Here is a 59,712-nt window from a genome sequence, read left to right as displayed (position 1 = left end):
CATGTGGTTTTCTTATGAAACCGATGAAAACTACAGTTGCAACTTAATGGAAAGGAAACCACATATGATAAAAGGCGAATAATTTCAAATTATAACTTGTGCATAAATAGATATTTGAAAATATTGTGGTAAGAATAATAAATATTGTACTTTTTAATATAATAAACAACATATTATTCTTTTTGCGCTAAAATAATTGGACTTGTAGGAGAGTACATTAATGAAATTAAACAGTACCAATAAAATGATGAAGGCATAAGAAATGTTGGTTGAGAGGAGTGTCCAATGTTATTTTATTATATATGAACTACTAATTGTGACTAAATGTGAAGGCAATATTGTGTTAAACCATTTATCATGTGCTTACTTAGTAAGAATTTTAAAAAAATACAGTGAATTATACTCGTGACATTGTTGATGATTATTCTAATCGGAAGAATGAGCATCATATATAGAGATGCCATGGATATATATATATATATATAAAAATTATCATGCAGGTAGTATACTAGTATAAAATATTACATCATATCTTGTTTTTATGTATGCATTCTCTTAATTAATTATACTTATACTCATACAAATTTCCATCAGTGGAACTCTCTATAAATTTCATTTACATAAGTGGAACTCTATCATCCATCACCATACTTGCAAAACAAAACGGTCATATAGTTACGGATAATCTATCAGTCGAGTCAAATCTATATGACGAGTAATCGTCGGTAATAGTTATGGAAATAAGAGGATTGGCCTTAAAAATGATCTTATACTGATGAAAATTCTGTCAGCAAAACAGTAGTTTTACTGATTTTTTAAGGTTTGTAATGACAGAAATTACTGAAGGTAAAAACTTGACATTTCCTGATGATTATTTTGTCAGTACATATCTATAGCGACGATACCTATTCTGACAGTCATAAAAGCTGTGGGTGTAGTTCCTTTAACCGTCAGTATGGTGCCACATGGGTTTTACCGATGGTTTTTTCGGTCTGTAACTGATGAAAACTGGCTGTCAGTAAATGGAAATTTGTTTGTAGTGCGACTAATGCAAATGCACGCTCCTTAGAAATAATATAATTTAAAATTTAAAAATCTACTTGAGCAATAATAATATATGGTTATAAAATAAGCTATAGATTCAATAAAGGCCCCAATCTTAATATATATAAGCTTTAATCAAAACACCATTGATATAGTTAATCTTTAAATATAAGTATTTAATATATGTCTACATAAAATAAACGTTTGAAAATAAGCATATTATAAAATTATTATTAAGAAAAAGTTATGAGCTAAAAATCGGGGGTAGATTTACATTAACAATTAAATAAATACATATTTCATTGTAAATGCGATGGTTAGTTGCAAATTTTGATCAAACTATTTGTTTTTTGCTTACATTATTGAAATTACTCTAACTTCATTAAAGATTGTTAATTATTTGAAATTAATCATTGAATAATATTATTGTTATGATTGAGAAAATTGAGATTTATGCAAACAAAACACTATAGAAAATGGTAGCAGATATATGAAATCGAAATCGGACAACGAGGTAGATAATTACTAGTTAAGATTTTCTCCATGAAAAATGCTTTTTCTCCCAAAAATTGCATCCTCCATATCCTGCAAACAAGATAAAATTAAAAGGGCCCCTCAAACTGCATTTAAATAAAATTCTGACCCCACTGTCTTATTCGAAGGCTCCCAAGTCGGAGTTTATAGCATCACTCTGTCTCCATTAGCGTGTTTGGAAATTTGCTTGCATTACCTTTGGACAGTAAAGGGGTCCTCTCATTTTTATAGGCTTGAACTCCACTAAAAAATTAAAATCATGGACTTGGAATCTTTTCCATTAGTGGCCTCATTTAAGAGGTATAAGTGTGTATATATATATATTTACTATCTCTATAGTTGACTTGAAAGAAAAAGGAGAGCTCTCGTCTGAAACTAAGAGAATCATATTAATGATCAACCCCATTTAAAAAGTTTTGCAATGAATATCTCATTAACAAAAGTATAACAATTACCACAAATATTCATATGTATCTAAATACCTACAAGCAAAGTAAAATTAGCTTGATCACCCTGACAAACGCCATTGAGTAACACTTAAATGATCTTATTATGTAGCACGATGGTACTATGAAGATATATATAGATGGGTATTACGAAACAAGGGACTCTCTCGTGCAAGCCATAAAGAGCGGTAAAAGTTCAGGTTATTCTGCTTTCATTTTTGGTTATTTTCGATTCTTCCGCTTCCTCTTATCCATGTCAGACCGATCCCATGGATGGAGCTCATATGATATATATGATGATATTTATTTTTTAAAAGTATTTTAGCGCATATAATATTTCAATGAGAAATGCGCTAACATTTTGTCTTCCACATGTTAGCTTATGCGATTTGTATAGATATGTATTAGATACTATTGTGCTCCTTAGCCATTAAAAACAGCGAGTTTCTTTATAGCCTTTGTTTTTATGGGACACTTATCTGTCCGCTATATCGTTTCGGCATGTTTATTTTATTCAACGATCATTAATTCAGTTCCTCTATTAAACTGCAAATTATAAAGCCAGGAACGTGGGGGATGGGGTGCTACTTTTTCAAAGAACCACCCTACACCGCTCGTTTATTCCTTTTACCGAAACATTCTTTAAGAAGAAGTGATGCTTAATAATTAGAGTCTGCTAACACTTTGGACGTCTTTAAATTTATAGTGAGCCAACACGTAGACCCTTGAAAAATTTTGCAATCAATTTAGTTCCTGAATCTCCAAAAACTCCCGAAAAGGTGGCTTTTTTTGGCCAACATTTTGGTCCAAAAAAAAAAAACTAAAAGGACCTATTTGTCATGGTTTCTAAAAATTTAGGAAGTAAATTGGAGGAAAATATTTTTTGGAAACCTTGGCGTTAGATGGCTGCAAATTGAAGAATTCAAGTGCTAGTTCGCTTGGGTGAATTTGGGTCCGAAATGTAATGTTTCTTTAATATATATGAATGGATATCTCTATGCTTTTGGGTCCACTACTGGTTGAATTAATGAAGATTCTTGGAGATTTCCTTGAGTTGAAACTTGAAATGAAGAGGAAAATTACTCTCTACGATACAGGCCGCCAACCTGGTTTAGCTAGCATAAACTTGAAATTGTCGTCGTTAGCTAAATCAAGTATATAAATTGATTAATTAATTTGAAACCCCATGTAGTGTGTGGGGGAAAAAGCATATTGGAGAAGAAAGCCAGTGACAGCAGATGACGAGAAGAAAAGGAAAAAAGAACGCCTGAGATGAGACGATATTATAGAATGTATACATTCCACAGACACTGGCGGCAGCTCATTAGTCAAAAGATATAGATGCGCTTTTTTAAATAAAAAACATTTATATCAATCACAAGCATGTGATTTATAAGCAATTTAAGCTAGCTCAAAGTTCGAAACTCAATAAAAATATCTTAAAGTTCAGGCTAAATCGACTTTTAAAAGAAAATTAGTCTTAGTCTATAATTGACTAAAAATATATTTCGTGTTCTACCAAAAATTAACAATCTTAGACTATATTTTTCTTCAAAATCACGTGGAGTTCTTAAGTTACTAACCACTGCTGGTGTATTTAGTTGATGCAGGCAATATTAGCACTGGGAAGGTGGCAGAGCAAAAAATTAAAATCACTTGCTCGGTTTGGCCTATCTAAGTTGATCTATAAAAGAAAATATAAAAAATAAAAAGAAAATCCAAAACTGAGTGATGGCTCTGTTTTTGCGTGTTTGGCTGCGTTTGGGGGAGGAAAATAGAGTATTCTTTTTTATTTTTTTTATTTGAATGTTTGTTTTGATATACATGAGGTTGTATATAGTGAATTGGAAATGATGGGTTGGGCTGGGATGTCATTAGCAATTCTCTTTAGTCTGGGCCATATGGATCTCTTTTTATATTATATACATGGATGCAACAACTTTTGGTATACGTAAGAGTTCTTAAATAACACAATTATTTATTCCCTTATTTATGCTTTCGCTTTCCATTTGAAGTTATGTCAAATTCACAAAGATGTGTACATTGCCACCCTCGTGTATTGCCCGTCAAGCTCGTATTCGACAATTGGGAACCCTACAATTTAGGATCATATGGCATGCCATCATGTCAAAAGAGAACACCTAAACTTGAGGCTAATGAAGTATTGCTAATTTGTTGTATATTTAATATCTTCGGCATTCTTAGTGCAGTGTTCTTTAGTAGGATGCCCGTAATGTGAGTGGTCTTCCTCCCATTTATAAAAGAACATATGGAGATTAATTTATGCTTGTGAAGCATACAAGTGTACCCTTTGCATTCAACAGATCAAAGATTGGCCATGTATTCATATAATATTTAGTATTACATAGATAATATTTATCAATAACGTAAGGAGAATGATTCATCATGATGATGTGAAATGTTTTAATAATTTAGGATATTTTCTACAGACCCAATTATAAACATAGAATACGTTTTAATTAACAAGAGATTGGCTCAGATTATAAGAGCATTTGCTCCTCTCTTTAAAATTTCTGAGTTTTGGGAGAGTGTAAGCTAGAGTCACTTCTCATGAATGCATTACTCCAACGTAGATTGGTTTGCTATTCATAATTCACTCTGATATCAAATCTTTTGAAATCCAGTTGAGCCGAATCCATTGCACTACAATCCTTCTCAATTTATTTATTTTTCTAAGTAATCTGAGAATGAGAGAAAAGTGAATTGTTTCAATTATGGTAGTTGATCAAGAGCGGTCGTCCTTTGTAGCTAGGAAGCAAATTATAGCACTAAACCCCATGAAAACGCTATAATCTCATACAGGGGGAACTCGAGCCCATGAAATTGTGGGTATCTCTCATTGGGCTGAAGACCCAATCGCTGGCTGGATCAAAAGATTGTGAATCGATGCTATGGAACGAAAATCAAATTCTTTTTTTTTTTGGGCTCGTCCTCTTTCTTTTTGTGGTTAAAATCGATGGACTGATTTTAAAACGAAATTCATCGACAGTTGCTAGTGATAAGAGTCAAACATCGGATGCCCAAAAAAGATATTAAAAAAAAGTGGATTTATTTTAAAGAAATCGACTTTTATTTTCTTTTTTCCTTGAAATGGCTAGAGATTGTGTTAAGAATTTAGTATAATTAAAAAAAGTCAAATGAATTTATAAGAGAGTGGATACTATGCACAAAATATAAATTTAAACTTTTCGATTGAAGATAGCCTAATTACTTATAATAAGTCTGATCGAAATTTCACATATTGAATTTTTTTTTTCCGGCGGGAATATTGGATTTAGTTTTCACCAGGCACTCATATGTCTTTCATTTCCTTTTCGACTCTCTCCTGTTAAGCCATCTCCTGTTAAGCCCCTTAATAACATATATAAGTAAATAAGTACATTGTGAAGTAATCAAAAATATAAAAATAAGTACATTGTGAAGGAACGTAGGAGAGAATATGTTTAGAGATCGAGGTCATCAGAATAAGCTTTATGTGCAAATTTATCTTCGTGCACGGGCTTATGTAATATTTATGAGGTTATGTAACATACATACATATGAGGCACGACCAAGAAAAAGTAACATACATATGAGGCCGGTTCGAATAGAAATCGGGGTCCCTATTGAAAAAGAGCAAAAGAGAAAACAACAACAACGATAAAATTCTAATATATATGTAATTATAATAATGGAGACATCATAGCACGTACGATGGATATGGGAATGATTCATTTTCATACACTCTGACGAGCGACGGATTTTGAATTGGCCGACAGAAAATGATAGCGGAAAAGAAATAAACAGGAAAATACAGAGCACCCATTCAGTCACTTTATCATATTTCATGGGACAATATAAAGCGTGTGATGTGTCCCCTTGTGCCCCGCATGCATCGGTACTTGTTCTCTACAATTATTGCTGTTATTATTATGCTGATGTATAAAAAAATGTTATTTACCAATATATATATATATATATATATTAAAAATATTACATATTTAAATCTTATCCTGCAACAAAAAAACATATAAGGAAGTGTACCTCGGTATATTAGACCATGAGATCTTCTTTTCTTTGTGTCAACATCAGCAAGTTACTAGGAGTTAGAAATAATTCAGCAAAAAGGAAGGAAAGAAAAAAAAAGAAGGAATTATATTAAAGAAAATTATGTATACTGATATGAATTGATTCAAACAGTTCAATATTTGTTTCCTTTTAGTAAAGTCTCATATTCAAATCCAATAAATATAAAAATTTTACGCTGACAGAGCTCTACACTGTCCAGCTTAAACTAGATGAATTACGGTCTATTGAGCTTCCAAATATCATGGTGTAAACTGAAAAAAAAAGCATGTATCTAAATGAGCAAGTATATATCTATATGTTGCATACATATATTGGTTATATTTGGGGAAAACAATCGACCCAAGAATCGAAATATATATATGAGTTCATTACATCCTCACACCGTGTAATATACGTATAGTACCTCATGTCTTTTTTGCTGGACATATATTACCTCATGCCATGTCAATTAATTTTCAACATTAGAAAGAGTCATGTCAATTACAAACCAATGCAAGTTTAAGGGAATCTATAAATAGATGACTCCATATTAAGGTTGTGTTTATTTGGACTTAAATTAAGTGCTGAAATTTAACTACTTAAAATTCGTGTTTAAATAAATAAGTGCTTAATGAATTAAGTAAATTTTATTTGATGAGATAAGTGTTGAAAACTTTGGGCTTGTTTGGTTTTAGGATAGTATTTTAGAATCACAATTCTAACTTAACTCTACTCAATACAAAACAAAATAACTCATACAAAGTCAAAGAGTGGGCCCCATTTATACCACTTTTTTTCACAACAAAACAACATAACTCATACAAAATTAAAGGATATGCCCCATTTATTCAACTCAAAATCAAAATCTGATTTTAAAATCCTATTATGAAACCAAACACAACCTATATCATTAGAGATCCTAGTTACCGAAAAATCGCAAACTATTTCTTCTTTTAATTTTTGTCAAAATATTTTTATTTTTTTTTTCAATTTTTTTTAAAAAGTCAAATCGACATATCTGACAATGGGGAGAGGGGCGGTAATGGCCCCGATCCTAACCACCACTGTCCAAATCGAGGTCGTCGATAACGTCAGGGGTCACCGGGGACTTCACCTGGGCAGTGGCGGCTGGGATCGAGACCACCACTGCCCGAAATCTCCCTCTATGAAATCGAGGAGAGAGAGGGAGTCAAATCGGAGTCATGGGGGCTCCGTCACTAGCCTCCATTGGCATAGAGGAGGTCACCTCATTGGCCCCCATCGGCACATAGGAGGTCGCCAGTGACCTCCTTTGTGCCGCCGGCAGCGGTGATAGAGCCCCCACGACTCCGATTTGACAATTGAGGGTGGTAATGGCTCCGATTCTAGACATTACCGCCCAAGTGAGGTTGCCAACGACCTCGATTAGGGCTGTGATGGTCGAGATTGGGGTCACCACTGCCCTTTTCCCTCTCCAGTCGCACTCCCCCCCACCACACTGTCTTTCTCTCTTACTCTTGGTCCAAAATTAGATGGACTAATTTGCAAATGTTGTGAAAGTTGTGGGGCACCACTACAAATATAGTAAAATAGATCCCAGTTGAGCGAATTAACTAAAATGTGCTTAATGATTAAGTAAGTTTTGAATTACTTAATGATTTAACATTTTTTTGACTTACTCATTAAATTAAGTCAATTTTAATGTTTTGTTATTAAACAAGTTTTACTCCATTAAGTGCTGAAAATTTAATTTTAATACTTAATTTGAGTTATCAAACACAGTTTAAGTTCACGAAACCTCTTCCTCTCTTATTCAATTAGGCGTTGCACATTTACATTGATATGCTAGTTGTAAGACCTAATATAATTTATATACAATTTATTGATATTCTATTTTGCGATGCCGTTTTATTTGCCCATCTCAACAAACTGACTTTGAGGTGGGTAATCTCCTATACCTCATACAAGGTATACAGACTCCAAGCACTCTCGAGTCTCAACTTTAGGCAGCATGAAATGAGGTGCGTGATCTCTTCCATAAATTTATAAACGGTGTGCAAGGATTTATCAATGCCGTGATTTACAATAAGTATTCCAGTAGAAATTCATAGTTTTACTATTTTTTGGGTGGAAGTCGACTGAAGTTTACAAGAACCAACAGATGTTGTAACTATTAATTATTATTTGAGTAAAATGAAAGAATCGGATCCTGTAGAAAGTTGCCAGCGACATCGGTCGTCTCGTCTGCCCTATTTGGAAAAAATTAAAATGGAAAAGGAAGGAAGAGTACCCTTTCATTCATAGAAGGCAGGCCTTTAAGGTTGACGAGACAAGTTTTCAGCGTGTACCGTAATATATTCTCAAGTCCAACGAGTTTTTACTAATTCTGTTCGAGATTGATCGGTTACTAAAGAGTAAAATTCTCTCAATCAATAATTGTTCACAAGACTCGAATACAAAATTTTATTTAAGGGGACAAATACCGAACCCTTGAATCATCCATAGTTAAGACAAAGGCAAAGTAGTTTCTTCCTCTTTTATTGTAATTTTTTTAATAGAAGTGGTGACGGAGAATATAATCCGACGTGATTTTCCCCCACAAAGCAAATTAAATAATTCAATGAAACAAAGAAATTACAGAAATTTCTCATTCCCATAATTGTATACCACGGCCATCTCATGATTCATCTCTCGATGCAAGATCCACTCTGATATTGCTACATATATTTGGTCCATGATTTGCTAACTTGGGTCACACTTTGTGGTTTATGAGCTGCAACAACATTATAATTCCTATAGATGTCTTTTTTTGCTTTTAGTTCAATTAAAATTCTTTAAAAGCACATTGTGATCAGGATAAATCGATTTTGAGTAAGAATATTAAATCTCCAATAGGATGAATATACACCTCCTACTGTCATCGGAAACCAAAAAACAAAAATCCAAAAATGAAGAGGACCTTGGCTAGCTCATAACACAGCGACCATTCTCAGCTAGAAGAGACGTGTGTTGCCTTCAATTATTTTGGGGTAACTTTATGTCAAAAGCTGATAAAATACAAGCAAGAACCGAAGGAGAAAAAAATTGAAGAAAATGGATACGACAAAATGATGTGTTCTTCCTCCAATCTGAACATTATTGAAGGTACACACATACGATGCAGGATCCAATTAAGTCATAATAATTATCATATCTAAGTGCAAACTAAATTTACCAGTGAGGAGCACGTTTCTTGCACCTGGGTGGATTGTGTGCTTATTATATCATTGAATCACTACAGAATAAAATGAAACTAATGTATGTACGTTATATTTTTACGTTACAAAGGAACCTTTATACTGATCCAATAAAAAGATGCCAACAAAATTTAGTTGTGCAACACTGTTGTGCTATTTTGCCAAATCATTTTCAAAAACATCATGCACTATGATCCTTTCCATATGTTGCCTTGTCTATTCTCATGCGAGAGTTGTTTCTCTTAATTAATTAATAAGCTTTGGGCATTAGCACCTTTTCTTTACCCAAAAAAATAATAAGAAACATATATAAAAAGATTGAAAAGAAAATGAAATGATACATTTTAAAGATGCTTTTATGCATGTAACATATATAAATATTTGTTGCTTTTTATTCAATAGTTGTTGTACATCATATTTACATAGAATATCGACTGATTTATTAAGAAAAATTACGGAAGCGAGTTCTGTTACTTTTGTTTGGGATAACTCTAAACGACTGCAGTGGCTCGAGATGAACCTTTGGCATCAATTATTTATTATTTGAAACGATTATCAGAGTAAGTTCCGATATTTCATTTTGGGATATAACCCTGATCAATAAGTATTCGAGAAACAATACGTTAAGTTTCATATTTTCTGTATTAGTAAGGGTTAATAACAAAAAGAAATCTCAAACTTTTCACATTTTAACGGTTTTAGCACGAACTTTTTTCCTTTAGCCAATTAAATCGTAGACTACCGATTTGATAACAATGTTAGCACACCATCAATTTCTCCGTTAATTTTAACCAGAATTGCTGACGTGTACATGATGTTGCCACGTAGCACACGATGATTGGTCAAGTGGGTCCCACATTTAAAACAATTCTAAAAATTAAAAAGATAACAAAAAAGAAAAAAGAAAAGCCCGCAAGTGAGGAGGAGGGGAGGTGGCCGACGGTGGGGGTCTCGACGTCGGCCATCACCCCTCCAATTGGAGCGGTGGGGATCGGCGTCGAGCCTCCCACCGGTCGGAATAAAAAACCCCCAATTTTGGGGGTTTTTCGATTATGACTGATAGGGGCCTCGACGCTAGCCCTCACCCCATTGGGGTCGCTGGAGACAACAGAGATCGTTGGCAACCCCAATTTTTTGGGGTTCGGGGGAGGGGGCGCGAGGGTTCCCTACCACCGGCCACGTCTCCTCCTCTTCACAATAGGCCTTACGGCTTTTCTTTTCTTTTTTTTTGTTATTTTTTTAATGCTTAGAATATCTTTTTTTTTTAAATGTGGGATCCACTCAGCCAATCATCGTGTGTCACGCGACACCATCATGTACACGTCAACAATTTCGATTAAAATTAACAGAAAAATTGACGGTGTGCTAACATTGTTATCAAATCAGTAGTTTGTGATTTAATTAGTTATAGAAAAAAAGTCCGTACCGTTAAAATATGAAAAGTTTGATATTTTTTTATTATTAATCCTATTAGTAATAGATTATTTTATTGGATTCAGATAATAATAATTATAGTAAGTACCACTGTAGCTCTTTGGGAAACCTTTTGCATGTCTAACAGTGAATATGGAGTTTTGTCCAAATTAGTTCCCCTTCGAAACTATTTTCCACAATAGATTTCTTCACAAACTATTTTCCATAATGGATTTATACTATCTTTCATTTACTTCTAAAGTCCCTAAAACGTTTTCGTCATTTCATATTAAGTCTCTTTCCTAAATGTAAGAGAATGAAAACTTATATAATAAACTAAAAGGAGGCACGATTGAACAAACGGAGAGAGGGGTGGTGGGGGCCCCTAGGAGTGGGCATAGTTCGATTTATTCCGAAGAATCGTTCCAATGAAAATATAATTCAGTTAGTTTCGGGATATAAGCCCGAACTATAATTAGCTTATGATGAAAACCAAGCAAAACATAATTAATTTTTCCATTTGTTAACCAATTATTTGGATTTTTAAAAGAACATTAAAAATTAGAACTAGATAAAAATAAATGGGTTTCACTTGGTAAGATGTAATTCTTATGGGTCAAATTTTAAATTAAAGCTGTTTTTTAGTGGATAATAGTGTTTTATTTTTTATAAATCTTTTAAAATTTTATTTTAATATGAAAGTCATATTTTATTTTAAGTCTTTTAGTATTTTCATTTTCAAAAAAATAATCTTAACTAAAGCCCTTCGGTCCAATGAATTGCATTCCAGCGAAGTGACTATATTGAGTCATTAATGAAACCTTTTTTTTGGCTAAAATGTCACATTGAATTAGATTTATCAATCGATTTGAATATTTCAATTCTTTTTTATTTGAATTGGTTCGGCGGTTTAATTTGAGTTTTTGGTTTTTTACACACCTAGCGGTCCCATCCCAACAACGACCCTTGCCATCACGAATGGATTGGTCTTTTCTTTCTTTTTTAACTTAATTTCCACACTTTAAAGTTCAGAGAGGAATTTAAAATTAAACAATGAAAAAGTTTTAGGGTCTCTAAAAATAAATGATGGATAATATAAGTTTATTGTGGGAAATAATTTGTGAAGAAGTCTATAATGAGAAATAATTTCAAAAATTGATTAATTTGGGCAAAAACTCGTGAATATGACCAAAGAAGAAAAGGCAGGAAAGGACAATGCCAAGCATTCTTTTTCAGCATAAATGGAATCCCTTATAGGTTTCCTGGAATGTACAGTGAAGTTTGATTTGATCTTTTTTCCCCTTGACTGTATATATAATTCCTCTAACATGGCAACTTTTATCGGTCAACAAAGAAGTACATGCTTAATTTTATCCAAAGGGCAGAAGGTTTTGCCCAAAGGAAGAAAGCTTCTAAGGGCAACAGAATCAGTACATCCTTTGTTTTGTCAATTCCCTGTAAAGATTCAAATCCCCTTATATTTATTTTCTAGGGTTAATGACTATTAATTGTTTCATTTGTTAATGGAGCTTAATTCTATTACAACTCCACTACACTCTATTTTTTTCAAATTCAACAACATAATTATTCATATTTTATCTTTTTCTCCAATTTAATAATAAATTTTTACACATATTTTTTCATAATCATTGTTAGCGAAGTTTCACATACCTCTTTTACTTCATTTATCCATTCCTTTGTTAGGATCTTCATTTTGACCAAGAAAAATTAGTAATTAATACTTACCCAAAAAACCAAGTAATTAAACGTGATGCCCTTGATAATCTTCTTTTTCAAGAAAGTTTGATAATGAATTTACTTAATTAATTGATCAATTTGAGTAAGATATTTGCACAAAATTATTTCCAGATATAGGAGAAAAAAGAGCAAGTTAGCATATGTTCATGCTGAAGGCATAAATATACACATACCACTATATAAGACTACTTTCCTCATATGCGATAGGAAAGTGAGGAGGGCATTATATAAGATTAATTTCCACCAAATTATTTTTTTCTTTGTAGATTGCCCGGATGATAAATTGTTATATTTCCACTACACTCATGTAATATTCCCATTGGATATTTTTTTTCTTGTATCCGCTTTTGCAGTGAATATATGAAGGATTTTCATGATCTTTTCAAGTAAAAAAAAAAGAAAAAGGAAAGTGACGAGGGAATGCAAAGAAAGAGTACGTAGATGGAGAATATGAATAGTGAAAAAAAAATTTATTATGCAACAGTGATGATGATAGAAGAAAAAATATTATATAATTCACCAAAAAAATTATATAATTGTAAAAATATCTTATATAATTTCCGCTACGTATGTTTAAACTAGAAAGCATGTTTTAATAATATATTTACCATATACTCTATCAGTCTTTCTTCTTCCTGCTTTGTTATTTAAGCCATCTATAGTTCACTCCTGGTAGATCTGTAGTTTGCTCCAGCTGAAGGTTTATGAACCTCTCGAGCACCAGCTGGCTAGCTCTCCTGACTTTCATCACCAGCCCTTTTCCCTTTGACGAGTCGCTTTCTTTCTTCACTTTATACCCTTACAGAAACGCACACAAACACATACATGCAACCTTCAGATTTCCATATCCGTCCTCAAATTCTTGTCCCCTGAAATCCACGAGTAACCATTGTAGGCTTCGGTGAGAGAACATCAAGAGATTTCGATCTACTTTGCCTGATGTTTGTCTTTGTCTTTTTAAATTAATAGGATCTCTCAGTTATCATAGCATGCTGATCTGGATTGCTTGGCACTTTTCATGGCTAGGGTTTCTCTTCTCTCTAGCTTCTTGTGGGTCATTTTAGGAGTGGGAAGTCCTTCAATTCAGGACTGTTATAAAGTTCTTACATATTCGTTCTTGTTTTGTCGGCAAAACCACGAAAAGATCTTCATTCTATATTTGATTGATAAGATTAATCATTGCTTAGGCGTCCACTTAGCCTTGGTAATTAGGTTTTGTATGTTCTTGTTCTTTCTATTAGCTGTAAAACTGTCCTTGCTAGGCATGCATGCATTTCTGCCGATCATCTCAAACAGTCACAATTCCTAGATCCTACCTGTTGGGTGGCACTAGGATTTAATTGGCTCCCGACTCATTCATCCAAATACCAAGTGAAAGCACTGGAGATTGTTGCTTGATAAATGAGTGAATGAAGCGGGAGACTAGTTATATCTTAAGCCCTCTGTGCTTGGACTGAAGGGAGCTCCCTCTTGTTGTAGCCAAAACCTAATTTAACCTCTCATATATTCATATTTCATTTTTTTAGGCAATATGTTCGTTTTCACTTATTTCGTGACTATTTGCGGCTAATTTGTGACTTCCAAGCTCAAGTCACGCATTTACATGTAAGTTAATTTGCTTGAATTGATCGGCAGTGATCTTATTTCCTCATCGCCAACATTGATAAGCTCCTAATCCTCGATCTTCAGGTAATCACATTGAACTCTTCTCCAATTTATTCAGCAGTTTTTTTCGATCCGTATCAACACACTCCTCCATTAATCAATCAAAGGATCAAAATACAAGGCCAAACCAATACAAGGCACAAGACCCAAACAAATGGCACGTAGACCATATAGTCTGAAAATCCAAACAAAATATATGAGCAAAAAAGCATACTGAGTTACTGATAAATCAAGAGATAGCCTATCAAGATAACACTCCCCAATTAATCAACAACTTCTTTTGGGCTTCCGTACTAACTCTCTGCTCAATCGTCTTACAAGACCTTTCAAATTTTCACTCATGTTTCCTAACCCCTGTTACAAGAACCAAATCCGAGAAGAGCCTCACAATCCTCTCAATTCTCACTCCATGAAACTCTAGAGACTCCAAGAGAATTACCTGAGAACTTCCCAAGAGGATTACACGTGATTTCCCGATTTCACATAACGTGTTGTCTTGTTACAAGACCCTTTCCATTTAAATAGATACAATACATTCCTAATATCTCAAAGATATCCTAATATAATCCTAAAATATTTTCCATTTTGAAATATTCTAAAGATATTATAGAACATCCCTTATAGATAATTTTCATATTTATAGATCTAAGAGATACTACATCCTTACAAAATAGGAAATATAATCTTAGGATAATCTGAGATCTCATCCATTCCTTTTTCGTCCGATCTCATTGTCGCTCTGGTCTTCAGGTTCCCCACTGAATAGGGGACATACTCAACAGTTTACTTGATATATATATGTAATATATATATACTCCATGATGATTTAGAATTTTGTTATTTTTTCAGTTACAAGGAAGGCGCATGATTTGATATATAAATAGCAAAAGCTAGATAAATGGTTATTGGAGTTTTACTAATGAGAATCGAATTCAAGACTTGATGATTTTAAGACCTAATAATTTCGAGTCGGCAAACTTATGACACTGGGCTCAATTCTTCACGACTTTGTTGTGTTTTAGTTTTGCCGTGAGACCGTTGTTCAAGTCAAGACTGTCTTCTTTCATTTTGGTACGATTATCATTTCTGGTAATCTAGAAAGTTTACTAGTTAAAGGCTATATTCCATTTATTTAATTTATATATCTCTTTGCCCTGTGTTTCTCAATGTATAGTAGTGGTCATTATATTAATTCTTATAACCATGTTTAGGGTTTCTTTTCACTTCCGTACCTGATCCACTTCTTCTTTTCACTATATAAAAAGATATTTTCTTCTTACAATTACAAAAGAAAAACTTTTTTTTATTACAAGAAAAATTCATACACCTAAAACAAAAAAATATAAAATTTTAGCTAATAAAAAAGCACAAGCAGTCCCATCATAATAATCAAATTTGAAACTTCTTAATTACTAGGTAAAAAAATATGTCACTGCATTATACCTTATTTTTTGGTAAATAAGGGAATCTCATTAGCCTAATACAAGTGGATAAGGAAGAAATTGAAAAAAATAGGGCACATAAGTCCAACTACTGATGATCAAATTTGAAATCTCTTAATTTCGAGTCGACATCTTATACTACTGCACCATGACCCCTTCCTCAAAACTCATTTTTTTTTCTAGTAATTCTGACAGGCTAGGCCAGATTACATAAAATGAAACTCATGCTTTTAGCTCCTGAACAATACATGACAAGTGGGCCACTGTATTTCATCCAAAAAAAGTTGGCCACTGTACTAAATATTTCCTTTCTCTTCTCATTAAGCGGATTGCATTTTCTCGAATGTCACGTAAGTTTGACCTTCATTGTTAATTAGGTGTCAGTCCAACTCTCTCTTTGCTTCGCGTTTTCCTTTCAGTGCGGCAGATTAACAACCATAACTTATAAAGCTAGATTCTTTTCCCTTTTCTTCCATGGGTGGCTCGTTTCAAGCATACTATCTATGTCAAACATAGCATAGTCATAGAAATTATCAAAAAAAAATGGCATATTCATGGAAGTATTTCTCACAGTCTCGCAATAATATAATCAAATTCGAAACTTTAAAGGGGTGAGCAAACTCCTTTAATATCTGAATAAGGCAAGCACTTTATTAATGAACCAATGCAACGCGAAACTTTACCTAATACATGCCATATTAATAGATTTTACAGAAGCGTGTGGCCGATCCCTGCAAATAAGGCAAAAGAGAAACTGAAGGGGCTGTCGGGCAAAACCTCAAGCCCTTCTGCAGTGTCAATTTCCCGTAGGCAACTAATTAGTAATTACTCGGCAGAATAAAGAATCTGAACTATTTTTCAGAAGTCCGTTTCGTAATATGTACAAGCTGGATCGCTCACAATCGGATAAACTTCGATGCGTGTCATAGTCTAGCTAGAGTAAGTTCATCAACTGCTAAATGTGGTCTACCAATCGGTGATATATATATTCATTGTTATCCATGTTTGGAACTTGAATCAACGTAATGATGGACTCTAGAAGTATCTTCTACTGGCAATGTTGAGCTATTCTTTACTATGGAGCCACACTCGCATAATGGATGATCGATATGAGAAGTTTTTTGATGCCATCAAGTCGTTATGCCCCTCAATACTCATCACATGATTGCTATAGACCAACGGCCAGGGTGCGGGGAATACGGGTGCCTTAACTTAATATATAAAAGGGCTGCTTGTCTCTCTCTGGTCTCGGGTCCTTCTAGGGCTTGCTAATAAGCTAGCCAATCGATCCATGGATGATGAAGTCTGAATGATGCAGTTTGACAGGCGGTCTCCCCCTCTTCCCAAAAACGAATCTCTGATACCAACAGTTCCCACCACTCCCATCTCAGCAATCTCATCACCCAAAAGGGAGTGCATTATTTCGATTCAAATTAATATATACATCAGAATGAGCGATGATTAATTATCGCGTGAATTTTCATGCTTAGCTGATTCGATTGATTTTGTTATTCATCCCGTTTATTCACTGTTTAGTTGCTCTTTGGCATAAGTTAATATGATCATGTAGCACCATCGAAGATGTCGTCTCCAGTTTTTCCGAGACACTTGTCGGGGCATATGTACGTAGGTCTGATTTGTAAAACCAGGCTAAAGATGTATTCAGTCAATTGATCTTGCTGTAGAAAGCATTAACTGGAATAGAACTGCACTGATTTTCTGCCTCATGTTAATCTTTATTTGACCATGTGAGAATATTATTCCACCTGTTCTCCCCCTCAGTGGGCTCTTGAGGTTGCATCTGAAGTTTTTAGTATGGTCAAAGTTGAGACCTTCTCAACCATCGACAATTGCGATCAATGGGTTGTACATGTCCGTGCCCTCTTACCTTTTGGTCTCGAGGGCCTTAACATAATGTGCAGTCTCATCACTAGATAACTAATTCATAGTCATGCCTTATCGTTAGCATACGCTTTTAAAGGTTGTTCCTCCATTTCGGAAAATGGAAAGAGGAAGTCGCGACTATACATACAGAAGTTGATCATAATCGATGAGTTGCTGATAAACTGAAGCATTCGATTTTACCAAAGTGGAGATATTTCCTCTTAAAGGGAAAACACAGAGTGAACAGCAACAAATGAAATAAACTCCTTCCACTTCTTATTACTCTCCTCACAAGTTTTGCAGCTGCAGTACACATGAATGCACACCTAGTTCGTCCATTGGAATCTGAAGTAAAAAGTTTTCTCAATGCATCTCTCTCTCTCGATTCTCGAAAGTAACAGAATCTGTGGCTTCGACAATATCCATTTACCCAGTTCTCTGCCATTTCAACTGGGAGAGCAAATGGTTGTCGATCGGTGGGTGTCTGAACTAGGCAGGTTCATAGAGCCCTATCATGTGGCCATCAACACATCGCATCGCAGCAACCTGGACCAGAAAGCCATAAGCACGACTTCCATCACATTGAATCACCAAATATGTTAAGAGACAGGAAAGTAATTGCATCTATGTTGCAGCAATTATACCTTACCGTGGATCTCATATTTGATAGGACCATCTAGCTCAGCTCCTAATGCCATCAGCTTTGTGATTGTATTGTTAATATCAGTAACTGTGAACGAAAGCAGCGAGGAGTATCCCTTCTGCACAATGTGATCACTGCAAAAGCCCGAACAGAGCAACCTCATTAGAATCAGCAATTCACAAAACGCATATTGTCGTACGAGCTTATCTGCAGAGAATGCTAGTCAAGGTACCTCTTGGAAGCTGACCAAGAGATCTGAGAAAATACCTCACCTACAGGGACTTTAATTAAGCCAGAATTTGGCGAGAAATGATGTCATGCTGTGCGAACATTTAACATAGCAATAATTAACAAGGAACTGGTTTGAGCATAAATTTACCCGTCATTTGAAGTTAACTCAGCTACGACAACAAGAGTTTGAGCAAAGACTCATAACACAAGTTTCCTCAGGAGGTGAAACCATAAAACAATCCCATAGAACCAAAGTTTCTTCATCACCATTTTCCCAATATAATAAGAGAAACCTTCTTTTTCCTTTTTTGCTTCTAAGAAGAGAGTTTTCATATGAAGAAACTTGCACGGTGATAATGCAAATGTTGAGTCCCAAAGTGGAAAGCAAAGGATAAGGGGATCCTTCTCACATATAAAACCATCAATCAACATGGCACACCCCCTCCCAATCGTACATGTTCCAGTCTTTCAACCGGGAGAAGCTGGATTTATGATGGGCAGCCATTAATTGGTCACGACAACGACATTGGACCAAGTGATACTACTGAGAAAAATGAATCCGAGCAGAAGACATGATCCCGGCAACCCGGATATGGCACGGGTTGAAGAAACCAGTCCTATGTTATGTCGACATGAACAAACCGCCAAGACATCAATCAAGCTAACCACACCACCAGTGACTATAGACAGCAAAACTACTGCTCCCTTTTGCTGAGAATAAATACTCACTTCTGAGCAGACCCAGAGGCAGAATCAATATGAACAGAGGCGGGGGTGGGATGAGAAAATTTCATACATTTTTCACAGAGTAACCTTACTAGCAGCCGCTCCACATTCAAATTAGGTAGAGAACGAATGAAATGAGAGAACTTTTTGCACCGAAATCCGTGAAAGAACCGAACTTCATGTTCACTGAGACAATTCGTCGAACAAGTCGGAGGCGCTAAGAATGAGATTACCTCGGGGCCTGCAGCAAGGCGAGCTTGAGGGGGCCGGACTCGAGCTCCGCCCACCGAAGGGTGCAGACATTGACGGCGAAGTCGAGGCCCTGGGAGTAGAACTTGGCGGCGCGTGGCACGTCCTTGTGCAGCTGCATTACCCACCTAAAAGAAGCCGCCATCTCTCTCTCTCTCCCACGCTCGCGGGCGGTCTGTACTCAGATTCTGTTCAGACTTCAGAGCCAGTCAGAAGAAGCCGGTGCCCACAAAAGCTCTTAAGGGTGCGGGCTCACCATTATAAGGGATCCTGTGGACACGAAGGAAGCCATTAATTCTTCTTCAGAGCCGAAGAAGCTCTAGTCTGGAAACTGGTTTGGGGGTTCAGCAAAACAGAGAACGTGAAGAGAGATGAATTTTTCCAATTATCAATCACTAACAACAATGTAATTCTTGTCAGACCCAATTATTATATAATAATAATAATAATAATAATAATAATAATAGAGAAGTGTCAACAAGTTTATTCGTTTTATAATTTATCGTACTTGGATATAGGATTGAGAAAAATAAGCGGATACGAGGATTCACTATCGGTAAAAATAGAGTAAAATTATCTTTTCAGTTCATTTCATGTCAATAGTAAGGGCCCTGAACTCTTTACTTTTTACCCATTACGAATTGCTTTGTTTATCGAGCTGTTTATTAGTCAGTTAATTGAAAGACGAGATCAATCGAAAGAAGAGTTTTTAGCTAACGCACGTATACTGGCATTTTGGAGGTTGGGGACCCAATGAAACAAGTTTGAGCAGTAGGTTATGATCTCGGAGGTGAAGTAAATAAATGGAACACGACATAAGCCCGCCAGTGCCATATAGCCGACTTTCACTCCACAAGTAACGAGAGTTCAGAGTATAAGGTCCTTAAGTGCATGGCACATCGCATAGGTATAGGGAAGACCGGCACCATTGACGTTGCAGTTTGCATTGCTCCTTCTCGATCTGCCACAACTTATCGAGGCAGTTATCTCAAGTATCAACTTTCAAGTATGATCTAAGGCGTTGTCTTTCGCGTTGGTCCTCGAGTGGGCCTAGAGCCAGAACACCAAGCGAAGAAGGCTAGACAAGCTATGTTCGTTAAGAAGTCTTTGCGCCTAATCCACCCCCTTCGTGAGGCTTGATCTGCTCGAAGCTCGATATTCGGCCTTGAAGCACAATGATACCTCAGGAGCGAGTCCTTTAGGTCATGTGCTGGAAGGCCATGTCACTTTCCTCTAGAACTCATCAATGCTCCAACATGCCAAGCGAGGACACCTCAGGCTGATACAGGGCTTGGAATTACATATTCCAACGAGTCAGAACAGTCGAGCCGGGATACTCGTGGTCTGAGGGGATCATCTATTGTCTAGCTGACAGCGGAATGCACGATCCTCTGTGGGTCTCCTCGGTGGCTAGGTCTAGTCCTGGCTAAGGAGGAATAAGCATGCTGCTATGAACAAAAAAAAACTGGTGTTAACCATATTATATTGCCCCGGAACAGCCTGGTCCAATGTGCAACGTGAACGAACGGAATGTATAGATCATTGGTTACGTGATACTGCACTACGAGCAGTTTTCCCTGTAAATCTTTGTGGTGGATGCACATTCCACTGTATTAACGTAACGTATGGTTTATTAACTAATCATTGTAACCTGAAGTTTTTAACTAATCTGCTCTATGCTAATCATGGTTATGAAGCCGCTCTTGCCCACAATTACTTTGATGGATTTGAAATATCAATTGCCCTTCAGGCCTGCCGTAGTAGATTTTCCATGGATTTCCGCATAATGCTGCCTGACAACTCGACTGCTCAAGGTTTCCTCGTCATGCCTATATTCCTTACGACCTAAATGTTCTCAATTTATCATGTTGACTCTTCTATCCTCCATCGTCCTTCAGAGAAATCGAACATCGTTTTGAGATTACTGAAAATTGTACATCTGAATAGAATTTCTATCCCGTAGTGCCATGACAGATAGCATAGGAAGTCTATAACTGACACAAACTTAAATGGAGCTATAATAAAACTCACTCTTCGAATCCTGTCATTCCCTCCAAAGGAAAACCAACTAATATATGCTCGTTCCTCACATAGGTGGGTTTCCTCTCACTCGTTGCTCTGCTTCCGAGATCCAATAGTAAATAGCCAGAAGAAGCCTGCTTTCAAAGCCTTAAATTCCCTCCAAATAATTGCTAGCGTTTGCAGTTCGAGACCAGTACTCCCTGTAAAGCTGCCCAAATAGAGAACCCTCTCTGTTTATCAGCTTCATGGGCTCATCGTACTCCACCAGTTTTCCTGTTAAATATCGGGAAAATGTTCATGACTATCATAATCCATCTAGATTTGTGAATGACTCAGTCTATGGAGCAAATGAAGAAAAGATAAAAGTGGAAAAGTCACCGTCACTCATGCCGAGAACCATCGTGCAGTCCATAACGGTTGGTATTCTGTGGGCTACTGCTATGACCGTACAGTCAGCAAACTCTGTTCGGATCGTTCTCTGGAGGATTGAATCGGTTGCGCTGTCAATGGATGCTGTGGCTTCATCAAGAACGAGTATGCGCCTTCTCTTCAACAATGCACGTCCCAAGCAAAATAGTTGCCTCTGTCCCATACTCCAGTTCGACCCATCCTGCGCAACTGCATTTAACCCGAAACTGATGATCCTGACTAAGAAACTCAACATCTTTCTTGTGATTTTCATTTCCTCATATGTTCCTATTACCTAGAGAGTTGAGGCCATTGTCCTTCTCTTGTACGGCTTCCCGGAGCTGGCATTTGCCAAGAACCTATTCATGTCCACAAAACAGTAACTCTCTTAAGATATTTAGGAATGTCTTACAAAATCAGCCCAAAGGCATAGTGATTAATCCAGCAAGTGTCAAACCGCATACAGAAAAGATATTTCTGGAAAATCTGATGAAATCGGCAATATAAACAAGTTTGTCATGCAGGAGAACATTACACTGGAAACCATTGGTTAGGACCTATGCATTACCTCCCAAATCTCATCGTCAGTGTGCTCCACTAACGGGTCTAGGTTGTACCTCACTGTCCCAACGAAAAGGGTTGGATCCTGTGGTATGATCCCGAAATGTGACCTGAGGTCATGGAGCCCAATATTGCAGATATCTAGATCATCAACGATGATATTCCCCTCAGTTGGTTCAACTAAACGGAACAGTGTGCTGATAAGGGTAGTCTTTCCGCTACCCGTCCTGCCAACAATACCAACCTTGTGCCCCCCTTCGATGTTGCAACTTATCCCCTGAAGTACTAATGGGGCCCCTGGCCGATATCGAACCTGCTCGCAGTAACGAATGCATTCAAAACTATATGACATCAAATGTTTGAATTTTTCCTAGACTGGAATGACATTGTAGGAACAGACGTGAATTTGTGTTGTCTACCTTTAAATTGAATATCCTTAAACTGCCGGTAGCAGGCCAGTTGGGATCAGGCCTATTGCCTTCGATTATTTCAGGAGCCTCGCTCTGAATGTGCATATACTGCTTCACTCTTTCGATGGAAACAATAAGATTGGAAAGCATGCATTGGTACTGGACAGAGATCACCAGGAACAAATTTAGTGACAGACCGTATGCTAATGCCATCCCAGAAAAACCTGTCATGAAAGTAATAACAGAATAGCTTGTCGACCAATCTAAAAGCTTAACAATTGTCTTAGGAAAGTCAAATGTACTATGAAGACCCAACGTGTGGGAATGGAATGGAGGCCTACAAGCTGGTGAGGAGACAGACCTGAGTATGAAGATCCAAGATAGAGCAGTGTGATTGCGAGTGTAGAAGATGATAGGACAATGGCGCAGAGGATTTCAAGCCGCTGGACCAGCCACTCCTTCGCAGAAAATGTATGGAACTCGGGACTCGCATTCGCATCGATGAGTTGTAGACTCTTTGAGAAGAAACGATCTTCCTCCCCAAAAGCCCTTATTGTCATCACACCGGCAATGGATTCGGCTACATGGCTCGATAGAAAGGACTTTGTCATGCCATCCAACCGCATCAACTCCCTTGAGGAAGCATAGTAGTATTTCTATCTCGTACAAAGAATCACAATATAGTAAAACTGACATGGTGAGTAGAAGAGAAAAGATTTTGGCAGAACCGAGATATAAAATTTAATACCTGTATTACAATTGTAAGATAAATCATAGGAATGATCACGAACACAGTTGGCCATGTGAGAAACATAAGTATCACAAAGATGGTGTACATATTCATTGTCGTCCCAAATGCAATGGTCATTCTGAAAGCCATGTCAGTGTCGATAATATTTAGATCTGAAGATAACTTCAAATGAAGAGAATCCTTGAAAAATTTAGTAGTAATTTCCTGTAATCTGTCAATTTAAAGCAGCAGATAATGTTACAATTCAACTAAACTACTGATTTCAAACTCGTACCCGAATGAGGATCCTCCCAAGAGGTGTGGAGTCATAAAACGACATTGGAGCGCGAAAGAGAGATCGTAGCAGCTGAGTCGATATAGACTCTGATGCGCCAATGCCTAAGCGAACTACGAGGAATGATCTAAGTAAAAGGAAGACCACTAGTAAGAGCCCTATTCCAGTGTAAACCGAGTTTAGCTCTACCCTGCTCATGTTAGAGTTCCCGATATTTGCAGCCATCCAATAATTTTGAACCAATTGTCCAATGATAAACACGGCATGAGCGAGTGTTGCAAGGGTAAAGTATAAGAACCCCTTGTCATGTTTAAGGTATCGTATGTAAGGCTTAAGGCCCGTATCTCCAACCTCCCGCTCTTCTTCCTTAATCAACTGGTCCCTCAAAGAGGCTTCAACGGTTTCCTTCTCTTCGATTTTCTCGATCTCTTCTTTGCTCTATCGTTCTTTCTTAGAGAGGGTGCCCTCGATTTGCTGATTGAAACCAGCGGTCGAGTTGTGTGCATTGACCAGATCCTGGAACTCTAGGGACAAATCCATCAAATTATCATAACTTCCGGTACTTACGATTTCCCCTGAGGACATTAGCTGCAACCAACAGGGATGGAAAGCATGTCATACCGATCAGCTAGAACAAAATTCTCAAACTCGCCAATAAGATGAACAGGCTAAAGACAGTAGATTGTATGGGAAATTACTGACCAGAATGGAATTAAAAGCTGGGAGGAAGTCAACTTGATGAGTAACAAGTAAAACTGTCTTTCCTGACAATGCTCCCATAACATATTCCTGACAACATCAGACACAACGCCAAACATCAGTTAGCTCTTATTGCAAAAACTTATGAAAAGATTGGACAGGGTCATGGATGGATTCGCCATGTAAAATCGACCCCTTATACAAGGATCCAATTCCATTCTTGTTGCAATCCAACTCCGAACTGTACACTGTCCAACTGTTTTTATAATAAAAACACAAGAATCCGCACATTGAATAAGCTTGTTGCCGTGTGGGCATCCACAGCACTGAATGGATCATCCAACAGGTAAATGTCAGCATCCTGATAAAGGGCTCGAGCAAGCTGGATCCTCTGCTTTTGACCACCGCTCAGATTCACACCTCGCTCTCCAATAACTGTCAGATTGCCAAATGGAAGCATTTCAAGATCTTTCTCTAGGGCGCACCTCCGAATTGTTTCCTGGTATCTAGTGGATTCCATAGGTGACCCGAATAGGATGTTTTCTTGAATAGTTCCAGTCTGGATCCATGCTGTTTGAGAGACGTATGCGATCCTTCCATGGACCCGAACCTGTAATACAAGATAAGAAGTTCCTAAAATTCTACTGAACACCTATCATGAGAATGAAAATGAAACTTCTTTTTTTTACCCAACAGGGAAAGCCAGTGAAAGATGTGAAAATTTGAACAAGGAATATTATTTGCTAGGACTTACTGTTCCATTGACATACGGAACTTCTCCGAGAATGGTTGCCAGAAGAGTTGATTTCCCTGACCCAACTTCTCCACATATAGCAACCTTTTCTGCAGGCTTCACTGCCATATTTACATTCCTTAGCGTTGCCATCACTGAACTCCGGTTCAAGTCCCATGATATTTCAGTGGTTTCCACAATAACCGCCTCCTCATCCACTCCCCATTCATGCTTCTTTTGCTTCACATTCTTATTCTGCAACTCTGGCATCTCAAGATAGTTCACTATTCGATGGAAGGAAACCTTAGCCTGAATGAAGGCCCCGACCACATCAGGGATCAGCCTAATTGGCTCCTGAACTATCCTAAGACTAGCAAGGAACGTGAACACATTGCCTGCATTAAGAGAGATACCCAGCAAGTAGCATGTCCAAAATGTGACCGCAGGGACGAGGATCGGGGACATCCAGAAGAGGACCAAGTTGTAGCCTCTCTGGGCTAAAACTGCGCCAATCCACTCTGACTCTTCCCTTCTCAGCTCTTCAACAACATCCTTAAAGTGTGTCTCCCAGGCATACAACTTCAACACCTTCATGTTAGAGAGCGCCTCCATGGTGGCTTTTACCCTCCGACCTTGCGCTTCCATGAGTTTCTTTTGGTACTTGTGCTGCAATTTTGCCAAAGGAGAACTCCCGACCACCACGACAATTATTATGAACAAAGCAGCTAAAGTCGCCAATCCAACGGCATAATAGGCTATGGCAAGTGCAAGGCCCAGTTGGAGGCTCGTGGACCATATTTGGTGGAACCAGTATGGAAACTCACCAATCCTATAGGCATCTGCTGTAACAAGAGTTACAATCTCGCCTGGAGAATGAGTTATACTAGCAGCACTCGAGATCTTCAACTGCTTTCCACAGATTGCAGCTGATAGGAAGGACCGGATCCGAAGCCCAATGAGTTGGGTTTGAAAGTACCATTGCCTTTCAGAAAGAGACTCCAAGCACTTTACCAAGAACAAACTTGCAGTTAGGGCATAGCCCTCGTACTCGAACACCTGCTCGCCCTGGACCAACTTGACAAAAGCACTGAGGAACAGTGGACTTGTTGCCAGGGCCAAAACCTTGATCAATGCAAAAATTCCCGAAGCCAAAATACCCTTCCTCTCTACATAAAATATTGCCCACAGGATTGAGAGGCATCACTCAATCCCTCCTTCTTGTTTTTTTGAATTCGTTCCATGAACCTTGAGTAGCAAGTCTCAGCTCGATCCTCTCTCCTCAGAAGTGGGATATCATCCTCCTGGAGAATCTCGTGCTTCCCTGTCTTCATAAGAGGATTTAACCACCAAAATGTCAGTTTGCTGAGAAGTCCTACATAAGCAAAAGGGGTAACGTTGTCCTTTACTTTAACAATATCTTCGGGCTCCATTCCTTGGAGAGGCTCGTAAAGGGAACCATTAGGGTCCCCATGATCTTGTCTCTCGAACACACACAACAGCAATAGAATCGCCCCCGGAAGTGACATTATGTCCAAGATTAATCCCAAAGAGACCGAGTTCTTGACTACTACTTCCCAGACACATGAAATGAAAAGAAATCCGGCAAAGAATGAGCCGGTAACAACGTAAAATCTGGTGAAACCCACGAATGGAAAGTATAGCTTTCTAATGCTAACAGTCAAGCTTAGTAGCAACCAACCAAGCCCTTGAAAAAGGACTTCTAGCCAGTCGTGTAGTGGCAGAACAGTCTGCTCCGTTTTTATCTTCTTACTGATAATCCAAATCCCGAAACCCAAATAGCCCAAACTCAGCAGCCCATTGAAACCGGCAGTGGCGATCTGTAAGGGACTAAAATGAGCTGACCAGGAGGTGGCTATGGATTTTTTCGCCGAGCATGATTTGCATATCAACAAGACCAGGAAAACTAAAAGAAGCAAGGCGTCGATTGAAATGATCAGAATTTGGTGGATGCAAGAATAAGGGTCGATGACTGAGCCACAGCCGTTCTCGGCATTGTCACCCGAACACTCAGTGGCACCGCATAACAGAGTCCAAAAAGCCTGCATGGTTACTTCCCACTGGAAACGGCAGTGAAAGAATGAAAGTTAGCTGGATGGACCCAACAGTTACATGAAGAGAAAGGAGTTTCCAGTACAAACAGAAGTAAAAGCCATTGAAGAGTGATCAACAAAAGATTGAAGAAGATGAATTTAATTTAGGGGAACCATACAGAGCAGAGATTGCTGGTCAAGGACTTTCACAACAGAGTAATCAGAGTGAAGCTTGTTGCTATTTAAGTTGAAAGAGTTGGGAAATCAATCCAACAGTAATGAATAACATCAGAGAGAACAGAGCAGAAACCGGAGAGCCGAGGGGATTTCATCTGTCATGGCATTATATTGTTTGGTTTATGCATTAACTAGGGTCAACACCTGCGTGATGCCGTGTGTCGAAATTTTTTTTCATCAATTATCTTTGATTTATCGTGATACTAATAATAGTATATTTGAAACTAATAATAGACTACATATGTAAAATTTGTGAACTCTCTCTTGATAGTAAATGACCCTTATTTTTCAAATGGCTGTACTAATTAATATTTCATATATATAGTATAAAAGCTAACATTTCTCCCCTTTAATCTTAATTTGAAATTTCAATAATTTTAATTAGAAAACCATCATTGCAATAGAATTATAGGACTCGCAAATTTTTAATATTTCTAATTTCACAAATAAAAAAAATCTACTTAAATTGGTTATAAATTGAAATAGGTTTTTTGCCAACGTGGGTCGATTTTAGGTGATTCGGTGCTGTGATTGGAGGAAATCTATGAGCGGGAGAGTTTTATCTTTTGGTGGATCGACTTTGCTCGAATCTAGATTAATCAAGCGAGTTGGACTATCGAATACCAAGTGGTGTGACCAAAAAAAAGGATTTGTACATTTCAATTAAATAAAAATTAAATATTACCCAGAGAAAAATGGAGCAGGGTAGATCTTGCGGGTGGAGAAACCCATCCTACTTGCTTCATCAATCAAATGGACGAGTTCCAATTGTTTAGTAAATAGTATAGCCAGTCGTGGAGCTTGTGCGTTACACGTGATAGAATGTGATTTTTTTTCTAATTTTATTATATAAAACATCTGATATAAATTGTTGAAAATACTAATTTACAATCAATAGCATATACTTTATTAGATATATAAGACTAACGCTAATTTAATTTCACGAATAAGGTAGAATGTGATTTTTTTTCTAATTTTATTATATAAAATAACTGATATAAATTGTTGAAAATACTAATGTACAATCAATAGCTTATACTTCATTAGATATATAAGACTAATGCTAATTCAATTTCACGAATTAGATAGGGAAAAAATTATATAAAAGAAGAGAAATCAATACAAATCTTGAAAAATATAACATTATCAAGATTATGCATAAAAAAAATTAAAAGAATAATTCCAAGCATGGCGGGAATTTTTGTCTTCAATATTGTCAAGATTCATAGGGTACTATTCATGTCTTACATTAACCACACACATAAGATTAGAGAACCCAAAAGTTCTACAAAAGTTTATGTGCAGGAGAAAGTAAAAATTGAATGACTCACCTTTAAGAGTCTAATTCTAGATGTACTAAGATAAACTCACGTGTGTACCAAGAATTAAAGAACTATTGTGATAGCAATAATTTTAACAGCCGAATCAGTCATAGTTTATGTGTAGTACCTCGACTATTCATAACATATCATACATAATATACTATAGATAATACATCATATATTTAATAAAAATATAATATGATTTGCTTTTGAAAAACAAATATATAACAAATATGATCTATTTTTTAAAAAACAAAATGATCTTACGTGATTTATTTTATCTGGATCTTTTCATAAAATATTTATAATTTAAAAAATTTTGAAAAAGGAGAAAATAATGATCAATCCAAAAAATATTTGTGAATCTATATATGTATGTTTATAAATTCAAAAAAAGGAGAAAATATTTATAAATCTTATCTATATGTTTTAAAAATTGTCTCTTGAAAAAGAAGCTCAAAAATCGAAAAAATAACAATAGTCCCACAAATGTCTATGTTTATATGTTATTTACAAAAAAAAATCTTTTTGAAAAGAAAGCTCAAAAAAATTGAGTAATTAATAAAATCATTTTATTAAGAAAAAATAGCTCAAAAAACGAAAAAAGCAACAACTGATTTCACAAACTTATATTTATATGTTATTTAAAAATATTATTTTAAAGAAAGCTCAAAAAATCGAGAAGAAATGAGTTGTCCCACAAATCTATTTCTTTATGATTTGCTTTTTTAAATGTAAATATATAACATATCTATGAAAATATGATCTAATTTATTTTTGAAAAGCAAATATGATCTTACGTTATTTGTTTTATTTGGATCTTTTCATAAAATACTTATAATTTCAAAAAATAAAATATGAGAAAATAATGACCGGTCACCTAACTTTATATATATATATATATATGGGTAAATTGCACTGGTGGTCCAAAAAGTTTTACAAATATTTTAATATGGTACAAAAAGTTTTTTTTTGTTACTTGATGGTACAAAATGTTTCAAAATTATTTCAATATAGTATAAACCGTCATCTCGCCATTGACGTTGTTAAGCCGACATTGATGGTGCAAAACCGATTTTTGTGGGACGTTACATGATGGTGCAAAATGTTTTGAAATTGTAACTTAATAATACAAAATATTTTACGTAAGTTACATGATTGTGCAAAATTTATAGATCTTGTAAAGGACGGCTTGACAGCGTCAATAGCGAGATGACAGTTTGTACTATACTGAAACAACTTTAAAACATTTTGTACCATCAAGTAACAAAAAAAACTATTTGTACCATATTGAAACATTTGTAAAACTTTTTGGACCACCAGTGCAATTTACCTCTATATATGTATATATATGTTTTCAAAATTTTGTTTTCTAAAAGAATCTCAAAAACTAGATAAAATAGTGATTACTCCCACAAATCTATATTCATATTTTTTTAAAAAAATTCATTTTCTAAAGAAGCTCAAAAGATCGAGACAACAACGACCGTTTCCACAAATCTAAATTTATATGTTTTAAAACCTTTTTAAAAAAATTAAATATAAATGTTATTGTTTAAAAAGAAATCGAGAAAATAATGAACGGTCCCACAAATCTATATGTATGTACTTTAAAATTTTAAAAATTTGTTATTTTGAAAAAACTCAAAAAATCGAGAAATATTCATTCAGGATCAGGGCATTTTGAGACCATCTGATTGAGTCCACCATATTCTTGCTTTATATATACTAGTTGAGCGCACGAATTAGAATGTAATTTTTTATTGCTAATTTGTCATATATAAAACATGTGTTATAAAATTCTGAAAATAGTGATTTACAATAAATAACAATATATAATTACACATATAACATAATGGTTATTTAATTTCACGAATAAGAAAATAAAAAATTATATATAAGAAAATAGTGATTTTCATATGAACGGTTGCCATTTGATTAGGAGTTGTCCAGGCCACCTTGATCAACCATGATTGACGACGGCTGAATATTTTAATTCGATATAGCCTAATACTTATGATTATCTTAAGTGGTCCCTTCCCTAGATAGCTTTCGATTTCTCAATGTCGATCGGACTAGCAAAAGCCAGACAGGGTACAAATATTGCATGTCCACGTGATGGCAATCGATATCTGCCAGCCAGAGAGCGGCACCGAGAGGCAATGCTGGTTGCTAGCAAGCCACACGTGCCTGGTCTCTTATTTCCCCTATTGAATGTGCGGAGGCAAAGATTTCGGACATGTTTTATCCGTTTATAAGTTTGGGTGGTGAGATTTAATGCTATATTGTTCTCTTTACTTTGTTGTTTTCTTTCTTTTAGCATATTAGTCCATAAAATGATCTTATAATAATATGATGAGAAATAACTAATAGTATTATTACAATTAGTAATAATTATGGCAATTGTTCATATGATTAATATCCCATCTGCGAGTTTGTTATATTTCAATTGGTTCTTTCTCACACCACGTGACAAAATAGGACTGCCGAAGAATTTGTTGCCTAAAAAAGAGAAATTTAACGTGCTTTTCAAAACTTCCCAGATATTTCATATGGGCAAATCAAAATAAAATATTCTATGAAACAGTGTGACATTGTAATTAGTGTTAATACTGGAGAATACTGTAGAAATTACAAGGAAATTTGAGTAAAAATGAAGAAATAATTTCTGCTATAAATAATATACTTATTGTTTTCATTTGAAAATTTGTACTTATTATTCATTAAAAGAAAGCTTATTAATGAAATGTTGATGTAATTCTATCTAGATTCAGTTTAAGGCACAAAGAACGGAAGGTTTAAACTGAAGCAGAAGTATACCTGCATTACACGCGAAATAAAATATGTGCAAATAATAGATGGGAATTGATATTATAGTTAAAATATGATGAAAATACTAGAATTGTTGTACAATTAAAAAATTGACTGTCACAATATAGATTGGGATTAGTATTTCGAAATCCTTATCCCGCATTTGGTGTCAATAGGATAGAGATAAAGTGGAATATAATTATTAAGAGACTATTCCCATGTAAGGAATGGAAAAAGGGCGAGTTGGAATTAATATTTGTATCAAAAGATGAAAATGCCCCCATTCTAACATCAAAATTTCCAAAATTGCCACTACAACTTTCTTTTTTTTTTTTTAAGGGTTGAAGCCAAAAGATCGGGAGTGAAGGCAGTGGCCAAGCTCTGACCACCACCTCCTTGGCGAGGTTGCCGGCATGCCCAAGAGTCGCCAACAACCTCGCTTGGGGCGGGGGTTGCTGCATTGGCCACCATCGCTCGTAATTAAAAAAAAGAAAAAGAAAAGAAATACAGAAGAGAGAGAGAGAGAGAGAGATATAGGAGCTGTGGTGGCCTGGTGCCAGCCACTACAGTCCTAATCGAGGTTGCCGAAGACCGCAAAGGCAATCGACGACCTTGATTAGGGCAGTGGTGTCTAGCATCATGCCACTACGGCCGCGATCTATCTCTCTTTTGTTTTCTTTTTTCCTTTTTTAAATTACTAGTGGCGGTGGCCTAACATCAGCCGCCATCGCCCGGGCGAGGTCACCAGCGACGTCTGAGGCCGCCGATGACTTCGCTAGGAATGTGGTGGCTAGCATGGGCAACAACCGCCGTTGTTTCTCCCTCTGTTCTTCTAAATTTTATGGCTTCTTTTAGTTATTTTTTATTTTTTATTAAAATTTCAATTTTTTAGAGTTTATTTTAATTTTTTAAAATTTAAAATATTTGTTCTAAGGGATGTATTGGTCATTTTGTTTTAATATCATAATCCTAAATCTAAACATTCTCCAAGCACTTGATTAGAATATTGTAACTTATGGGATTTAAAATCTCATTTCATCCTAGCCCTATCCTTATCCTAAACTTAACGACCAAACTTAGCAAAATAAGTTCCTCTGAATTCTTTTTTTTTTTTGAAGAATGAAAAGAGCAAAATAGAGAGGAGAGATGAGAAGGTAGAAAAGGATAGGGATGAGAGAGTGCGTAGGGAAAGGAGGTTATTGGGTATGCACTATTTTATTCTAAACCAATGCTTCTAAATAATTGAGAGATATCTAATATGGGCAATATGGATAGGAAAAGTGAGACCAAATTCATTACTCTTTCATTTTAAATAATAATAGATATTTAAACAAGCTTTCAAAATATAATATTAATCTACCAGTATTCCTCATCAAGACAGTTTAACTCAATTTAATTTAAGCCATCTTATTCCCAATTTGCAGAATTAGGCTAAACAATTAGCTCATTGAACTCAATTAATTGATTTTTTGCATATTAAAACTACATTGTTTTACGTTATATTTAATCGTATGTTTACATCACGTGAAATTTTCAACTAGCAGTAAAAATTGCTTATACATATTTTTATGGGTGAAATTGCTTATATTTGGTAGAACAATTTTATAACTTTTCATCAATCATAAAAATTACAAGAATATTTTATACGTGTATTTTATAATGCCGATATATAAAAATTGCTTTTATCTATATCTTTTAATTAATGGTTAATTTTCTAAAGAACACAAACTTTTCACATTTTATCAATTCTATTATGAACTTTTTTCTTGACCTAAAAATGCACGAACTATCAATTTGATATTAATTTTAATACGCCTTAACTTTTCCGTTAATTTAAATGAGAATCTATGGCCACGCCCTCCAATTGAGATAGCAAAGGTCGTTGCTGACCTTATAAGGGCAACGATGGGCCCCGATGAGGCTCTCATAGCCCGAACTTGAAAAAAGAAAAAGTAAAATCGAGAAAAGAATGAAGGGGATAGGTGGTGGAAGTCTCATCGGTAGCCACCATCCCCCTAGTTTGGGTCACATGAGATTTTTGCCGTCATGGACAACCCCGATTGGGCGGGCAGTGGTTGTCATTGAAGCATACCGATCGAACAAATGGAAGTCGTGCTAACATTGATATCAAATTTATAGTATATATATTTAGCTTAAAAAGAAAAGTTTATGATAGAATTGATAAAATTTAAAATGTTTGTATTTTTTAGTTAATTGACCCTTTAATTAATTATAAAATTACATAAATATTTTGTACGCGTAATTTGTGGTGCCCACTTATTTACCTTTGATATCTCAATAATAGGATTTCCTCCTGATATTGGAACTAATACCATATAAGTTTCTCATGACTCATGAGAACTTTTATTTTCAATCCTCACTTTTTTTATCCAGATTTGTAATAAGTTTCTATGGGGGAAAAAAAGATAGAAAATAAATTCGTAAGTTGTCTGCTAAGTGCTAATGGTAGTAGGCAGAGAGGTGGGAAAATCTCTTTCTTCGTAGGGTGTTGTAAATCCACTAATTAATAAAGGCAGAATAAGGATAAAAGTCTACAATTGAAGAGTGACAACAAATCATTAGCCTTTGTTTATTTTTCAAATTATAATTTCACTCAACTCTATTCTTTTTTAAATTTAACCATATAATCATTATTATTATTATTTTTCTATCATTTAATAATAATTTTTCACTCATTTTTTCATAATCATTTCTTATAATCAATTTTTAATAATAAATTTCTTATTTTCTTTTTATAATTAATTTTTTAATAATAAATTTTATATCTATTTTCACGTACATATATATATTTTCATATATTAACATATTTTTTAATATTTACAATCATTATATAAAATCAAATTGAATTGAATTATTTATCCAATTCGGAAATCAAATTCAAACTAAATGCTCCTGAAATTCGGAACAGCCGAATAGGTACAAAGGGCACTTAGGCCACATGACTGACACGTGGCTAAAATCCTATCCTCAAAAGAATTTTGGCACAATCCGGAGGAGGAAATGACACTTGTCGTCTTTTATGATTTTCTTTTCTAAAAATAATTTCAATCATTAGATCACAAGCAATTAATTAAAGTATGCGAGGAAAAATAACGATTAATTTATATGGAAATCAAAAATATAACCTGAAAGTGTTATGCTTGCTTGATACTGTGTCACGCGGACAAGTGGGTCGACAACATAAGATGCGTGCGGGGCTCACATAGGGCAGCACATCCAACCATGTGGACGCGCGTCACACGTGTCATGCTAGAAAATGCCTAACCAGAAAATACGGAGTGCAGTATCGTGTTTGCCGTCTTTTGATAGAATACAGGAGTTGTCGGTGAAATTTATAGCTACAATAAATGCATTTGTGGTACCAACATATGGACTTATTAAATGTGCATCCTCTTTTCCCATTCCCATGGTCCAAAACTGCTGTTGCCTCATCTCATTCATCAGGAGTACCATATCTGGAAGAGAAGTGGGCTAAGGTCATTCAATTTTATATTATTATCAAGGTTGTCAACATCGCAACCCCAGTTAAGATCGGAAGGAGATCGAGGATTGTATAATCAAATCGATGATCGTATAAATATAAAAATATAAATGTATGCTTTCATGGTTATCACAACTCTTAACTCTTATTTACAATCACAGTTCTTATTTATCGTAAAAAATCAATCCATGTTCATACGATTTCAAGTTCTAAAAAATCAATCACTAACAAATCATAGAAAAGCACGAGACACCGTTCACAAGTTACAAAAGTAGCTCACTGTTCACATATAACATTATCGAAAAAAGTAGCAAACTACAATAAAGAAAGAAAAATAGATCACTTTAAAAAATGACATGGCCACTCAATGGGCTTGACAAATGGGCTAACATGCATGGGATTGGGTTAATTTTTTAAAAGTTTCGTATGGTGTAAGATCCATAGGATCTCACCTATCTCACTAAGATCATACAATTTAGATCCTCAAATTAAGATCGGGATCGAAAATTTGCTCATAGATTGTAAGATTGTAAAATCTCAGGAACTGATTCGAGATCCTGACAACCATGATTATTACAATAAATTTTTGCAATAAATCTATATAAAATAATAAAAGTCGGAATGACTTACCTATTGACGCCACGTAGAACGGAGGAGACTTCTCCTTGCCTGACTTTTCATATGATCGGCCGCCAACAGGAATTCGATAGATGATGAAGTATCGTGGTGCCACTTCAATTCCCGAAACCGATACCATGGAAGGTAAAAAGACTCTACCAATCCCGCACGAAGGTCAGAATTTACGGAAGAAAAATTACCTACGGCAATTTCAATCTGGAGGTGCAAAAAGAAAGGTTATCAATTTCAAGATATAAGTGAGAAGGTAGAAGACATGGAAGGTGAGATTCATTTTTTATGTAAGAGGAATTGCTTTTTGACATATATAATATTGAGATTGAGTTAAATTTGTCTCATATGAGGTAAATTTGACAGTAGGTGAATGGCAAAATAGTCGTTCTATTATAACACTTCTATTTAACAAGTGTTTTTACACTTCGCGATATGAATAAATTTTATGTGTCACTCCTTATAAAATATTAGCACAAGAACATTATTTGACCCAAAAACTCTCGCGCGGGCCCATCATCTAGTTTATATAAAGACCCACGCTTGAGTGTTCTAACAAGGGGTGTTATATAGTGACAATTACCGTAATAAGTGTGATACTTTCATTCAAATATGTAGTACTATTGATTATGAAGATCAGTACAAGAATAAATTTTCAAAATACTATACATTTGAATTTACATACCATACATTTTAATAAAAGTATCGTATTTGTCACGATAACAAATTATAACCGTATAAAATCCCTCTATTATTGTGATATAATTCAAGATGCAAAGAAAATAAGAATATTTGACGGGTGAAAAATTGAGAAGGGAGAATGAAGAATGAAGTGTGGGCAAGGCATTTCCAAAAAATTTTCTTGAGAATAGATAATTCCCTGCAAAACTGTAGCGCGGCATCAACGGAATTATCCAACTTTGGGATACAATGCCCACGAGGAGAAATCATGGCCAAAAACATGACACTTCCTCATTAGAACCCAACTTGAGATCAAGGCATTTTCAAAAAAACTTTCTTGAGAATAGATAATTCTCCACAAAACTATGGGACGGCTTCAACAGAATTACCCAACCTCGGGATTTAATGCCCACGAGGAGAAATCATGGCTAAAAACATGACACCCCTCACTTGAACCCAACCCGAGATCAAATAATATATGAACTTAAAATAAAATTCTTGCTCTCAAAAAATACACACAATCACCCGTAAATTATCTATGCATATACATAGCATTGCAAAACTTCAAGATTCTAATAAGACAAATTAATAGACTTCAACGGTAAAAGAAAATTAATTGCCTTTTAATTTCCTTGGACGGGCAAGAATATTAAGTCAATTGACTATGCAGTTATTTGGATGATCTACGGCCAAACAATTAAAGAGTCGACAAATTAAATTGATCAAATCAAACAATTAAAAACGTCTGACCAATTATTATTATGATTATTAGTAAATATGATTTATTATACAACAATCCCCCAATTTTTTGCTAATAATAATATCGCATAAAGTAATATAATATAAAGAAAATAAATAAGTCGGGTTATTGTATGGTGCATAGCCTGACGGTGCCTAGGGCTTGAACCGTTGATTATAATATAAATTCAAGGAATTTAGTTCACACTATACATGGGTTCTAGATCACTATATGTAGCGCCAATTTAGTACGGCCTTGCGCTATCTCGATTTAGCAAGTACTCTAGGATAAATAAGTCGGGTTATTGTATGGTGCATAGCCTGACGGTGCCTAGGGCTTGAACCGTTGATTATAATATAAATTCAAGGAATTTAGTTCACACTATACATGGGTTCTAGATCACTATATGTAGCGCCAATTTAGTACGGCCTTGCGCTATCTCGATTTAGCAAGTACTCTAGGATTTTATCGGAAAAATCCGTAGGAAACAGCAACTCACTTCCATATTTGCGTATGCAGTCTCATCAGGAGTATCTACAGCTGTTTTATCGCTCCACTTTAAAAGCTATGAGATGTTAAGGACAAATGTCCATTCTTTCTTACTGTGGAAATTCGACGCGTTAAACCAAATAGGGACTTTTGGGAATCACCCCCATTATTTCTCATAATTCATAATGCACCGAAAATGTAAACACGTAATACATTTCATGTATAGTCTATAGTGAAGAGCCCTTGACCCCTCAAAACTCGATTTCCGTTCAAAGAGCTGATTTTCCCATTTAGTGGCATCGATATAAAGAGGATAGGATTCACACAAACTAATTTTATAATTTGGTAAAGTCTCATATCTCTCGCGGTTTCAAATTATTCTCAATTATCACACATAGTTTCTTTACATGCCTCCTTATTGTGTATTTATTCCGTACGCACCTCGTGACATGAAAATGTTGTTAGCATCTTGTTGAGACTCTTTGTCACTATAATATATTGGACCTCCAGAATAATTACTCGTACAGTCACATGCATCACATAAATAAAAGAGATATTAGTTATGTCAAGATATTAATCATTAAATATATTTTATGAATAAATTCATTCACATAAATTGACATATTATAATTGCATGTTATAGAAACTGCCCCTCATAAACTCGCACATGACAAGTATATATTTTTGTTCAAAATCATGTGTCATGCTTCAAGATCACAAATAAAAATAAAAAACACTTTCTTGTCCATCTCATAAATGATATCTCAAAGCCGTACTCTAAAATCCAAATAAGCGAAATTACAAACTAATAATCATTTACCGTGCAAAGGTCAAAGACATATTTCTAATGGGAACGTTAAAAAATTAACAGCCACAAATCTAATTTATTTTTAAACTTCCATCGGCATTATTGAATGGTTGTAAAAGAGATAAATATTTCCTCATATAAAATACATTCATGTGAGAACATAATCCTTTATTGTCAATTAATCAATCGTAATTTGTTAAAACATACTAAAACTCGTTCTATCAATTTACACAGTAGATCCACCAAGCAAATTATGGATTTACTTCCATTTCAAGACTAATCAATATGGTCAATGACATTAATAGATTTTCCTATTCATTGATTTCTATATATTCATTCACAATCAATTCATGAATTTAATACATTATATCTCACAGTTACCATATCTCACCATTACTTAAAAGATTCCAAAATTATAAATTTTTTTAAATGAATTATAATTAATTAATAACCAAATTATTATCCAATATTATTAAGAAAATATTCGCAAATCAAAAGAGTCAAATAATCGGCTTGACCAAATCACAGAATCAAGTACATTGAGAAATTAAACACTCTGTAATGCCAAATAGATTCATGTCATCAACAATAAAAAAAAATAGATGCCTATTTAATTATTCATACTAAGAGCATACATTTTTTTAATTATTCATGCTAAGGGCGTACGTGTTATCCTTCGCATATCCTTTCCCATTGAATGACCCTTTTTTGGAAATGATCACCTTTTAGGAATCAAATACAATTTTAAACCCATGATCATCAAGTTTCTTAACAGAAGCAAGACTTTTTCTAAGCCCCGGAATATGATAAACATCTCCCAAAGTAAGTACTTTTCCCGAGGACAAAGAAATTTGAACAGTCCCAATTCCCATGACAGCACAAATAGAAGAATTACTCATGAATACTGACTTTTTACCATCGACAGCTTCATAGGTCTTGAATATGCGGAGTGACATGACAGGTTGCACCGGAGTCGATCCACCATTCTTCATCTTTGACGACCATGAGAATTGTTGTGATAACAGCAGTGAGCTCTTCCTCTTCCTCCCACATTATTTGTCTCATCCTTCTCTTGTCCTTCGCGGTAACGGCACTCTCGAGCAAAATGACCCACTTTTCCACTAACAAAACAAGGACCTTTCTTTTTCTTGAAAACATCTTTTTCAACACCATCTAGTTTGAAAGAAGTTTTTTTTTGCCTTTAAAAAAATTTATTTTTTGATTTTGAAGAATTAGATGCCGGAGATTGAACATGAACAACATGATTAGACTTCTCTTGATTAACAAGTACATCTCGATTTCTAAATTCATTTTCAATTTGCATAACTTGAAGCAATTGATCCAAATTCAAAGGCTTTTGCTTGTGTTGTAAAACCTTTTGATAATCGTTCCACGAAGGTGGAAGTTTGCTAATAATTGTTGAAACTTGAAAGGTTTCAGAAATTGGTTCCCCAACATAAGCACATTCAGTAGCAATATCATTTAATTCATTTACTTGATCAATAACAGATTTAGAATCAATCATTTTAAAATATACTTGTTTATCAATAAAGATTTATTTCCGGCATCTTCATGTATGTACCTTTTTTGAATAGCATTCCAAAGCTCATATGTTGTTGAGTGCACGTGGAACGCATTGAAAAGGGCATTGTTCATTGCATTGAAGATCATGAATCGGCACACGTAGTCATCTTCAAGCCATTTCTTTTGATTTTCTGTAATGTCTCCATTGCCTCCATCATCGTGTGGATATGGAGTCGATAGCACGTAGATGACTCTCGCAATTGTTAATTGATAACAAATCTTCGTGCTCCATCTCATAGTTGAGGCCATTCAACATCTCAAGCTTCTCTGTATCTTGAATTTGAGCTCTCACAATTGCCGAATCCAAGGAAATTATCTATCCTCAACTTGTTCTCGTATAATTCAAGATGTGAAGAAAATAAGAAAATTTGATGGGTGAAAATTGAAAAGGGAGAATGAAGAACGAAGCGTAGGCAAGGCATTTCCAAGAAACTTTATTGAGGATAGATAATTCCCCGTAAAATTGTAGTGCGGCTTCAACGAAATTACCCAACTCCAGAATACAATGCTTACGAGGAGAAATCGTGACTACAAACACGACACTCTCTCACTATAATCCAACCTGAGATCAAATAATATATGAACTTAAAATAGAATTCTTGCTCTCAAAAAATACACACACTCACCCGTACACTATGTATGCATATATATAGCATTGCAAAACTAAAAGATTCTAATAAGACAAATTAATAGACTTCAACGGTAAAAGAAAACTAATTGCCTTGCAATTTCCTTGAACGGGCAAGAATATTTGAAACCGCTAGGCCAATTGACTATGCAATTGTTTGGATGATCAACGGCCAAACAATTAAAGAGTCAACAAATTAAATTGATCAAATCAAACAATTAAAAAATATATGACCAATTATTATTATTATTATTATTAGTAAATATGATTTATTAATTATTATACAACATCTATAACTGGTTGGTACAAGGAAAATGATTTCACATGACAATGATTCTAAATCTTGGTTTCGTTACCCTATGTAAGAAATTTCATCATTCCGCGAGCAAACTGTTGATGGGAGATGGTGAACCAATGAGTTTTATGGTGAATTTAAATCGAATTGTGAACCTGTATAATTTCTACATTTTCTTAATTTTATAATTTAAGTAGGAGTGAGTTCGAACATTCTCTATAATTATTCTTAGTATCTGAACCATATAACGAGTACGACAAATTTCAAGGATATGCCCATCAGGTCATTTTATGAGAAAACTTCATTTTATAACCATCACCATCTTTCCTAAATTAAATTGTATTATATATAAATTATTAGAAACTCTCCTATTTCAAAAAGAATATTGAAAATAAAAGAATTAAAAATATTTCACTATTCTACTACCTAAAAATTTCCTCCTATTTGTCCTTTATTACTTTTAAGAATTAGTAAATTTTATTAAGGTTAAAAAATCTAGATAGCTTTTTATTAAAATATGAATCCTTGAGTTTATGCAAACATATGAGCGCGCACATGTGGAAGAACTATGTGTGTATATATACAAGAGCACGGCCGTGCTATGCACGAAACGAACATAATTTCAATTTCGAAATATATTTTTGCAAGTACTAAGTATAGTTTTGAGTTATTTTTCAAGATTGATATTATTCTTTAATATTAATTTTGAGTAATGATAAAGAGTCCACGTTACAATTAAATCTTCGTTCATTTCATGAAATTTTTCTGAAATTTAATTCTAAATAGGAATAATCATATAAATAGAATTAAAATAAAAATAAAAAAGTCTATATTTGGTAACAAAATTTGATTTGATTTGATTTAATTTAATTTAACTCAATTTTACTTTTTTTCCTCAATTCAACAACACAATAATTAATTTTTTTATCTTTTTTCTTTAAATTATCTCTCATACTTTTTCTTATCCGTTATCTAAATTAATTTTTAATACCAAATCCCTAAACTATTCAATACATTTTCCTTACTTTTAATATTTTTCCTCAATTTAACAACACGATCGTTATATTTTTATCTTCTTTTTCAAATCCTCTCACATACTTTTCTCAACTATTTTTTTCTTCATCTCCTTAAATAGAACTAAATTTAATATTATTTTATTACCAAACGCTATGTAAAAGTGGAGTTCCTGAAAAACAAAAGATCCTAACCAAATGTGGAGTGGACGTTGATTGAAGAAAGGAAAAGAGACAAAATTATAAGAGGAAAAAAAGAAAAGAGGAGGTAAGAGAACATGGGGAGTTTTTTTGTTTTGTAGTAGTAGACAATATGGGGAGTTAAAATTAAAAAATTGCCTCTAGATATAACTAGTTGAATGACTCATGCGATGTACGGATTTTACTTTTGAGTATTAAATCTAACAATATTTTTAAAACAATGTCTGAACTTAATCATTCTAATCTTTCATACTTTTATTTCCTCATTATCCTAATAACTTTTTTATATATAAAACATAAAAGTATTTGAAAATAATTACCTAATAATTCAATCTCAATAAAAATGTTATTATATTTTTGTGATTTTTGTTTCATCGTATAGTATTAATTTATTAAATAAGTTGGTTCAAAAACTTTGAATTTTTATTTAGTAAATGGTTGTATTCGGATAAAAAAATATAAAACTCCATATAAGTTATAAACTTTGAAAACTATTAATTATTTCTCTTCAAATCACCAATATTAATTATAATAAATTATGCTATTTCTATTCTAATTATAATATCTATATAATTTGTAAGTATGATAATTCTTTATTATATAATTTTGGTAAGGTATAATTAGTTATATATTATACATGTTTATACGTATATTAATATTAATTTACAATTTCATTGTCTCTATTAACTCACATTATTAGATGCACAAATTCTCCTTTATTTATGTATAGTAACCTTTTCCCATCCAAAGCATGGGTGCTTGATGGTATTTATTTTGCTCAAATTTGTATCAAAATATTATCAAAATTAACAAATTCTAATTGAAAGATTTTTTATTATGATATAATTATATTTTTGGGAACTCAAATAGTGAATCATATATACAACTATGAGAAAATATAATTAAGTCTTTTACCAAGTGATTTTTTTATGAATATTTGTATTTTCAATTTGCATCAAATATATTTTCGTAAATAAACTTATCTTTTTGTAAATCTCATATTAATGATTTTCATGTTGTATAAAAATATATTTTTATTTCTTAAATAAAAAATAAAAATATTAAACAAAGTACACAATATTTCTTCGTTAGTATATAATCAATGTTATATATGTATATACATACATATACATAATTGTTGTCGTTATAATATAAGAGCAAAAAACTTATTTACAAAATTTATCTAAAACATTTTTTAGTTATTACCATGGTTGAAAAGTTATAAAATCTTTTATTTGAAGTATTTTCTTGAAAATAAAATTAAAATTGATTAAATAGTTGCACTAAAATATTTAATGCATAATAAATGTACCAATTCTCTTTTACTATATGCGTAAATAACTGCTGCAAATATGTTAAATATTATTATAGTACTTTTTCTAACTCTAAGTATTATTTTGATATAAAAAAATGCATGGCATTTTAGTAGTATAAAAATTGAATAGATAAAAAATTATAGAACTTTTTTATAAATCCATATTATAAATAAATATGCAATACTTGTTTGCTAACAATGAGTAAAAATTTATAAGTCCATATTTTTAATTGTTTTACTATTTAATGCAAGAATTTTACTTATTTTTCCTATAAATGATATATTCACCCATAAATCTTATTTAGTCATTTGCATTTGTGATCCTATATAATGTTGATATTTACTTTCCTAACCCAATTTATTGCATGGGATACAACTATATATATATATATATATATATATAGATGGCTATTAATTTTGATGGAATTGGATTAAGGATAATTTTGAAAATAGAAAATTACCCCACAATTTTCCTTCTCCAATTTATAATATGAATATATGTAATATATTAGTTTTCAAATTTTAATGATATATTTCTTGTTCCTTCCTCCTACCAATTGGGCCAATTTTTTTTGTTCAACTCCACAATCCGATACAAATCTGGGATCCGCATCTGATTGGAACTAGAACCGAAAATATTTTATCGAAAATAATTCAGTAAGAGATACAAGAGAATCCTATCAAATATATATATATATATATATATTATTTAAATCCTCACGGAAAAAAAAATCTAAGGGGATAAATCAAATGACTTGTACTAAGTGAGCACCTTGGGCCACTGCACCGTACTATCTTCTTCATAATTGGTTTCATCATCCTTGGAAGTTAGATTATAAGTGAAAGCCACCGTTCCCCATGGAAGAACCCCCGAGAACCTACTTTCATTGGGTGGATTGTAACCGGTAGCAGATATATAGAACCCACCCCACCAGAAATTTGTGGCTCTCGGTAAGGTTCTGATCATGCAATGATTAATTGGAAGAGCCATGATCATCCTTTCAAAAAATTCTACGGTTCTGGGGAGTTACATTCCACCCCCACAAGAACCGCGAGGGGATGGACCCCCTACTAAAAGCTGGAGGTCAATCTGACCGTCGGGAGGGCAGAAGGGTTCCTGGAACCATCCATTCATATCCTTTTACAAGCTCCAAACTCTAAGCTTTATGCTAAATACGTTTACGAAGCCTCTCTTGCCCTCAGTTAGCTCGATGGATTTACAATTTTCCCTTGAGGCCTGCTGTGGTAGATTTTTCATGGATATCCATATAATGGTCAAAGCTGCCTGAGATCTAAACTGGTAATGCTTTCGTCGTCATGCCTATATTTCTAATGACCCAAATGTTTTTCATCATGGTTAATCGACTTATCATGTCAATTCTCTATTTCTCCATCTGTAACCAGAGAAAATCGACATCCTTATGAGACCACTGAAAATTGTGCATCCCAACTGCATTTCTATTAAGTAGTGCACCGATAGATAGAATAGGAAGCCAGAAACCAGCGATTTATGTAGCAGGATATAATGTAATACAACTCCCTTCGAATCCTCTAACTCAATTAAACACTCGATCCAGAGAAAAGCAACTAACATTTGCTCGTTCCTCGCATAGGTGAAATTCCTCCACTCCGTATTGCTTTGCTTCTGAAGAGGCTTTCCTGTCAGCCTTAAACTGTCTGCCGCTAAATATGATGCTTTATTAGCCAAAGTTCCTATTTTCAAGAACTGACTGGTGAATTGTCTCTGCTAACCCACCAAGAAATTGCTCGCATTCGCAGTTCGAGACCAGTACTCCCTGTAAAGCTGCCCGAATAGAGAACCCTCTCTGTTTATCAGTTTCATCGGCTCATCGTACTCCACCAGTCTTCCTGTTAAATATCAGAAAAAATTGTCACCATGACAGCCCATCTAGGTCCACGAACCACTCGGTCTTTGGAACAAAAGAAGATAAGATAAAAGCAGAAAAGTCACCGTCACTCATGCCAAGAACCATTGTGCAGTCCATAACGGTCGGTATTCTGTGGGCTACTGTTATGACCGTGCAATCAGCAAACTCTGTTCGGATCGTTCGCTGGAGGATTGAATCGGTTGCATTGTCAATGGATGCTGTGGCTTCATCAAGAACGAGTATCTGCCTTCTCTTCAACAGTGCACGTCCCAAGCAAAATAGTTGCCTCTGTCCCATACTCCAGTTCGACCCGTCCTGCACAACTGCATTTAAACCAAAACTGGTAATTTCCTTTCCTCAAACCAAGAAACTGAATCTCTTTTTCTGGTGATTTTCACTTTCTCATATGTTCTTCCTACCTAGAGAGTCGAGGCCATTGTCCTTCTTTTGTACAGCCTCCAAGAGCTGGCATTTGCCAAGAACCTATTCACGTCCACAAAAGCGGAACTCACTAAGTTATTTAGGAATGTTTAACTAAATCAGCTGAAAGCATAATGACAAACTAGTAAGTGTCGAACTTCATAAAGAAAAGATGTTTCTGGAAAATTTAAAGAAATCGGCAATATAAACAACTTCGTCATGCGAGGTGAATATTACGCTAGAAACCATTGGTCGGGACCTATGCATTACCTCCCAAATCTCATCGTCAGTATGCTCCACTAACGGGTCTAGGTTGTACCTCACCGTCCCATCAAAAAGGGTTGGATCCTGTGGTATGATCCCAAAATGTGACCTGAGGTCATGGAGCCCAATTTCGCAGATATCTAGATCATCAACAATGATCTTCCCCTCCGTCGGCTCAACTAAACGGAACAGTGTGCTGATAAGGGTAGTCTTTCCACTACCAGTCCTGCCAACAATACCAACCTTGTGCCCGCCTTCTATGTTGCAACTTATCCCCTGAAGTACTAATGGGGCCCCTGGCCGATATCGAACCTGCTCAAAGTAGTGAATGCAGTGAAAATTATATGACATCATATGTTTGAATTTGTCCTACGTAGACTGGATTACATTGTAGGAACAGACATGAATTTATGTTGTCTACCTTTAAGTTGCATATCCTTAAACTGCCAGTAGCGGGCCAGTTGGGATCGGGTCTATTGCCATTAATTACTTCAGGAGCCTCGCTCTTGATATGCATATACTGCTCTACTCTTTCAACGGAAACAATAAGATTGGAGAGCATGCACTGGAACTGGACGGAGATCACCAGGAACACATTCAATGATAGACCATACGATAATGCCATCCCAGTGAAACCTGCCGTGGAAGTAATAACAGAATAACTGCTTGTCAACCGATCTAAAAGCCTAACAATTGTCTTAGGCAAGTTGGAACTACTATGAAAACCCGACGTGTGGAAACTGAATAGAGGCCTATAAATTGGTTAGGAGACAGACCTGAGTATGAAGATCCGAGATAGAGCAGTGTGATTGCTAGTGCCGAAGATGAGAGGACAATGGCACAGAGTATTTCAAGCCGTTGGACCAGCCACTCTTTCGCAGAAAAAGTATGGAACTCAGGACTCGCATTGGCATCAATGAGTCGTAGACTCCTTGAGAAGAAACGATCTTCCTCCCCAAAAGCCCTTATTGTCATCACACCAGCCATGGATTCGGCTACATGGCTTGATAGGGAGGACTTTGTCGTGCCATCCAACCGCATCAACTCCCTCGAGGAAGCATAATAGTATTTCTAGCATACAAAGAATCATAATATGGTAAGATTAACATAGCGAGTAGAATAAAGAAGATTTTGGTGGTACCAAGATATATAATTTATTACCTGTATAACGATTGTAAGATAAATCATAGGTATGACCACAAACACAGTTGGCCACGTAAGAAACATAAGTATCACGAAGCTGGTGTATGTGTTCATTGTAGACCCAAATGCGATGTTCATTCTGAAAGCCACATCAGTGTCGATAATATTTAGATCTGAAGATACCTATCAAACGGAGAGAATCCTCACATATTTATTAGTCAATTCCCATAATCTGTCAATCCAAAGCAACAGATGATGTTATAATTCTACTGAACCACAGCCACCATATGCTCAAGTCATTTGAAACTCATACCCGACTGAGGATTCTCCCAAGAGGTGTGGAGTCGTAAAACGACATTGGAGCGCGAAAGAGAGAACGTAGTAACTGAGTTGATATAGACTCCGATGCATTAACGCCTAAGCGAACTAAGAAGAATGATCGTAATATAAGGAAGACAGCTAGTAAGAGCCCAATCCCGGTGTAAATCGAGTTTAGCTCTACCCTGCTTACGCTAGAATTCCCAATATTTGCTGCCAACCAATAATTCTGAGCCAATTGCCCAATGATAAACATGGCATGAACAAGCGTTGCAAGGGTGAAGTACAGGAAGCCCTTGTCATGTTTCAGGTATTGAAAGTAAGGCTTAAGGCCTGTGTCTCCAACCTCCCGTTCTTCTTCCTTAATCAACTGGTCCCCCAAAGGAGTTTCAAAACTCTCCTTCACTTCAATTTTCTCAATCTCTTCCTTGCTGTATCGTTCTTTCCTAGAGGGGGTGCCCTCCATTTGCTGATTGGAACCAGCAGTTGTGTTGTGTGCATTGACAAGATCCTGAAACTCTAGGGACAAAGCCATCAAATGATCAAAACTACCAGTACTTAAGATTTCCCCCGAGGACATTAGCTGCAACCAACAAGGATGGAAAAAACGGGAACCGATCAATCAGAAGTTCAAAATTCTCAAACTCACCGATAAGATAAACAGGTCAAGGACAGTAGATTGTATGGAAATCACTGACCAGGATGGAATCAAAAGCTGGGAGGAAGTCAACTTGATGAGTAACAAGCAAAACTGTCTTTCCTGACAATGCTCCCATCACATATTCCTGACAACATCAGACAAATCCAAATATTAGTTAGCTCTTTCTGAAAAAATTTATGTAGGATGAATATCGGGATGAAAGATTGAACGTGCTCATGGTTTGACCCCTTTATACAAGGATCCAATTCCACACTCTTTGCAGTCCAACCCCAAACCATACACAGTCCAAAAAGACGAGAATCGCACATTGAATAAGCTTGTTGCTGTGTGGGCATCCACGGCACTGAATGGATCATCCAACAGGTAAACGTCAGCATCCTGATAAAGGGCTCGAGCGAGCTGGATCCTCTGCTTTTGCCCGCCACTCAGATTCACACCTCGCTCTCCGATAACAGTCAGATCACCAAATGGAAGCATTTCTAGATCTTTCACTAGGGCGCACCTCCGAATTGTTTCCTGGTATCTAGTAGAATCCATAGGTGACCCAAAGAGGATGTTATCTTGAATAGATCCTGTCTGGATCCATGCTGTTTGAGAGACATACGCGATCCTTCCATGGACCCGAACCTGTAATACGAGAGAAGAAAGTACCTAAAATTTTACTGATTGTTTTTGTGTCTCTTATGAGAATGAATATGGAAAACTGAAAGTTTCTCTCTTTTCCCATAGGGAAAACCGGTGAAGGTTGTGAGAATTTGAACGAGTTATTTGCTAGGACTTACTGTTCCCTTGACATACAAAACTTCTCCGAGAATGGTGGCCAGAAGAGTTGATTTCCCTGATCCAACTTCTCCACATATAGCAATCTTTTCTGCAGGCTTAACTGCCAAATTAACATTCCTTAATGTTGCCTTCACTGAACTTGGGTTCGAGTCCCATGATATCTCGGTTGCTTCCACAATCACCGCCAACTCATCCACTCCCCATTCATGCTTCTTTTGTTTCACATTCTTAGTCTGCAACTCCGGTGCCTCAAGAAAGTCCACTATTCGATAGAAAGAAACCTTAGCCTGAATGAAGGCCCCGACCACATCAGGGATTAGCCTTATTGGCTCCTGAACTATCCGAAGACTAGCGAGGAATGTGAACACATTCCCTGCATTAAGAGAGATGCCCAGCAAGTAGCAGGCCCAGAATGTGACTGCTGGGACAATGGTCGGGGACGACCAGAAGAGGACCAAGTAGTTGCCTTTCTGGGCCAATGCTTTGTCAATCCACTCCGACTCTTCCTTTCTTAACTCTTCCACGACATCCTTAAAATGTGTCTCCCAGGCATACAGCTTCAACACCCTCATGTTGGTGAGCGCCTCAGTGGTGGCCTTTACCCTCCGACTTTGCATTTCCATGAGTTTCTTTTGGTACTTGCTCTGCAGTTTTGCCAAAGGAGAAGCTCCGACCACCAAGACAATTATTATGACCAAAGCTGCCAAAGTCGCCAATCCCACGGCATAATAGACTATGGCAAGTGCAAGGCACAATTGGAGGCTCGTGGACCATATTTGGTGGAACCAATAGGGGAACTCACCAATCCTATAGGCATCTGCTGTAACGAGAGTCACAATCTCACCCGGAGAATGAATAATCTCAGCAGCATTCGAGATCCTCAATTGCTTCCCACAGATTGCAGCTGATAGGAAGGACCGGACCCGAAGCCCAATGAGTTGGGTCTGAAAGTACCATTGCCTTTCAGATAAAGACTCCAAGCACTTTACCAAGAACAAACCTGCAGTTAGGGCGTAGCCCTCGTATTCAAAGGCCTGCTCACCCTGGACCAACTTGACGAAAGCACTGAGGAATAGTGGGCCTGTTGCCAGGGCCAAGACCTTGATCAATGCAAGAATTCCCGAGGCCAGAATACTCTTCCTCTCTACATAAAATATTGCCCACAGGATCGAGGAGGCATCACTAGATCCATCCTTCTTGTTCTTCTGAATTCGCTCCGTAAATCTTGAGTAGCAAGTCTCGGCTCGATCCTCTCTCCTTAGAAGTGGGATATCATCCTCCTGGAGAATCTTGTGCTTCCCCTTCTTCATAAGAGGATTTAACCACCAAAATGTCAGTTTGCTCAGAATTCCTGCATAAGCAAAAGGGGTAATGTCGTCCTTTACTTTGACAGTCTCTTCAGGCTCCCTTCCTTGGAGAGGCTCGTAAAGGGCTCCATTGGAGTCCCCGTGATCTTGTCTCTCGAACACGAGCAATAGCAATAGAATTGCCCCCGGAAGAGACAATATGTCCAACATTACTCCCACAGTGACCAACTTCTTGACCAGTACTTCCCAGACAGATGAAATGAAAAGAAATCCGGCGAACAATGAGCCAACAACAGCATAAAATCTGGTTAAACCCACGAATGGAAAGTATAGCTTTCTAATGCTAACGGTCAAGCTCAGTAGCAGCCAACCAAGCCCTTGGAAGAGGAGCGTTAGCCATTCGTGAAGAGGAAGAACAGTCTGCTCCGTTTTTATCTTCTCATAGATAATCCAAATCCCAAAACTGAAATAGCCCAAACTCAGCAGCCCATTGAAACTGGCAGCAGTGATCCGCAAGGGGCTAAAACGAGCTGACTGGGACATAGCTATGGATTTCTTCGAGGAGCATGATTTGTATGTCAACAAGACCAGGAAAACTAAAAGAAGCAAGGCATCGATTGAAATGACCAGAATTTGGTTGATGCAAGAGTACGGGTCAATGACCCAGCCACAGCCTTTCTCGGCATTGTCGCCCGAACATTCAGTGGCACCGCAGAACAGAGTCCAGAAAGTCTTCATGGTTACGTGACTTAAGTCCCACTGGAAACGGCAGGCGAAAGAATGAAAGTTAGCTAAATGGACCTCGACTGTTACGTGAAGAGCAAGGAGCTTCCAGTACAAACAGAAGTGAAAGCCATTGAAGAGTAATCAATAAAAGATCGAAGAAGGTGAATTCAACTTACAGAACTTATCCCATAGGGGGCCGAGATTGTTGGTCAAGAACTTTCACTCACAACAGAGTGATCGGACTGAAGCTTGTTTCCATCAAAGTTGAGAGAGAAACAGTAACGAAGGAGATAAGACAGAACAGAAACTGAAAAAAGAACAGCTTACATTGACGACGGCATTGTACTGTTTGGCTTCCCCGAGAAATACAATTAATACTAGCTCTTTATTTATTTATTTAAATCTTTTTCCGAAGTAGCAAGCCCATTCCAACCCTACTAGCTATTTAAGAATTAAATAGCCCAAGTTGTAGGAGAAAAGGAGGGCTGTCACTTCAATGAAATATCAGTATAATTTATATAAGCAAACGAGACCGATCCTTCTACCTGCTCTTCAATCTAAATTATATGCGTCGGACACATTAAAAGAGCAGCCATTCATTTCAGGTGAAAGCTTAGACTATGTCTAATCAGAATGTATTGAACCAGTACCAGCGACATTCTCTAGCGTTCTGATTGACCCGTCTTTTATAGGGACATGTAACATTTTTGTTTGGATAAGACGGGAAGAATTTAGAGGGAAACGTTTCAAACAAACAGTGCTATTACTTCATTTATACATCTGGTGACAAAATCCCGATCCGAATGAAATGAATAACGCTACCTCCCAGGAACATTTCCTTAAAATCCTCCTCCCAAACAGGTTATTGGCTCCTCCTTATATTTTTTTGTTGGAAGATTCTTAATGGTGGTGGTGAGGTGAGGTAAGATGGACTGAAATATTTAAATACTAGTCAACTAATCTGAGCATTGTACATGCCTTTTTGTGATGGTTATTTTATGTTGATATTATTGTATTTATAGATTTTATAATAATAATAATTAATTTTAAAAAATAATTCCCTCGAAAATATTTGATATATAAATACATTGTAGAAATTTTTTAAAAAAATTAATTACGAAAATGTGAAAAAATTTAGGTATATATTAATATATATAGGATGCGAATGATCGATTGTTCAAAAGTTGAGGATTATGAACGAAAACTTATCACTAATTGAATGGAGAATTATCGTAATTCCCGTAAAAAGAGTTTAAATTACATTAATTATATATATAAGTTTACAAAGGACAATGCCTTCCCGGAAAAAGAGGCGATGTCGCACGCCCTCACCCATTCCAAGGGCAGCGGCTTCTCAGTTGCCAGTCAAGTCGTAAATATACCAAACCTTCGCCCTCCTGGCCTGGCCTGTATTCAAGCTGACGGTCAGATTCCCATTTCCTAGTTACTTTATTAAGCTTCCACTAGCATAAATATGGTCAACAAATAATAGGCCACCAAGCTAGTAACCCGCTAGTGCTGTGACGAACTGTAAAAATTTTCTGATAGGCCTATAAACGATTACTTCATCTCTAATATAAAAGTTCGAATAGATAAGTTGTGATACCTAATTTTTTTATAAATTTATAATTTTTTATTTTAATATTTCATATATAATTTAATTCTTAACATTTGTCTTCACGTGGTAATTTGTGACTTTAACACTTATAAATATATATATATATATATGCGTTGACTTTGAACAGAAGACCATTCTTCTGTCTTCCAATCGACGGTCGCCACCATATTTTTATATTGATCGATAGCGGAACATTTATATAGAAACATGATCAGAAAGCTAGTTACTACACTGATTATAGCAATTTTATCTTAACATGTTCAAGCAAAGTTCTTTTGGTACGTAACTAACCGACATCACCAAGTTGAGCTTTGTGGTTTCTATTAGATTCTGCACGACTAACCCTTCGTAGTTTGCCCCGTGGTGGACCATGCGCATACGCACTTATATATGTACCCAAAGCATATATATGTAGTATGGATTGGTTGGCAATGAAAATCGCCCTATACAATTGCGACATGAAACTTATACATGCCATCTTAGATAGTAGGAAAACAATTATAAAATTAAATATTTTTATCTCAAAAAAGCACATGTCCTCTCTAAAATATTTTATTACTGAGGATAACGTACATATTGCTCCTTCTGAGAAAATTTCCGTCCCTATGTACGATGGACCTCCGCCGACAATAAATAAGGTCCACAAAAACGAAGTGAAACGCTATGATGCCATGGCAACTGACGATATTGTACATAGTAATTGAGTTCTCTCTCCAGCATATATATTTATGCAGTGCATATTATTGTAGTGTTATACATTTATTGAAAAATGATTTTATTAAGTGGTAAGCAACATCAATCATCTTAAGGAGAATGACACAAGATTGGACACCGAAAAGTGAATTTGTTGAGAGAGATAATAGTCTTAAATGTTCTATCCCCAAAAATTTGAAAAAGTAATGTCTTGGATAACTTTTTTTAAGGGGAGCTCAACTCAAACTGAATTAGTCCTCCGAACTTGTTTGTATTTGAATACCAAGGTGTACCCCAAGAAAATGACACTTCTGGCATGAATATATATCCTCCGACTCACTTCATCTGTTAAATTGCCTTTTTTATTTTTTATTTACAAAACAATCCCATGTGTGTGCTCGACAATGCTGATTTCGACGACTTCAGCATTTTATTTGTTTCGTCAACCATAAGGCTATTTTGAGATTCATATTTCCTACCGATTACAAATACACCCACGCATACAACGTGAACAATTTTTTTAAAAAATTTTTGGGTGATGAACGTGGACATTTGCTTTTCCTTTTTTTTTTCCTCGAACATTTGCTGTTCCAATTGATTAGGTAAATAAATATCATTGAAACGGAGAAATAGGGTTGATCTACAATATACAGGATTGAAGATGTATGTACGATATATGTAAGTAAATTACTTGTAATTTTCAAGTAAATTTTACTTGCTTTTTACATAATTTACTTGAGTTATAAGTAATTACTTGAAATTTTGAAACTAAATACATGTAAATACCATATATGCATTTCAAATATATGTACCATGGAATTTTGCGGAGAAATAATAAGACGTACTGCTACGGTACACGTCCTATGTTAGAAATTAGAGGTTTTATATTCGATGATCGCCAGTAAAATTATTCATGCATCTTTATTTAACTTTACTCATATATTTTTCTTATAAACGAAAAATATATATATTATTGAAATGCTATAATTTGTACCGAGTGAATAGACAAAATAACAAACATAAAATATACATGTATATATATTAATAAAATAAACCAGGAGAGAAATATTTTGGGGAATGAAGAGGTCCTTTTATGTAAAGTTAAGGACAAACCAAATCTTAAAGGATATCATATTATATTGTTTTCATCTTTTTGGAAGTTCGTAACATTGACAAATTAAATATACATACACTAAAAAGAAAATATAGTACATTACTTACGCTCTCGTCTGTTGATTTAGAAATTACATAATTGATATCTAGTTAGACTATCTATATACTTTTATTAATTATTTAGGATTTTTCTTTGATTTAGAAGTTACATAATTGATATCTAGTTAGACTATCTATATACCTTTATTAATTATTTAGGATTTTTCTTTCATTGTACTAGATCGTTAGGACTCCTTTATAATAAAAAATATATATAGATTCACTAGGACAATTCATATGAGTTTAAGCCATTTTAATCAATGATTGACGGCGGCTGGATATTTTTGTTCGATATAGCCATATGCTTTTGATAATCTAGCGGTCCCTTCCCCAGATAAAGATTGTTTTGTCAAGGTTGATCGGACTACTAAAAGCCAGAGGATAGGTAGTCCACCTCATGGCTACCAGTATCTTGGGATTCCAAGCGGTACCCTGGTTGCTAGTCAAGCTCATGCCTTTTCTTTTAATTTGTCCTTCTTCAAAAAGCAGTTTTAGCCATCACGTAACAATAAACTGAAGTAGGCCACGAAATAAAAAATTTTTTAAAAAAATAATTAATTGAAGTGGAAATCAACAGTATAACCTGAACACAGTGAGTGCAATGTCGAGGTTGCAGTCTTTTATTTCGATTACAAGGGATTACAGATAGGTTAGAGGAGTAGTCAGCGAAATTTGTGGTTTTAATATATATATATATATATATATATATAGATTTATGGTATCTATGGACTCATTAATTATGCATCCTCTTTGACCATTATTATGGTCCTAAATTGTAGCAGCCTCATTGATCGCGAGTACCTTCACCTAGAAGAGAAGCGTGCCAAGGTCATTCAACTTTATATTTTCATAACAAATTTATTTAAAGACCCACGGTTGAATATCCAATAAATGGTTGGGACAAGGAAAATTAATTTCTCAATGGCAGTGACTCAAATCTTTTGGTTTCATTAGGGTGTCTGGTAGGAGGAATTAAGAGGGGCGGAGAGGGAAGAAGGGACGGGGATTTGTATAAAAATCTTTATATATATTTTTCGATTTTCCTCTACCTCCCTCCCTTTCCTTCCACAAGTGAACCAATGAATTTTATGGTGAGTTCAAATTGAATGTGAACCCTTGTGATTTCTAGATTTGTTTAATTTTATAATTTAAGTACCAACGAGTTAGAATATTCTATAAAAATTCTTAGTATACAGTATAACAAATTGGATAAATGTCAAGGATAGGGAAGAAAGAAAGTACACAATCAAAAATTGATATATAAAACAAGCTATATTTAAAGCCAAAAAAAGTTTAAGATTGACGTGATGAGGATAAACCAAATAAAATTGTAACAGTTATAAATAATTCTGCCGAATACTCGAGTAATTAACACTCAATGTTCTCATTTGTTACAAATTTGATTAGTGTTTTTTCACGCCACGTGTTGTAATATATGATCACCAAAAAAATTTTGCACGAGGTAACTAGAGATTTTTGTTGTTTTGGGGAGGGGGAAGAAGAACGTACACAATCAAAAATTGATATATAAAAAAGGTATATTTAAAGCGAAAAAAGTTTAAGATTAACGTGCTGAGAATGAATCAAATAAGATTGTAACAATTATAAATAATTTTGCCGAATACTCGAGTAGTTAACACTCGTTGTCCCCATTTGTTACAAATTTGATTGGTATTTTTTTACGCCACGCATAACAAGATAGAATCACTAAAATAATTTCGCACGAGGTAGCTAGAGATTTTTTATTTTTGCTGGGGGGCGGCGGCGGGCGGAGAAAAAATGCAACTTTTTGTCAAACCCAATGATGGAATGGTGACGCAGCGGAACCTAAATTGCAATTTGTTGATTCACGCACGAATACCAGACAACAACCTTCTATCACATGTTGATTCTACGAATACCAGGAATAGGCATCAAACTCGAAAATAAATTCGATATTGGAAGAAAGAGTACGGTAGCTCCACAACTTTATTGATAAATTCGAAATTCAACCCCCTCAACCCTAGGGTTGTACAAAGTTTAAATAGGTCTTAAAAACGCTTAAATTGCACAAAAAACATAAACTTTCCTAAAATTGTAAAAACGTCCTAAATAACATAAATTGCCTGTTTGAGGCCCTAAACAATGGAATTTGCCTTAAATATTGAAAAATCACAGCAAAGCAGTGAGTTTTGCTCCGGAGGTCATTTCCTTCGAAATAGGATCGTCAGAACCTATTTTTCTCCAGGTACCGACTTGCCGCCTCTTCTACCACATCAAATGGGGAAATGTATCTAATAAGCGCATTTATTCACATTATATTCTTGTCGTACTAGGATATTTGGTAGGGAAAAGAAACCGATATAAAAAGTTCCTGTCGGTAAGAATCAAGCCTAAATACTTGTACAGGAGCCCAATGAAACAAGTCGGGGCAAGAGGTTTTGTATTTAATGTAATATTAGCCTAACATAAACGATTTTCACCCCACCGGTTTAACGTGACTTGAGAGTTTAAGGTTCCTAAACGCGCGCTATATTACATAGGTTTAGGCAACACAGCACCATTGAGGCGGTTATCTCGAGCAGGGGCGGAGCCATTAAGGCTCCAAGAGGGGCAATTGCCCCCCCCCCCCCCCCCGACTTTTCCATTTGTTGGAGATTTTACATACAAATTTGTAAAAAATTCAATTTTTGTCCCAAAACTTTTAATTTGCCCCCCCGAACCTTATTTCTGGCTCCGCTCCTGATCTCGAGCATCAACTTTCGAGCATGATCTGAGGTCGAAGTCACTCATCTTGGTCCTCAAGTGGGCCTAGAGCCACAACCCTGAGTGGAAGATAGACGAGATATGTTCCCTAAAAGGTCTGCCCCTAATAATCCACCTGATCCCCTTCGTGAGCTAGTTGAAGCTCGATATTCGGTCTTGAAGTGCAAGATACCTCAGGAGGAGTCCTTAACTTCACTGTGCTCCAAGGTCTATCCCTTCCTGGTGAAGTCATCAATCCTCCACCATGATGAACGAGAACACCTTGCGTCGATGCATTTGCAAGACTTGGAATTGTAGATTCTAACGAGGCAAAACAGTCAAGCTGGGATACTCTAGGCTGAGGAGATTATTAATGGTCTAGCTGACGAAGCGCAAGATCCTCCATGGATAACTTCAGTGGCTAGACCTAGCTCTGGCCGTGGAAGTGCTATGCACAAAAGGGCTGGTGTTGGCCATACATTTTACTTGGAATAGCCTGGCCAGTCCGATTGCAACTGGAGCAAGCGGAATGTATAGGTTGTTTGTTACGTGAGATTGCACTGGTACCAACAAATTTGCCCTTGGGATTCTATGTGGTGGATGCACAATCCGCTTTGTTTTTTTTCTTCTCAGGGGATTAAAGTCTTGTATGGCTTATCAACTCTTTTTAACCTGTTCTGTTGCCCTTGATTAGTTCGAGAGATTAGTAGGTTTTTTTTTTTGTTACGAGGGAGTTCTGTCATACTAATACAATTAAATAAAAATCATAATAACTAATAAAATGACACGGGTAGTCCCACTGCATATCGATCCTTGAAGCTTGCTATGATGAATTTTCCATGGAATTATGAATATCTATTGACTGATGATCCAGATGGAATCATGAATATCTAGAAGTGGTGGCTACGAAGGAAAATGGTTTCACAATGACAATGATTCTATATCTTGATTCCATCACTCTATAAAAGAAATCTGATCATTCCATACGCATGCTGTTGACGGGAGATGTGAAAGAATGAATTTTATGATGAGTTTCGATCGAATTGAATGTGAATCCTTGTAATTATTAGATTCACTTAATTTTATTAATTAAGTATGAGTGAGTTCTAATATTCTATAAAATACTATCCGGACTGTGTAACAAATACGACAAGTTTCAATAATATGGCAAAAAAGAATGTAAACAATCAAAAGTGATACGTGAAACTTATATATGATTTCACAAATTGTTTAAAGCTTACTAAGATGAAAACGAAGCTGGAGATGCATTTTCAACAAAGGTTTTGGTTCTTCAATACGCCCAACCTAACTTTCGATCAGTGTTATCAGAACCGGACCAGATATCGAACCGGTCGAGGTATGGGTTCATGGGTTTATGGGTTCAACCGGGGATTCGATGGATCGAACCGCTTGTTTAATTATAAAATAAATATTTATTTATTATTCTAAGAAAATAATATAGAATACAAGAAAATAGTTGGAGAAGAAGAAGACCCATCTCTTAACAGCCCAACCCAGCAATATCACAGAGATCAAAAGCAGGAAAAGAGGCTTCTCCGATATCAGTCTCCTAGTCTCTCGATTAATATTCCGTCAAGCAGTTTCCAACCGTCTCTAACAACGTACTCTGAATCTATCTATTAACATGTAAAAGAGGATCCATTGACATCATCCTAGCATTAACTAGGCAATGTCCCGATAAAACATCATTGTCCAGAAATTAGTCACTAACCTCCTCTAAACAGATGCCAATCCATTCGATAATTCTTACTACAAAGCGAATGGTAACGACAAATATAAACTGATACCGCAGCATCTTTGTATCGGAATTGTTCCTGCCCTTCATCATAAGCCGATTCGCGACCTCAATTAGACCATCATACTCGAGTTTCTCCGAATCCCATCCAACCTCCTGTTTTATCCCTTAAAAGCAAACAACAAATCATCATGACATCATCTCATCACAGCCCAGTCATTGCTCCAAAAAGTAGCAACTTTATATATACATTTATACATACATAACTATAAAACGGAGACCTTTAATAAGGGATAATGAACTGAAGCTTACCTGTACCATTTTCCTGCGGAACAAATTGAGGAATAAGTCATCGAGCGGGCCGGGATTGCACTCAGTTCTCTCAGCAATCCCATCAAATTCGACCTGAGGAAAACGAGGAACTCATCATCGGTTGAATTGAACATCGCAAGTTCTCTTGTTCCTGACTTGAGCCGATATCGAGCAGAACAGAACAGAATAGCAGCGGAAACGACGAGAATTCTGGAAGAGCTTATGGATTTGGGGCGGGAAGAGGAGCAGGTTACGGAGAACTTGGGTTTCCGGAGGTGGGGATTTGCGGATTTACGGGAGGAAATGAAGAGGAAGGAGATGGACACAAGTATCACAACAAGTATAAGTGCATATATCCTCACAACAAGTATCACAGGCAAAGGAGAAGAGGGAGGGGAAGATCGAAC

The 59,712-nt window shown here is 35.8% G+C and overlaps 2 protein-coding genes, 1 long non-coding RNA gene and 1 pseudogene across 4 annotated transcripts in view; all 4 read right to left on the bottom strand.

Annotated features, from left to right (window-relative positions):
• Nucleotides 1–17,709: 17,709 nt before the first annotated feature.
• On the bottom strand, nt 17,710–19,780 carry LOC116202498. 2 transcript variants are annotated; one of them, XM_031534074.1, is made up of 3 exons: nt 19,303–19,780; nt 18,114–18,246; nt 17,710–18,015 (listed from the first exon to the last, which is right to left on the bottom strand). In XM_031534074.1, the coding sequence occupies exons 1-3, from the start codon at nt 19,461–19,463 to the stop codon at nt 17,959–17,961; spliced, it is 351 nt and encodes a 116-aa protein (XP_031389934.1). In that variant the 5' UTR covers nt 19,464–19,780; the 3' UTR covers nt 17,710–17,958. The 2 variants fall into 2 exon arrangements, with proteins under 2 accessions (XP_031389934.1, XP_031389935.1); XM_031534075.1 differs by having other exon boundaries at nt 18,119–18,246.
• A 1,431-nt stretch (nt 19,781–21,211) lies between these two features.
• LOC116202997 lies at nt 21,212–27,607 on the bottom strand (annotated as a pseudogene).
• Nucleotides 27,608–44,904: 17,297 nt separating this feature from the next.
• Nucleotides 44,905–51,403, bottom strand: LOC116202998 (ABC transporter C family member 10-like). Its single transcript, XM_031534632.1, has 12 exons — nt 51,167–51,403; nt 48,957–51,023; nt 48,481–48,801; nt 48,212–48,298; nt 47,509–48,096; nt 47,214–47,378; nt 46,829–47,123; nt 46,474–46,688; nt 46,059–46,364; nt 45,788–45,851; nt 45,452–45,691; nt 44,905–45,348 (listed from the first exon to the last, which is right to left on the bottom strand). The coding sequence occupies exons 2-12, from the start codon at nt 51,000–51,002 to the stop codon at nt 45,227–45,229; spliced, it is 4,449 nt and encodes a 1,482-aa protein (XP_031390492.1). The 5' UTR covers nt 51,003–51,023; nt 51,167–51,403; the 3' UTR covers nt 44,905–45,226.
• A 7,339-nt stretch (nt 51,404–58,742) lies between these two features.
• Nucleotides 58,743–59,712, bottom strand: part of LOC116206125 — a 1,187-nt gene continuing 217 nt past the window's right edge. The window contains exons 2-3 of the long non-coding RNA XR_004156639.1: nt 59,306–59,398; nt 58,743–59,160 (exon numbers count right to left, since the gene is read on the bottom strand). This is a non-coding gene — a long non-coding RNA (uncharacterized LOC116206125). The remainder of the gene's footprint in view (nt 59,161–59,305; nt 59,399–59,712) is intronic.

This window comes from Punica granatum, chromosome 4 (genome assembly GCF_007655135.1).
Source record: "Punica granatum isolate Tunisia-2019 chromosome 4, ASM765513v2, whole genome shotgun sequence".
Lineage (NCBI taxonomy): Eukaryota > Viridiplantae > Streptophyta > Magnoliopsida > Myrtales > Lythraceae > Punica > Punica granatum.
This window is presented reverse-complemented; position numbering and strand designations above follow the sequence as displayed.

Coding starts and splice junctions, on each gene's coding strand:
- LOC116202498 (XM_031534074.1), bottom strand. CDS start 19,463: ATGGCGGCTTCTTTTAGGTGGGTAATGCAGCTGCACAAGGACGTGCCA. Junction 18,247..19,302: donor GCCTTGCTGCAGGCCCCGAG/GTAATCTCATTC, acceptor GGGCTTTTGCAG/TGATCACATTGTGCAGAAGG. Junction 18,016..18,113: donor AATATGAGATCCACGGTAAG/GTATAATTGCTG, acceptor TTTCTGGTCCAG/GTTGCTGCGATGCGATGTGT.
- LOC116202998 (XM_031534632.1), bottom strand. CDS start 51,002: ATGAAGACTTTCTGGACTCTGTTCTGCGGTGCCACTGAATGTTCGGGC. Junction 48,097..48,211: donor CAGCTTTTGATTCCATCCTG/GTCAGTGATTTC, acceptor TGTTGGTTGCAG/CTAATGTCCTCGGGGGAAAT. Junction 47,124..47,213: donor ATCTTACAATCGTTATACAG/GTAATAAATTAT, acceptor TTTGTATGCTAG/AAATACTATTATGCTTCCTC.